This window comes from Miscanthus floridulus, chromosome 3 (assembly GCF_019320115.1).
Source record: "Miscanthus floridulus cultivar M001 chromosome 3, ASM1932011v1, whole genome shotgun sequence".
In the NCBI taxonomy this organism is placed as follows: domain Eukaryota; kingdom Viridiplantae; phylum Streptophyta; class Magnoliopsida; order Poales; family Poaceae; genus Miscanthus; species Miscanthus floridulus.
Genome location: NC_089582.1, coordinates 86,174,847 through 86,237,100, shown reverse-complemented (window position 1 = coordinate 86,237,100; position 62,254 = coordinate 86,174,847). Strand labels below are relative to the sequence as shown.

General features: G+C 43.8%; 2 protein-coding genes and 2 long non-coding RNA genes across 7 annotated transcripts; 1 reads left to right on the top strand and 3 right to left on the bottom strand.

The window, feature by feature from the left end:
* The first annotated feature begins 23,855 nt into the window (after positions 1-23,855).
* LOC136546042 (uncharacterized) lies at positions 23,856-31,602 on the top strand. 2 transcript variants are annotated; one of them, XM_066538018.1, is made up of 2 exons: positions 23,856-24,033; positions 29,482-31,602. In XM_066538018.1, the coding sequence occupies exon 2, from the start codon at positions 29,516-29,518 to the stop codon at positions 31,538-31,540; it is 2,025 nt and encodes a 674-aa protein (XP_066394115.1). In that variant the 5' UTR covers positions 23,856-24,033; positions 29,482-29,515; the 3' UTR covers positions 31,541-31,602. The 2 variants fall into 2 exon arrangements, with proteins under 2 accessions (XP_066394115.1, XP_066394116.1); XM_066538019.1 differs by having other exon boundaries at positions 29,479-31,602.
* An 8,717-nt stretch (positions 31,603-40,319) lies between these two features.
* On the bottom strand, positions 40,320-41,292 carry LOC136541853 (NADP-dependent malic enzyme, chloroplastic-like). The gene has a single exon (XM_066534013.1). It carries the CDS (start codon positions 41,073-41,075, stop codon positions 40,569-40,571), a length of 507 nt encoding a protein of 168 aa, XP_066390110.1. The 5' UTR covers positions 41,076-41,292; the 3' UTR covers positions 40,320-40,568.
* A 13,415-nt stretch (positions 41,293-54,707) lies between these two features.
* On the bottom strand, positions 54,708-55,841 carry LOC136541854 (uncharacterized). The gene is made up of 5 exons (XR_010780514.1): positions 55,644-55,841; positions 55,397-55,492; positions 55,194-55,265; positions 54,958-55,041; positions 54,708-54,797 (listed from the first exon to the last, which is right to left on the bottom strand). It is a non-coding gene; the product is annotated as an uncharacterized lncRNA (long non-coding RNA).
* Positions 55,842-56,285: 444 nt separating this feature from the next.
* Positions 56,286-59,544, bottom strand: LOC136541855 (uncharacterized). Of its 3 annotated transcripts, none has more exons than XR_010780516.1 (4): positions 59,007-59,544; positions 58,812-58,901; positions 57,627-58,148; positions 56,286-56,337 (listed from the first exon to the last, which is right to left on the bottom strand). It is a non-coding gene; the product is annotated as an uncharacterized lncRNA (long non-coding RNA). The 3 variants fall into 3 exon arrangements; XR_010780517.1 differs by lacking the exon at positions 56,286-56,337 and having other exon boundaries at positions 57,066-57,931; positions 58,038-58,148; XR_010780515.1 differs by lacking the exon at positions 56,286-56,337 and having other exon boundaries at positions 57,066-58,148.
* Between the last annotated feature and the right edge of the window lie 2,710 nt (positions 59,545-62,254).

Sequence of the window (62,254 nt, the reverse complement as noted above, 5' to 3'; positions counted from 1 at the left end):
CAGGCTTAGTTTCAGTCGTTTTGCTTTTTGGTTTGGGTGTTAGCTTATTAGTTACCCTCATCGGCGGGCTCAAGCATCTTTTTAGCTCTTTTGCTCTCGGCCGGTATGCTTAGGCGTATTTTCAGCCATTTTGCTTTTTTGTTTGGGTGTTAGCTTATTAGCTACCCTCATCGGCGGGCTCAAGCATCTTTTCAGCTCTTTTGCTCTTGGCCGGTATGCTCAGGCGTATTTTCAGCCATTTTACTTTTTTGTTCGGGTGTTAGCTTATTAGCTACCCTCATCGGCGGGCTCAAGCATCTTTTCAGCTCTTTTGCTCTCGGTCGGTATGCTCAGGCGTGTTTTCAACCATTTTGCTTTTTGGTTCGGGTGTTAGCTTGTTAGCTACCCTCATCGGCAGGCTCAAGCATCTTTTCAGCTCTTTTGCTCTTGGTCGGTATGCTCAGGCATGTTTTTAGCTATTTTGCTTTTTGGTTCGGGTGTTAGCTTGTTAGCTACCCTCATCGGCGGGCTCAAGCATCTTTTTAGCTCTTTTGCTCTCGGCTGGTATGCTCAGGCGTCTTTTTAGCCATTTTGCTTTTTTGTTCGGGTGTTAGCTTATTAGCTACCCTCATCGGCGGGCTCAAGCATCTTTTTAGCTCTTTTGCTCTCAGCCGGTATGCTCAGGCGTCTTTTCAGCCATTTTGCTTTTTGGTTGGGCTCATTGGAAACAACTCGGGGAAAGCCACAATAAGACATGTTGTTTAGAAAGAACCATCTTTATTGATCATGAACATTGATAAGTCATAATAGTACATATGTTGTCGATGAGCACCATCTTTATTGATCATGAACATTGATCTCTTGTGGTTTGTATATATATTTTCCCTTGAGTTGTTTTCATGCGTAGAATCTTCTTAGCTGCTGATGTACCATGTATTGTTGACTTCTTTTCCATCTTCGGTTATCAACTTGTATGTGCCTGGTCCGGTGACTTTTGTGACGATAAAAGGACCTTCCCATGGACTGAGTAGTTTATGGAGTCCGTCGGTTTTTTGTATTCTTCTTAGTACTAGGTCTCCAACTTGTAGTGATCGATGCTGGGTATTCTTGTTGTAGTGGCGTCTTAATCCTTGTAGGTATCTTGCTGATTGAAGGGTAGCATTTACTCTAACTTCTTCTGTACTGTTGAGTTCTAATCTTCAGGTGTGTTCTGCTTCTCCTTCATCGTATTGTTCTATCCTTGGTGACGTCCAGATCAAGTCGGTAGGTAGTACGGCTTTTGATCCATAAACTAGGAAGAAAGGTGAATATCTGGTTGCTTTGCTTATTTGAGTTTGTAGTCCCCATACGACCTTGGGTAATTCTTCAATCCATTTTGATTCATAGTCCACTAGTTCTTCATATAGTCTTGGTTTTAATCTAGCTAGTATGAGTCCATTAGCCCTTTCTACCTATTCGTTGGCCTCTGGATGTGCGACTGATGCGTAATCTATGCTAAAACTACAGTCCTGTGTCCAACTTTGGAATTCAGTGGCTGTGAAGGGAGAACTCAAATCTATGATGATTTGATTAGGCATGCCAAAGCGGTGCATAATGTCTTGGATGAACTCGACTGCTTTGGCTACGCTGTATTTTGCGAGTGGTTTGTATTCAATCCACTTGGTGAACTTGTCAATTGATATGAAGATGTACTCGAAACCGCCTTTTGCTTTCTTGAGAGGTCCTACTTGATCCAGCCCCCAGTAGGAGAAAGGCCAAGCGGGTGGGATGCAGATGAGGTTGTGAGCTGGCACATGAGCTTGTCTTGCGAACATTTGACAACCTTTGCATCTTCTGACGAGTTCTTCTACGTCTTTTAAAGCAGTTGGCCAGTAGAAACCGGTGCGGAATGCTTTGCCGACTAGTGTTCTTGAAGCGGCGTGATTTCTACAGCAACCTGAGTGTATTTCGTCTAGGATCTCTTTGCCCTCTTCAAATGAGACGCATTTTAGGAGTACTCCTGATGATGCAGCTCTTTTGTAGAGCTTGTCTCCCACTAGGACGTAATTCTTGCTTCTGCGAACAACTCTAGTAGCTTCCTCTTTTTCCGCTGGCAACTTATTCTCTTTGATGTAATCGATAAAAACCTTGGTCCATGAAGTGGTGATTACCAAAATCTGGGTGCCTTTAGCTGAGATTTTAGGGGTAATCTCACCGGGTTGTTTGATAGAGGGAGCTGATAACTCCTCTATGAATACACCAGGTGGGACCTTCGCCCTGTCTAATCCAAGCTTGGTGAGGACGTCTGCCACAATATTAGAATCGCGCAGGACATGTAGAATTTCTAATCCTTGAAAATATTTTTTGAGCTTTCGTATTTTAGCACAGTAAGCGCCCATGTTTTCTTTGGTGCAATCCCAATCTTTGTTGACTTGATTGATGACTACTGCTGAATCGCCGTATACGAGTAAACGCTTGATTCCGAGGGTAATTGCCACTCGTAGCCCGTGGATGAGGGCTTCGTATTCTGCTTCATTGTTTGTAGCTTGCCATAGTATCTGAAGGACATACTTGAGTTGTTTTCCATCTAGAGAAAAGAGGAGAGCGCCTGCACCGGCTCCACCTAGCTTGAGTGATCCATCAAAGTACATCTTCCAATGATTAAGGATGGTTTTTGACATAGGTTGTTGAATTTCTATCCACTCGACAACAAAATTAGCTAAGGCTTGAGATTTAATTGCCTTCCATGGGGTGAAATCAATATTGAGAGCACCAAGTTCAACTGCCCACTTAGATATGCACCCTGTTGCGTCTCTGTTGTGTAGGATGTCTCCGAGTGGGAAATCTGTTACCATGGTAATCTTGTGGCTTTCAAAATTGTGGCGAAGCTTGCGTGAAGTGATTAGGAGGGCGTAGAGTAGTTTTTGCACATGTGGGTACCAGATTTTTGATTTTGACAGTACTTCGCTGATGTAGTATACGAGGCGTTGTACTTTATATACACGCCCTTCTTCTTCTCTTTCTACGACAATCGCTGTGCCGATCACAGTAGAAGTTGCCGCCATGTACAACATCATGTCTTCGTATTTCTTTAGAGGTGTGAGAATGGGTGAGGAAGTTAGGTATGCCTTGAGCTTCTTGAAAGCTTCGCTGGCTTCTTCTATCCACTCGAATTTGTCTGTCTTCTTTAGTAGTTTAAAGAAAGGTAACCCTTTTTCGCTGAGTCTTGATATGAAACGATTTAGGGCCACCATGCAGCCTGTTAGCTTCTGCACATCTTTGACACTTCGAGGAGGGCCCATCTCTGTTATGGCTCAAATTTGCTTAACGCTTGCTTCGATTCCGCGATGACTGACCAAGAATCCGAGTAGTTGTCCTGAAGTAACTCTGAATACACACTTGCTTGGGTTCAATTTCCACCTCCATCTTTTTAGGTTTTCGAAGGTTTGCTTTAAGTCTTCAATTAGTGTATCTAGGTTCTTTGTCTTTACTACTATGTCATCCACGTATGCCTCTATGTTTTCGCCGATCTGATCACCAAGGCATGTTTGGATAGCTCTTTGGTAAGTGGCACCAGCATTCTTGAGTCCAAATGACATGGTTTTGTAGCAGTAGGCACCAAATGGAGTGATGAAAGATATCTTGCTCTGGTCTTGTTCCTCTAATGCGATCTGGTGATATCCTGAATAGCAATCAAGGAAGGATAATAGGGCAGATCCTGCTGTTGAATCAACTATCTGATCAATGCGTGGTAGCCTGAATGGATCTTTCGGGCAGTGTTTGTTGAGATCTGTGTAGTCGACACACATGCGCCACTCGTCCATATTCTTTTTCTGTACTAGAACTGGGTTTGCTAGCCCATCTGGATGGAGGATTTCTCTGATGAATCTGGTTGCCATTAGTTTTGTGATTTCTTTTTTAATTGCTGCCTTCTTGTCGGGTGAGAATCGTCATAGTCGTTGCTTCACAGGCTTGGAGCCCTCATTGATATCAATTCTGTGCTCAGCCAACTCTCTTGGGACACCTGGCATGTTAGTCGGCTTCCAAGCGAAGATATCTTTGTTGTCCCGAAGAAAATTGGTGAGCGCGAGTTCCTATTTTGCCGAGAGGTGAGCGCTGATGGTTGCCGTTTTGGAGGGATCACCAGTGCCCAGGTCGATTTGCTTGACGTCGGCTTCTTTTGGAGGTGCTAGGATGTTGGGTTTTTTAGCCGGTATCACTAGCTCTTCCGGGCTCATTTCTGCTGCGATAGTGGCTATTTCTTTTCTTCCATCGGTGGCCTGTGCTTTTGCTGCAATTTGGATTGCCTAAACATCGCAGTCAAAAGCGCGCTTCAAATCACTCCGAAGAGAAAGGACACCATTAGGCCCTAGCATCTTAAGCAATAGGTACGGATAATGCGGTATTGTCATGAATTTTGCTAGTGCTGGGCGCCCGAGGATTGTGTGATATGATGAATCGAAGTCCGCAACTTCAAACTTGATGAACTCTGTATGGTAGTTCGAGGGAGTCCCAAAAGTAACCGGTAGAGTGATTTGTCCAAGTGGCATTGCTGCCTTGCCGGGTACTATGCCATAAAAAGGCATGCTTGTTGGTGTAATCATCTCGGCGAGTTGTAGTCCCATCTTTCTTAGAGTTTCTAAAAAAATGATGTTGAGTCCGGCTCCCCTGTCGATTAGTACTTTCGTGACAGTCATACCGGCAATAGTTGTATCTAGAACCAGTGGGTAATGGCCTGCGTTTCCTATGCTAGTCCATTGGTCTTCTCTTAAAAATTGGATTGGATACTATGACCAATTGAGATATCTTGGTGTAGCTGGTTCTGCTGCCATGATGGTTCGTAACGCTAGCTTTTCTTGATGTTTGCTTCTGGAATCTAGAACCCTAGCAAAGATTACTACTACTGTCCCCCTAGATTTTTGGAATCCCTTGTCTTCATGGTTGTCTTCTTCATTTTTCTGATTGCCTTCTTTGGTATTCTCCTTACTATCTTTCCTTGTGTATCGATCTTTGAAGGTGTAGCAATCTCCGATGGTGTGATTTCCTTTGGGGTGCAAGATGCAATGCATGTTTTCAATGTCATCATACCTTCTGGGCTTGGAAAACTTCCTTGATTTGTCAGTCACTGCTATGGTGTTGTCTGGTCCACGTTTTCTTTCCTGATGTCTGTTGTTTCGATGATTTTGCTTGTCCGGGTTGTCTCGGTTGTTTCTATCCGGGAATCTTTCTCGTGTCTTTTCCTCGGTGGTAATCATCTTTTCCACTGTTCATCTGAATTCTTCATTGTTTCTTGGGTTTTCTTTGCAGAAGTCTTGAAATTGCCACCTAGCCATGATTCCGTGAGAGAAAGCTTCGATTACTTCTCGTTGGGTGATGTCATGTACTTGAGCTCATAGTTCGCCAAATCGTCGATAGTAATTTCTGAGACTTTCACCTCCTTTCTGCTTGAGTCCTTTTAACTCTACGTGGGTGATTGGGTGTGTAATGATACTCGTGAAATTTTTACAGAAAGCTCTTTGCAAGTCCTCCCAATTTCTGATTGATCCTGGATTCAATTTGTCAAACCATTGAAGGGGCATGGTTTCTAGGGCCATGGGAAAGAACAAGGTCTTGATGTCATCGTCTCCTCTGGCCAATTCAATCGATTGTGAGTAAATCCTAAGCCACTGCCTTGGTTTGGTCTTGCCATCATACTTGGAGTGGTTGGACGGCTTGAATTTGTGAGGCAGTCATATTGAAGCAAGTCTGTTTGCAAAATAGGGGAATCTATCGTGCGTTCTGGCTTCTGTGTATTCTGATTCAGTGCCCCCTTCTTGCCAACTGTTGTCTTGGTGAGAGTAGTTTTCCGTGGCTGTCCGAGTAGGTGCTTTGCTTCTGGCCTTTCTTGGTTGTTCGACTCGGTCGTTTTGACTATGATTTCTTCTACTTTCTCTGTTGTGACTTCCACTTGGTCCAAGTCTCTCAAAAGCGGACTTCCTTTGATTTTGATCTTCCTGCTCATGAGATGTTGACCTATCAGGTAGTCTTGAGCGGGCCCTTCCATCGTGCGTCCTTAGGACTATTGATCAGAGGAAGTCCTGGAGTTATTCTTGTTTTTCATTGGGATGTGAAGTCGTCCTAAGTTCTTCTAGTGCTTCTCGAATCTTATCATAGGGTGTAGTCACTGCTCGTCCTTCTTTGACCTCTCGCTCTGATTTTCTTCTATTGTACTCATCTAGGTCTGACTCATATTTGATCCAAGCTTCCTTGCGCTGCTTAGCATGGCGTTGACGTCCTTGTTTTAATTTGTTCTTTCTCTCTCTGGCTTGCCTCTGACTCTCAGTCTCACCATCATGCCCCTAGGTAAATGGTGATATGTTGGATTCGGATTCATCTGAAGACCTAACATTGGGCGCTTCTGGGGGGACCAATGGTGATCGAGGATGGTGAATCATGAATACTTCTCAAGCGTGAGTTGTTCTATCATCAGCGTTGGTTTCCATACTGTCAGAGTTGTTGATAACTTTAGTAGAGGCTTCAGGGTCATAGATCGAGTCTCCTTCTTGGTAAGGTAGGGCTGTTGTCGTTGTTGTGTCAACTAGGCGGGTACTGCTATCCTCAGGAACAGAACCTGGCCAGTGGATGATGCAGTCTTGAGATGTTACGGTTAGTACGAGACCTTTCTAAGCTCCTATCAGTGGTATTCCAAGCACTGGATTAAGAGGTCTTTCGAGCTGTGCCCGATAAGACGCTGCCATGTTGCCGAGACCGAACGGAAAAGGACCCATCTTCTTTAGAGTACTCTGAGTGTACTCCGAGTTGTATTCTTGATAGGTTGATGTCGTGTTCCGGAGCCCTATCGGAAAAGAACTCGATTTTCCAAAAGAACTCGGATAAGACTCCGCCTCGAAAGTAGAGCCTGAGTTTGAATTGGATGCGTGAAGTCACGAAATCTGAGTTGGATTGGACATCACGAGCTACACGAATCTTCTAGAAAGGTGATCTGTCGTTGTCGCCAAAATGAAAAAGTCCTGATGATGATCTAAATCTTCTAGGAGACGGCTTTGGAGCTTGCCATTGTCACCTGCCTCGCAGATCCATGAACCAAGGATGAAGGTTGATCTTGTCGAGAAGATCATGTTGTCGAGGTCCATCGAGCTCTCAGATGCAAAGTCACCGAAACCTCCTACCTGGCGCGTCAGCTGTCGATGTTTGACCACCGATAGCCTGCCACGGGGGTACCCGGGGCAGTATGTTCGGGCTTCAGCGTATGCGGAACTCGACGGTTAACGTAAGAGACAGTCGATTTATCCTGGTTCGGACCCTCGATCTTTGATTGAGTAATAGCCCTACGTCCAGTCGGCGTTAGCCTTTGCGTTGGATTGATTGTCAAGTGTTGTGTTGTTCTGTGTGAAAAAAGTCCTGTCTTTAGGAACCCTGCCCTCCTTTATATAGTCAGGAGGTTAGAATCCTAGTCGGTTTACAATGAGAGAATCCTAGTAGGATTACAGAATAATACTACTACTAAGATTACATGGGAGGAATCCTAGTTAGACTAGATCTTTCTCCCTTCCTTGCGCGGTATCCCGTAGGTCCCGCACCAACTGCTTGCGTCCTAGAGTCAACACGGTTTTAATACCAATCTGTCACACCTGATTTTAAGGATAAAATAGGATGCAAAATATTATGTGCGTCCATAGATCAGTCACAGACATAAGCCGACAAATTATAAATAGTATCATCACAAGTGTTTATTACATCACAAATAATAAGACATAGTCTTCATATAAATGTAGCGGAAGTATAAAGAAAAATTTCTCGCAGAAGCTCTATAAATACAGGGACGTCAACTGGTTGACCACAAGTCTAGTAATCCTTAGGAAAGTCGTTATTACCATAGCCATCTGTTGCCCATTCGGGATTTTTATCCAAATAATGAAAATAAACAAGCGTAAGTACGTGTCGTACTCAACAAGTGTAACATGGGGTTTATGAGGCTCAAAAGGCTTGACACAGGTTTAACAACATTCAACTTTTAATTGTCACAATTTTAGCATAAGAGTAGCAACAAGTTGATTCAATCCCAAAGTAAAACACATGATCAATATAAACAAGAATAATGAATAGCATAAACAGATAATTGTTAGTGATCATCTATTCCGTAAATGTTCTAAGGCCGCTCATGACCGTGAGCATGACTGATATACCAATTTTATACTCTGCAGAGGTTGTACACTTTCACTAAGAGTCATGATATGCATATGCCCGTGTTAATTACTCTCAAAACACTACCAAGGTGACCAGGCAGGGTTCACTATGAAGCCTTTCAAAGGTTCATCTAACAAGTTAGGGCCATTAGATTCACTCGGCAAACAGATATAGGAACCCCTGTCGAATGACACAATTCCATCATAGCTATATACATAAGAGTAGAGGCTGTCATATACCCAATTCGTCAAGCTATTCTTACACCAATAAAGGTAATCACTAACAAGCTAGAAAAGGTCCTCATACTGAGCTAAAGCCAGAGCCATGTAGCCCACACAGCTGTACTGTAAGTCCTGGATGATCACTTATAGATAAGTCCTTAGGGAGAGGAATCTGAAGCATTTAGAAAGTAGCTAAACACTCCAACCCCCTATTTCCAAGTTGCTAAAAATCATATTTTAATGTTTATTACATATATCATTAGTCAAGTTACAAGATCATGGTTTAATTAAGCACTAGCAAAGCTACCCAATGCATATCCCATAGGAGACGAGGTATAAGTTCAATTCTAGGGAATCCCTATCAAGGTGACACTTGCAACATGAATTTAATGTATTAAAGTTGATAGGAAACAAGGATGATCCTATGCTATACTTGTCTTGAACAAAGTGCTCCTGCTGTTCCTGCTTGTCAAAGTAGTACTCTTGATCACCCACGAATTGCTCACCGTCTATACTCGATAATCACAGCAACATACAAGCATCCAGAAGCAATCAAGCATAGCAAACAAAGGCTATAGATTAGAACAGTACACCAATAGCATAAAATCAAGATGAAAAGTTTGTAAAACGAAGCTACGTCTCGCTATGAACACATAGATGCGAAGATCACAAAAATCGGAGCTAAAACGGAGAAGTTGCGAATTAAACAAGATTTCCTTTAAAAAATAATAGACTCAATCTAACCTCAAATTTTAAAAGTTGAAAACACACTTAACAGTAGTATGAACATATAGATTATGGAATTACGAACCCAATGCAACTTGAACGGACCAAATCGGAGTTAAAACAAAGATTTTATGGCTTAAACAAGATTAGTGGCAAAACTGTAAATAGATGAAATATGATTTTAGAATTTAAATTAATAAAATTGGATTTTAAACCGAACCAGGGACTACGAGCATGAAAATGAAGAAATACAGGAGTTCTTTAGAAAAGATACAGGGGCGGCGAGTTCTATTCTAGAAAACTTCAGGGGCTCTTTTGCAAAACAGCCGGCCGAACCGGTATGGTGAGATCTGAACCATTAGATCTGATTTGGACGGCTTGGATTAAATCGGAGGGAGAGAGAGAGAGTGCTATCACCGGGGAAGGAAACCGACGGTGGCGGTGGCCATGAACGGCGACGAGAAGCTCGTCGGCGGAGCTAGATTGGGGCCTATAGACCACCATAGAGCAAAGCGAGGGCATGGGGAGAAAGAGGAGATGACGGTGAACTCACCTAGATGGAATACCAAGGCGGGGGACCGACGACGATGCGCGACTGCTACGCAGAACCAATGGTAGCGGTGAAGCTTAGGGTTGCGACTTTGCAGCGGCTCAGAGCGAGGGCGGCGGCTTCAGCACGATTGGATGGACGCGGTGGGTGTATAAGGGCGCTATTTAAGGGGAAGCCATGCATGGGGCGCACGCCAGGACATGGCGTGGCGGAAGTGGACTCGGCGACGGGAGTAGTGTCCGTGCCGGGCATGAGCTGGAAGAAGGAGACAACGTTGATCGGTGGGCCCAGCGTGTCAGCGGATGAGAGCGTGGGGTAGGGCTGTCAGCCAAACAGAGAGGGAGAGGGGAAGCGGGAGTAGGCCGGCCTGCTACTAGGCTTGGCCTAGAGAGGAGCTGGGCCGCGGCGGAGGCCTGGGCCAAAATGGCCTGCGACGAGGAAAATCGGACCGGTGGTGAGGGAAAGAGCGGAGCCGGGCCTACGGAAGCTAGGCCGAGCTAGGCTCAGGCCAAAATCAAGGGAGGAAGAGAGGGGAAAATAAAACTCCTTTCCTATTTTGTTAACATATTTTCAAATCCAATTTAAACTCAAATTCATTTCTTTTGCAAATTTCAATCAAACCAAAGCATCACAAATAAAATATGCAGCAGCATGTATGTCGACCTATATTTGATTTTATTTTGAACAAAGTTATTATTTTCCTAAATTTAAATGCTCACAAAAGGCATAATTAAATCATTTCTCCTATTTTAAAATCATGCAAATTTTAGGGTGTTACACTTGTGTAGCCTTGTTATTGAGCATTGCTAGTAAGCTTAGGTGGCTTTGTGCTTTTGCTTACTAGATTGTGTAGGAGCTCCCTCGGTTGTGTGAAGTATTAGTTGCATAGGTTTGTGTGACCTTGCAAGCTAGATTGATTAGGTGAGGTCTAGCTAGCCCGACACCTTAGTTGCTTGTTTAGGATCTTTTCTAGGTGCTTGATAACATAGGTAGAGGGGTGTAGTCCTGGCTAGACCGATAGTTTTAATTCCACACTTGTATCGGTTATTCAATGCGATAAAGTTTTAGAAAGGACTATTCACCCCCCTCTAGTCTGCCATCTCGACTCTACACCTAGTATCGGAGCTAGGTCTCTCATTTGTGGTCTTCACCGACCCAAGAGGATGGCGGATTATGGGCTAGATATTGAGTGTCCATACACTTTTGATGGCACACACTTTACACGGTGGAAAAATAGGATGACATGCAATTTTAAGTTTATTTTTCCACAAATGTGGTGGATCGTAGATGTGAGCTTTTCTCATGCGTTGGATGAAAATAATACAACTCAAGCGCAAAAGAAATGACTACATCTCGATTGTCAAGCTACTAACATTTTTTATCAATCTATGAAAGACAACATATTTGGGGAGATCATGTACATGAAGACCGCCCATGATATTTGGTTGTACCTCAACTTAATATATGGGAGTGTCTCCAGTGATGATGATAAGGCCACCAAGGAGGAGGCACATGAGTGTGTCGAGCATGATCACAATTTGGTGATTGTGGAAGATTGCTCCACCTTATGGTCAAGTGATGGTGATGATGATTCTACCTCAAGTTCACTTGACAAGATTGATGATGATGCCACAAGTGCTGCGCATGAAGATTCTACCTCAAGCACACTTGGTGGTGATATTGATGATTATGGTTCATGCTCGGGCCATGATTGTGATGCTACTACAACCTCTCCAACTTCACAACATTGCTTCAGGTCACAAGGTGACACTAAGGTATCTAATGCTAATGTGGTTGATCATGTTGATTCATATGATGAGCTTGTGAGTAGACTTGCTGGCATGACCATGTCTTTAGAAAATGAGAAAGCTAAAATAATGAAATTGGAAAATAAAAACTCATTTCTAAAGAACCCATGTGAAGAACATAAGAAATTATTTGATGTTCTTAAATCTTCACATAGTGAGCTAAAATTGACTCATGAGACACTACTTGCATCTTATGAAGAATGATTTGATCAACATGCTTCTCTTATTAAAGTATTTACAAAGAAACTTAAAAATAGTGAGAGCTTATCACATGGGTCACATGATCAATCACATATTATTGCTAACCCTTGTAATGTATGAAAGAAGCATGTATCCACCTCTTGTGATGATTTATTAGAAATGTCATGCTCTTCACATATAGATGCTTGTTCTACTTCCTTGTCTTGTGAGACTAACCTTTTGAAGGAGAACAATGACCTCAAGAATGAAGTAAAGAAATTGAGCAACAAGTTAGAGAGGTGCTACAACGCAAAAGTCACCTTTGAACATATGTTGAAGACTCAAAGAAACTTTGGTGACAAGAGTGGCCTTGGCTTCAAAAGGAAGATGACAAAGGGCGAAAGAAAAAGGGCAAAGAAGATGAAGAAGCAACTATAATTGAAGTTGTCTCACTCCATGTGCTACCAGTGTTATGAAGTGGGATACCTTGCAAATGGTTGCCCAAACATTGAGAAGCTCAAGAAGATGAAGGAAGAAGAGAGGCTCAAGCATGTCAAGTGCTTCAAGTGTCACACTTGGGGTCACCTTACCTCAATGTGCCCAACCAACCAATTGATGAAGCAACTAGAAGAGCCTCAACCAAAGCCACAAGTTGAGCAAGAGAAGACACCCCAAGGGCAAATCAAGATCAACCATGAAGATGGTGGTGACTTGATGTTGATGAAGAAGAAGACAAGAAGGGGTGGAAAGGCAAGGCATCCAATGCAAAATCAAGATGCCAAGATGATGAGCAAGAATCAAGAAGAGAAGAAAGTCTATGCTCATATCAAGTGCTTCAAGTGTGAAGGTATGGGACACTTTGTCTTGAAGTGTCCTACCAGTGTTGAGAAGAAGGCTCAAGCAACTCATGAGAGGCAAGGCAATGAGGAGCACCACATGAGTAAGGAAGAAAAGGCTCAATCAGAAAGGAAGTGCTACTCATGCCAGAAAAGGGGACACATGGCTCATTCATGCTCCCTAGGTAATAATTCTAAGCCTATTTCATTTGATGATCATGATGTGCTTAGAAAGGATGGCAATGGTATCTCATTGGATGCAATTACAAAACATCCCGCTACTCATACTAAGGTAATACCTAAGTATGTTGCTCTTAACTTGAGAGGACCCAAACTAGTTTGGGTACCATCAAAAAGTGGATGAATGTGTGTAGGTAGCATGGCATTGGAGACTTAATTCAATTGATCTCATATTGTTCATCATGTATTGAATCAAGTTATGAAGCTTAGTGATATCCTACCCCAATGCCAAGCCATGACAACTAGTGAAGTCCAAGTGCTTAACATACAAGTGTCATATTCAAGTTGTGGATGATTTGTTAGATATATTTGTCGACTTGCATATTTGAGTTGAAGCTTGCTAATTGGATGATCATGCGATAACCAAGGTATATCTCTTGTTGATCATTTCATTTGGGTGCATATGAGTTGATTGAATTGGATAAATATGCATATGTTGCTTGCTATGAGATGATTGAATGGATTAAATGCTTAGAATTCAAATTTGAGTTGGTTTGAATGGATAAGTTCATAAGATGACATTTAGTAGGTGGATTGAATGGATATATGTCTTGTAAAAGTATTCAAACAAGTTAGTTTCAAGTTTGATTCATATTTGATGAAGTATAGCTCAATAGTTGAAATCTGTCCTATAATTGAGAATCTGAGCTAGCTGTGATCTTAGCCATATTTGAGTGATCAAAACTTTCTGGATTGGCATAAAAATTTATGTACATGCTCTAGACTTATGGTATAAGATTATGTACAAATTTCATGAAAATGGGATAAGAGATGCTTCAGTTTTGGAGTGGATCTTGTCAGCTATAGTGCTGCAGTTTTCAGCATGTAGCAGTGGTGGAAGAATTAAAATCTGGTAGCAATCTAGAAGTCAAATGAAGCTCAAATTTTTACAGTTGCTAGATAACTTAGTGAATCATATCTCCACCAAGTTTCATGGTATTTGGATTTGTACTTTGGGAGATATGCATTTTTCTTTGAAGAGTACAAAATCTGCCAAAAAAGTGACAATTATTGGATTGATCTAGAGTCACTTTGATTGAAAGGTCCTCAAGTTAGAAACATGTTTATAAGTAATTGAGGCACCTAAGTTTAGTTTTGAGATAATCTAAAAAAGCATGACAAGCAAAGAGTACAAGGCCATTTGATTGTGGAGTGTACTTTGCACACATTCGGTACTCAAATTGGAAGATCAAGATCAAACTCAAGATGAAGATAAAGTTTAAGTTTAAGTGATGATTGGAGATCATTTGGTAGAAAGAAAATGACTTAAACAAGTAGAAAGAAAAGGACTTAAAGAATGAATCAAGGTTAATCGTCAAGTTAAGTCCATCACTTGGATCAATCAATTAAGTTATTTCAAGTGAGTGTCAAAAATGGTTCTTGGAGAGAGATCACTTCTCCCTAGTGTAGGGGCTTGCCGCCTATGTGTAGGTAAACCAAGTATGATGCTTGGAAGGCTAACATGGAAGTGGTGATCCGAGAAACATTTGAGATGCTTTGTTGAAGCAATCAAAAGGGTTGATCAAGGAAAGCAAGCAACACCCAAAAGAGAGCTAGTCATGGCAATTCAAGTGGTATTCCAAATAGTTCTCTCATGCAAGCATTGATCAAAAGATGAAGCAAGCTAACAACAACAAGATAGTGCACTTGGTCATAAGTGGTATTCATTTCATATGGGTGAAGAATAGAATTCAAAATGGTATCTATTGGTCTTCACCAAGCTTATAATTGTACTTCACATTGCTATTGGAGTAATAAATTGGAATCTAAGTGACTATCCTCTACTCCAACATAGCAAAGGTATCATTATAATGTGCATGATCATTTCATCCCCTACTAGTATGCGATTAGTGCATATAGTACATACTTTATAGGATCATGTATAACAAATGAAATGTTTAAATTCGTAGCCTACCACTATTGCTTGAATGATTAGTTGATCTAGTGGTTAGTATATGAATTTGTTCATGAGCTAGTGAACCCAAGTACTTAATTTAATTTGGATTGCTAACAAGTGACAAGTACAACATTGGCAAGATAACCCTTGTAAGAGGTGTGAAGAAGCTTATCATTGGTTCAAACCAGACTTGGAAGCTTAGGCAAATCAATTTAGTTCAAGTCAACTTAGAAGCTCATGTTAAGTAACAAGAGTACAAGCACAAGACAACAATGCAAATGGATATCTAGTTTGTTTGTTTCAAGTGGTATCTAGACTCATGTATTTCATCAAGAATTCACAAGTGATGTCTAGATCAACTCATAAGTGATATCCTATAAGTGGTGCTCATGAAGATAACAAAGGTTCAAGAAATAACTTTTATTGATAAATCCAACAAGTGGTGGAAAAATTAAAATTTGGTAGTAATCTAGAAGCCAAATGAAGCCCAAATTTTTACATCTGCTATATGACTTTGTGAACCACATCTCCACTAAATTTTGTGGCATTTAGGTTTGTACATTGGGAGATATGAATTTTTCTTTAAAGAGTACATAATCTATCAGAAAAGTGATATTTATTGGATTGATCAAGAGTCACTTTGATTGAAAGGTCCTCAAGTTGGAAACATGTTTATAAGTGGTTGAGGTACCTAAGTTTGGTTTTGGACAATTAAAGAGTACAAGGCCATTTGATTGTGGAGTATACTTGGCACATTTTTGGTACTCAAGTTGGAGATCAAGATCAAACTCAAGATGAAGATAAGGTTTAAGTTCTTGTGATAATTAAAAATTATTTGATAGAAATAAAAGGACTTAAACAAGTAGAAAGAAAATGACTTAAAGAAGGATTCAAGATTATTCATCAAGACAAGTCCTTTACTTGGATCAATCAACAAATTCATTTCAAGTGAGTATGAAGAATGGTTCTTGGAGAGAGGTCACTTCTCCCTAGTGTAGGGGCTTGCCGCTTATGTGTAGGTAAACCAAGTGTGGTACTTGAAAGGCTAATATGGAAGTGGTGATCCGAGGAACATTTGAGATGCTTAGTTGAAGCAATCAAAAGGGTTGATCAAGAAAAGCAAGCAACACCCAAAAGAGAGCTAGTCATAATATTTCAAGTGGTATTCTCACATTGATGCTCTCATGCAAGCAAAGATGAAATGAAGAAGCATGCAAACCACAACAAGAAAGTGCACTTGATCATAAGTGGTTCTCAATTCATATGGGTGAAGAATGGACTCTATCTATGATGATTGGTCTTCACCAAGCTATAAATTGGACTTCACATTGCTAGTGGAGTAATGAATTGGAATTTATGTGACTATCCTCTACTCCAACATAGCGAATGTATCATTGTAATATGCATGATCATTTCATCTCTTACTAGTATGCGGTTAGTGCATATAGTACATGCTTATTAGGATCATGCATGACAAAATGAAAGTTTAAAATTCATAACCTACCATTGCTTGAATGGTTGATTGATCTAGTGGTAGTGTATGAGTTTGTTCATGAGCTAGTAAACCTAAAGTACTTGATTTAATTTGGATTGCCAACAAGTGACAAGTACAACATTGGCAAGATAACCCTTGCAAGAGGTGTGAAGAAACTTGTCATTGGTTCAAACCAGACTTGAAAACTTAGGCAAATCAATTTAGTTAAAGTCAAACATAGAAGCTCATGACGATAACAAGAGTACAAGCACAAGACTTAAACAAGAGTACAATGCAAATGAATATCTACTTTGATTGTTTCAAGTGGTATTTACACTCAAGTATTTCATCAAATTCACAAGTGATGTCTAAACCAACTCACAAGTGATATCCCACAAGTGGTACTCATGATGATAGCAAATGTTCAAAAATGTTTTTTTATAGACAAATCCGACTAGTGGTTCCATGCTAGAAAATTCTTCCAAGTGGTATCACATCTCTATACGTGGTATCAATCATACAAGACGGTGGTTCCACATGTGATCCTCAACTTTAAGTGATCATCAAGTGAAGAATGCATCCCTCATACAAGAGCTCAAACTTATCAAGTGGATGACTCATGCTATGACATAGGGGGAGGTGCCCCACCAATTGGTATCAAGGTCAAAGATCCTATATGTGGTATCTCAAGAGCTATACAAGTGGTGTCATTCCAATATTTGGAAGTGTCCATAAAAAATGCAAGAGTCAAGCCTCAACCATCTACCCCAATGCAAGCCTTTACATCAATAAGAAGCACACGTTTTATGGAAAATGATGACAAAGGGGAAGATATTGTATAAAGATATGAAAGCCTTAGGAGAGATTGAGACAAAGATATCATGGGAAGTTGGATTTGGACATGGATATGGACAAAGAGGGAGAAACATTGAACAATTGAGAAGGATAAAAAATTCTTGGACAAGAGAAGCACATATAAGTAGGGGGAGCAAGCTCATGAACTTTTGATTGATTGCATTTGATATGTGCATAGTCATGTGCTTGCTTGCATTGCGTAAGTTTTTAAATTTGATATGCATGCTTGTGTGGTGTATGCTAGTTGTAGAACTTGAATGATGATTTGATAACTAGCATGCATAGGATGGTAGCTAGACTTGTATTTCTACACATGGTACTAGAACCTTGCTTATAATGTTGATCTCACGGGGTTTTTAGTATTTTTGTTGTCTAGCTACTCATGGTGCTAAGGATGATGTTAAAATGTACACTCCGATTGGTATCACACATCAAAGGTTAATTCTTTATACCTTAGCATCATTGGTAGTAATTACTCTCCCACAATTCCAATCTATGCATATGTGCGAGCTTCAAACCAAACACTCTAGCACATATGTAGGGGGAGCTAATACTACCAATTTGGGTTTGTGGTAGTTTTCCAAAATCATTTACACATGGTAAAATTGCTTGGGCAAGCAACATGAATCCATTTAATCTTAATTTCCATATCTTTGTAGAGTTGTCATCAATTACCAAAAAGGGGGAGATTGAAAGATCCTTATTTGGTTTTGGTAATTGAGTGACAACCTTAGGTGGACTAATATGTGTTTGAGTGAGATAAACAGAGGATTAGTCCACAAGTACATGTGTGTGAGCAACATATGCCATGACGGTGAAGATGGCTCAGAGATATTGCAAAGCTCACACATGGGATGAAGGAGCTCATTGCATATGAAACATGACATTAAGTCATGTGACTAAGGTGGAGAAGATCAAGACAAGGCTTGACTCAATGGACTGGTTGCAAGTGTGAAGGGCAAGTTGAGTGATGACATGGCGTCGATGGACCAAAGCAATGGTGAAGAGCAAGTGAAGTCAAGATCGATGAACCAATATGGTCATGTGATGATATAGAGTGGATCATATAATTGTTGATCATGTTGGTGCTCCGGAGGAGGATTTGTGAGGGGCATTGTGATTGCATCATGAGGTTGCATCGAGTAGCACTAGGTGATCGTGTTGCAAGCCGGTGGTGCTTGTTACTCTTGGAGGTTGCCAACTCCTAGACGGTTTGGTGGCTTGTGACTCCATTGAAGCACGCGAGAAGATTATGCGGTGCTCCGAAGGAGGATTTGTGAGGGGGGATTGTGCTCACCCCATGGGGATCGCGAAGAGCAACTCTAGTTGAGCGTGTCATTGAGCCACCCTCACTTTCGAGTTAGGTTCTTGTGGTTCCCGATGTGCGGGCTTGGTGGGTGATGCCAATTAGCCGCCGAACCACCAAGTGAGCGGTCGACACAATGGAGACGTAGCTTGGTGGTAACCAAGTGAACCTCGAGAGAAAATGACCATGTGAACATTGTCTTCATCATTTTCTTGGTGGTTTGCATTCCGCGAAACATAAGCTTGTATTACTTTCATATATATTGTGCTTGTGTAGTTGCTCTTGTGACTAGTTTAGCTTTAGTAGCTTGCTGGTTGCCTTCTTGCTTGTGTAGCATAGAAGTAGCTCTCTTGAGTGGCTAATTTGGTTTTAGTAACCTTGTTAGTCACATTGCTTAGTTTGTGTAGCTAAGTAATTTATGCTCTATAATTTGGCTTGTGTAGCCTTATTATTAAGCATTGCTAGTAAGCTTAGGTGGCTTTGTGCTTTTGCTTAGTAGATTGTGTAGGATCTCTCTCGGTTGTGTGAAGTATTAGTTGTATAGGTTTGTGTGACCTTACAATCCAGATTGGTTAGGTGAGCTTTAGCTAGCCCAGCACCTTAGATACTTGTTTAGGATCTTTTCAAGGTGCTTGATAACATAGGTAGAGGGGTGTAGTCCTGGCTAGACCGACAGTTTTAATTCCGCTCTTGTATCGGTTAGCTAGCACGATTAAGTTTTAGAAAGGACTATTCACCCCCCTCTAGTCCGCCATCTTGACCCTACACCGGTTCATGGAGCGACCACCCAGGATATACCGTACAACCCCAAGCTATTATGGCTCTGGCTTGATGTATTAGCAGACCTTCTACTAGTAGTGCGGCAGCTTACTGGGTAGGCGCAAAAGGGGGGTCTTGGTTACTAAGTATGGTAGTCCTCGCTCGTGAGGGATGCTGTGAGTGGCTACTTGGGCTCCCTATGGGAACGACTAACCATGTGCCTGACTGAAACCTAGTGGGTTGCTTCCTACTAGTAGAAACTGTGAAAAGTCTCATAGTGAAACCCTACCCGCTCACCTTGGAAGTGTTCGTGGGCCTTGCAAGCCCCGGGCAAATGGGAATCAGGACTTGGGGTGAAAGTGTACAACCTCTGTAGAGTGTAAAACTGATATATCAGCTGTGCTCACGGATACAAGCGGCCTGGACCCTCACATGATTAGAAATGGATCTCACATGTTTATAAATGGAGTTTCTAGGAATTTGCTGGGCATTGCTATGTCCTTTGATGATGAGGTGGATACTTCAGTTTTGATTTCAGGCATGGCTAGGCCGTATGATAATGGAGATGGAAATCTTTGGAATAATTTCATAAAATTTATGATGATACTCTCATTTAATTAAGGGCTTGGGATATCTCTTTAGTGACTTAGTGAATATAGGTTGTTTTAATAAAACTTTGCCAACTAAAAATGCGAACCTGCAGTAAACCTGAGTCAACTTTATCCCTGTTTTAAGCCTTGTATTTCATATTATTTTCTGCCTGGACTTGCTGAGTACGACAAGTACTCACCCTTGCTATTCCTCAAATAAATTTAAAGGCTACTTCGAAGATGAAGCTTGGGACGGGCATCCGGAGGATATTCCTGGGTGTTAGGCGCTTGTGCTATCGTCGACCTTCCTATGGAGGGCAATAATGTTTTGCCTTTTCTTTATAATAAGACACTTCGCTTGTAATCAAACTCTGATGATCTTGTAATAATAATATACTTTTTTCGTACACTATTTTTATTATCACTGATGATGCCGAGTCATAAGCATGGAAAGTGATCCTGGCACACATGTGATGTGCACCCGATTTTGGCTCTACGAAATCGGGTGTGACAGAAGTGGTATTAGAGCCATGTTGACCATAGGACACGTAACCATATAGAAATGGTCTTACCTAACTGCTTTTGCTTCTTACCAGATTCTAATCATTTTTTAGGTGGAGCTTCCCCATTTTGCCACATAACATTACCTTACACCAGTCTTAAATATGTTCATCCATCTTGACCATCTTTTGACCTTTGCCTTGTTTTATTGTCAATAGATGGCTCGCCAACTATTGACATGCCGCAGGGGCTCTGTTCGCTATCATCGCAACCGCCCAATCAAGTTTCCGCTTACGGGTGAGGCCGCTCGTTTCCACTTCCACCCCAGCCAGTGGGTGGACGATGGGGCTAGCCTTCCCATTGGGGAATCGGTGGGGAAGGTGCCTCCCCAGGCACCGCCCCAGGAGCAGCTCTTGGAACAGCCCCAAGGGGGGAGTACCAGCTACATAGGGGCTCCCTTGCCAGCATCGGGCAGGGGTCCCGGCGATGATGGGGGTGACGACCCCGATGACGACGAAAACAATGACGGTGGCAACAACCTCAGGGGCAGGGGAAATCATCCCAACACCCCTAGAGGCTGGATTGCCACCCACTATTTCTAGGACACCGGAGATGACTTCTACCACTGGAGGCTCCACGACCTCCTGCTCTACCACTACAGCTTTGGCATGTATAACATTCAATATGAGTGCATCCACTACTACCACCCCCAACATGAGCAGTATTGGAAGGCTAGTATCCACATTGGCAAGCCAAGCCCGTACCTCCGGGCTCTTCGGGTGATGTCCACACATAACGCTCTATCTCCCCGCTCCACCCAGATGGCAGCCCTCGCCGATGCTGCCCGCCAGGCGTTTTTTGCCTATCGGGACTACTTCTGGGCCACCATCAGCGAAGACGAGGACCGCCACTACCCCCGTCGATGTCGAGGGGAGATAGCGGCCCGGATGGCACCCGTCACGGGTGTGACAAGGGTCAAGGATTTGCTGGCTCAGCAAGGGGTCTTGATGGGTTTGCATGAGAAGAAGTCGAACAAGATGGAAGGTGAAGACATGGAGGAGATGCAGTTGCAAGCGGCCGCAACCATACGGCTGTTTGTCTTAGATCAGGTCATGTTCCATGTCATGAATTTAACCAAACCAAAGGAAATCTGAGACAAGTTGGCCACTCAGTACATGTCCAGGACACTGACCACCAAGTTGTATTTGACGCAAAAGTTGTATGGGCTGAAGATGCAGGAGGGGTCAGATCTTGTGGAACACTTGAACGTCTTCAATCAGTTGGTTGCTGATCTAGCACGTAGAGAGGTAAATATTGATGAAGAAGGTAAGGCAATAATTCTTTTGTGCTCTTTACAACATTCCTATGAGCATGTGGTTACTACACTGTCATATGGAAAGGAAACTATCAAGATTGAGGATATTACTACAGCATTGCTTGCTTGGGAACAGAGGAGGAAGAACAATGCAGTGGAAGCAGCTCAAGCTAAAGGTTTGCTAGTCAGTGGAGAGCCTAGAAGGGGGAAGGTGGAGGCCAAGAGCAAGAGAAAGAAGAAGGTGCAGTGTTTCAAGCGTGGAGATTGGGGACATGTCAAGGAGTGTCCAGGAAAGAAGAGGGCAAGTGCTAATGTTGCAGCATTAGTGGGTGACTTGAACAATGACAGTAATATTCTCTAGTCGGTTGAGAGGATGGTATTTGCAGCTGCACAAGTTGCAAGGGTGCAGTGTTGCAAGTGGAGTCACTGGGATGGAGTTGCATTCGTAGCAAGGTTTGCTGAGGCGACGAGTTTGAGGCCAAGTCAAACTCATCGGGCTGCTCTTCGTGAAGCGGCAAAGTTGACAACTCAAGTTCGGAGTACATGGCTGTTCGCGCATGACAAGACTTCAAGGTGGCAAAATATTCGCCAAGGTAGAGATGGTTAGAAATGTGTCGAATATTTATTTGTACTAATGGGGTTATAATGGACTTGTGTTGTAATTAGCAGTATAAGGTTAGGTGAACTAGGTGTTGGCTCTTGTAACCCGACCCCTCTATAAAAGGATGAGGGGGCTGCACTTGTAACCCACCACTTGAGAGTATCAACACAAGGTGATAGGTTCGCGGGTGGTGTTGCGATTTTGGCTGGCGCTCCCGGGGGCTGGTGTCTCGGTTTTTGGGGAGGAGCGCCCGTAAGCATGCCCCGGGGACGTAGGCTTTGGCTGAACCTCGTTATTAAACATCGAGTCTCCTGTGCAGTGTGTGTGATCTCTCGTGAGCATCTCGGCTAGGTAGATCGAAGCAATCACTTCCGTGTTAGGCGCCGCTATCACAACAGCTTGCCTGTGAAGGGCGCGCCCTCATGGAAGGAGCTCGCAGACATGAGCGCGGAAGGAAGATCGCCATTGCGGCTAGGGTGAAGCTTGTCGTCGTGGGTGTAGGCATGACAGTGCCAGAGCTCGCCGTCACTGGTGCGGGCAAGGCTAGGGTGGAGCTCACCTAACGCCTAGCGCGGCCCACCTCGCAGGACCATGGCTCGTGTTTTCAATGAATGACGACCCACGGAAGAATATGGTGGGTGAGTCCGTCCGCTTGAATTGGAGGGACAAGCTCTCCCCGCGTTTTAGAGAAATATTCCTTAGAGAGGATGACCCAGTATGGCCTACACTTGGCTCCGCCAGTGACTGCATGGAAGTCCAGAGGAGGAAAGGAGGAAAAGACGGCGCCCAACCTTGCCAAACCGGTCTGGCCGGTCTCACTAACTGGCCAGGCCGGTTGCCTGCACCGCCGGCACGCCCCTGCTGGCCTCCTGCACCAGCCCCAAAGGAACCGGCTTGGCCGGCTTGGGAACCAGCCAGGTTGGCCTACCTGCGCCCACTCTGTCCAACCGGCCAACCCTGCCAAACCAGTCTGGCCGGTCTCACTAACCGGCCAGGCCGGTTGCCCGCACCACCCGCATGCCCTTATTGGCCTCCTGCGCTAGCCCCGAAGGAACCGGCTTGGCCGGCTTGGGAACCAGCTAGGTTGACCTGCTTGTGCCCACGGCCACTCTGCCCAACCGGCCTGACCAGTTTGGGACCCTACCAAGGCGGTCCTGCTACTACCGGCTAGCCTCCTGAGCCCGTGAAAACCGGCCTAGCCGGTTTGCCTGTTCGAGTCAAGTCCAAACCAATGACTTTTGTTTTGGACGTGTTTTTGCATTAGAAACTTGGAGATTACGATTTTAAATCGTTTTCTATTTGGATAAGACATCTCCTCTATATATATCAGAGGATCACGGCCGATTAAGGGATCTAACGCTCAATACTCTTTTTTGCATCTATTACCGCTTTTTCAACCCTCTTGCTGTTCGTTGTATCTCTCTGTGAGATTTATCGACGTCCTAGATGGCCTTGCAAACCCTAGAACAACCCTAGGCGTGCTCCATCCCCGACGGCTTCTCTTGGGAGGTGTTCCCAGGCTTTTGTGGCGAAGGACGGTAAATTGGCTTAACCGATCTCTATAGTTTCGTCGATCCCAAGAGTTGCTTCCAGCGTGTGATAGGTTGATTGCAATCTAAGGCATGCTAGCCCTTGCTGTAATGATTTGCATGGGATCCAATCCAACGTCAACGAGAGGGAGCAGCCGAACAGGGAACGCCAGTCCTCCTTCCCGGTGGAGCCTTTCGTTGACACGGCCTCCATCCGAGAGAGTTGGCTCGTCTCCCTGACTCCATCCAGGCATCCACTGCTGACTTTCCTCAAGCTTGTTCCGTTCCAGCCGTCTGAGATTTATTTCATCCTTCCAACCCTCTGGCTGCTTCCACTTGAAGAACTACTAGCTAGCTGCTGTCTTCCTTCCTTGTCTGGTTCCACGAGGGAGAGGGAAGGGAACACCACGAATCCCAGCTACCATCAGATCTTTAGCTGCTGCTTTGCTCCTCCAATATAATTCGCCAAGGCATCACAAGGGGCAAACAGGCATTACAAGGTAAGTAGTTCAACATCGATTTATCTTATCTGCATCTCGAATCTCGATTGGTGGATTTCTGTTTATTTTAGCTAGCCTGTATATGTTTAGTTTACTCTGTCAGTCCCTGGGTCAAGCTCATCAAATCTGTGCACTCCGGCCACTCCCCATCTACATATTTGTCTATCAAATCTTGGACGTTAATTAGTGTGTACCACAAGCTCGATACCCCTTTGAACTCTATTTGGTAACACTAGATCCATCGCATCCCAAAACCGAGATTGCGGCTTGTCTGGATTGGGTAACTAACCAAGTGGAACATTCCCCTTTCCTGACTAACTCTCGTCAAAAAGAAAAGAAAAAGAAAAAGAAAAAAGAAAAAGAAAAAAGAAAAAGAAAAAGAAAAAGAAAAGAAAACAAGCTTGTCTGGAAGTGTGGAGTGGCATCTGTCCGGGCTACCCGCAAACCAAAATTAAACAACCTTCGTCGTCAGCGACGGAGACAGGATTTATCCATAAGGGGTGTTTGGAGGCCGAGTATTTAGACTAAAACACCTGTAAATTACAGGCTTGTTACTTTTTCCAACCCAAATCTAAATTTGTTTTTTGGATGACCAGTTAACAGTTAACACGCTAATTTTACAGGCCGTTTGGGCCAAAACCACTGGAAAATAAAAATCGTCTCCATGGCCTGGAAAAGAAAACGGCATCTATCGGGCTCGATCCCACAAGTCCCCTTCTTGCTCAACTCGCCCGTTCACTTGCTGGTGGTGGCGGTGGCGGCGGCGGCGGCCGCGAGCTAGGGATGGCGATAGCCAAGAGGTGAATCCCTCGAACGGCAGGCGAGCGAATTGATTGCGGCGGCGCTCAAATCCGCGAGCTAGCGATGGCCTCATGGGTGGCGGCAGCGTCATCCACGCGGCGTGGTTGCCAAATCCAGCGTACGCGCGCGGCTAGAGGTGGCTGAGGCGGCGAAGTCCGACGCCGGCGGTAGCGTGGACGGGAAGGCAACACAGATAGAAACTACATTGTAGCACGAATTTGTTGGAGCCTTGGAGGTGGATGATTCTCTTTGTTTGGACAGAGCTAGGATGGATTATTAGTTACCAACAATAATATGGGATGCTATTTGTTGAGAACCACTAGAGCACCCAAATAGCACTAACTGCCCTAGTACAGTTTTTTTTATAAAGATGACTGGAGATGCTCCAACAGCATAGATCAATGGCAAAATATTCGGTGCAAACCACGTCTTCAATGCAATCCGTGAAAACCCCATTAAAGCCATACTTAGGAGTTTTTAAAAAAATTGAAACTATGCATACCAATAGTGCATTGACATGCATTGTGATAAAATTTGAGATTTAAACTCGTTTTGTAAGAATTCATATGAAAATAAAAAAATTGATTTGCATATGCACTAGAGGACAAAATTTATGAAATTTGTTATTTTCATATGAATTTTTGCAAAATGAGTTTGAATCTCAAATTTTGTGACAATGCACATCTACAAATCCACTACTGGTGTGCATAGTTTCAAATTTTTTGAAAACTCCTAATTATAGTTTTGCAAAGAGTTTTCACGATTGCACCGAAGATGTGGTTTGCACTGAATATTTTGTCTAGATCAATAGGCCTTACTGTCACCAATTATTTGTAATTGACTACTCCATCGGTTCACAAAAGAATGCAATACTCGATTTTCGAGGATTCAAAAAGTTTGAACTTTGACTGGGTTTATATAAAAAAAGTAATGGCATTTTGAATACAAAATAAGTATTATTAAATTAGTTTTAGAACATATTTTTATAATAAATTTATTTGGAGACATAAATACTTGTCAAAGACTTTAAAACGGGCATACGGGCAATAAACGCACCGCACGCCTACACCGCACTCTCTCTCTCTCTCTCTCTCTCTCTCTCTCTCTCTCTCTCTCTCTCTCCGGCACCCAGCGAGCTCCTCCTCGGCGTGTTCTCTCCTCGGCGACTTCCTTCCCGTGCCCGCGCCCGCGCCCCACCTCTTCCCCACAGTTAGGGTTTCGGCGACGACAAATGCAGCTTTGGCGAGGTACGTCCTCCTCCTCCTCCGCGCCCACGCCCACGCCCACGCCACCCCCTTCTTCCCAAACTTCAACGGCCTTAGAAGGGGAGGGGTTTAGAGGAGGAATGCCGATCAGATAGTGGGGAGGCCGACGGGTGGTTTAGGGGCCCTTGCGGCGGTGGAGACGACCGGTCTAGGTCGGAGCGGGGGCGCCATGGCCATGGCCATGGCCATGGCGCCGGGGGGGAGAGGGGGAGAAGGTGGCGCCACGAGCAAGCTAGGGTTTCGCTAGAGCTCTGCGACCGTAGAGCTTTGGCGAAACCCTAGCTTGCCAGCGGCGGTGCGGTGGGACCGCGGGAGGAAGAAGAAGCACGGTAGCGAGCGGGCGGGAGGAAGAAGAGGAGCATGCAGCTATGCAGGTTAGTCGCGCCCTAAATAAATATATAATTTACTATAAATTTGGTCAAAGTTTAGTTAATTTGACTGACACGGATCTTATAGTTGCATTTTTCTGTAGATAGAGGAAATAGTATCCTCAACTATCGCCTCTGCCCCTCTTTAACGCGTCATTGTTGAATGTCTGTCGTGCCTCATCGTTGAATCTCTATCGCCTCTTAATGCGTCATACTACATGGAGTCGTTGAGCACGCATCAGCTAGGTTTGCCCTCTCCTCAGCGGCTCCAGTGCCAGTACTAGTTACTCCCCCGCCCTTAGCAAGTAGACGTGAGACTGGACGTGATTGTCCAAAGCTCAATTGGAACTTTTCTTCTTGGATTGCACTGGACTAGACTTGTTTGACCGCGGATGTAGATGTGTCTGATGGATGTCCAGACAAGATTTTTGGATCATGTATACCCTGTCGGCCAAAGTTCAAGCATGCATACATTGGACCGGTGGAGCGGGGGCCGTGGAGCTGAAGCTCAACTGGCTTTCAATAGTTAAAAAAAAAAAACTGGCTTTCAATAATGAACCTATCTCGTATCTCCCCACAATGGAGCTAGGGGCAGATGGTGGTACGTCTGCGCAAGCCAAAGTAGACTTTAATCAAGGACCCTCTTTGGAACATCGGACAGCTTAGGATATAGGGCGGCATGGTTGTCTTTTTTTCTCTCCTTTTTTTGCAGTTAAAAGTGTTTCTTTAGGTTACTTTCTATAGAGGCAACCCTTAACTTTTAAAACCAGATAAACTACCCCTTAATCATTTCAAAATGGTTTGTTGGGTGATTTTGCTGACGCTGTGGAGGACATGTTATGTTAGATGGTCTCTCCCCTTCTGTTATACTAAAAAATCCTAATTTTCTCAAACAAAGTTGGATAAATACTAATTTTATATAAAAATTATAGCCTTGTTCGGCTGGTCGTAAAAGCCAACTTATAAGTTGGCTTATAAGCCATGGTACAGTATTTTTCTCTCCCAAAAATTCAGCCATACAAATCAGCACAAGCGGCTTTACGACCAGCCAAACAGGCCCTATATAACTAGATGTGATCTATAACTTTGTAGTCGATAGCTTTTTTATTTGATATATTTAAGGTACTCCAATATTTGTTTTAAGTTATTAGATTTTAAAATTCAAAATTTTGAATTTTCAAACGATATAGGATGATAATATGGTGGTTAGTACCAAAGTTGTACTCTCTCCATCTAGTATATAAGGCGTAACCGGCTCTGGTTCAATGTCCAAGGAACATATTTAATTCTCTCTCTCAACACATATGACTACATTGATGTGCGCGCTTCTAGGGCACCTACAACAGTAATAGGCAGGTGTTAGCTCTAAGCCAATCTTCAATAGTGTTAGCTTTTAGCAATGGCTTATAGTATTATTTGACCCACATGACACTCTCACATGTTCCTAGAATATGTGTATAAGCCTAGCTCTTGATCAAGAGTTAGTTTTTCTCTCTTCTATTAAATATGATGAAAAAATGCTTAGAACTAGCTTATGAGTCACCATTGCGGGTGTCCTTATATTATGAGACTTGAATAATAAGTGGTTACGCCTTATATATTTGACGGGGGGAGTATATCTTAATGAGATCTACATTTTGTTGTTGATGACTTTTTTATATTATATAATTAAGAGGCTCAAATATTTATTTTTATGTTCTCATCTTTTGAAAACTCAGTTTTTGTTACGACTTTGGATGTTGACATGGTCTGTACCATAATTGTAGCTCTGAACACAATCTACAACTGTCGTGGACAACTTATTTATCTGAGATTGTTTAGAGTCTCAAATACCCATTTTAAGTTCTCAGATTTTGAAATTATTTTTATTTTTTTCAAATGTCTTTGGATGTTGACAAGGTCTATACTAAAGTTGTAGCTCTAAATGCTATCTACAACAGTGTAGTTGACACATCTTTATATGAGATCACTTAGAGACTCAAATAATCATTTTAATTTCTCACTTTTCAAAATACATTTTTCTAAAATTTTGAAATGCCGCGGATAGTGACATGGTCTATATAAAAGTTATAGATCTCATTTGGTTGAAAATCTTTTTATTCAAAATCGGTTGGATGCTCAAATATTTGTTTTAAGTTCTATAATTATGGAATTCGAATTTTTGAAATTTTTAGACGACTTCTGATGGAAACATGCTATATACCATATTTGTAATGCTTGAAGAGATTTAGAACTTTCTAGTTTATTTTTTTTCATTTGAGATTATTTAGGATCCCAAATATCTAATAAAAACATGACATGACAAAAAAAAAACAAAAGATATATAGGCCCACATGTGACATCATCCAAAACCACTATTGGAACCACTTGAAACTATTTTAGAGGAGTAATTTATCTGGTTTTAAAAGTTACAATGATAAGTTATCCGATATTCGAGTTCGAGGATATTTTTTAAATTTAACGACATATTCATTGGGGCAAATCAGACTTTACTCTCTAGGAGGCTGACTTCAGACTATTTCTATATGGTCGAGGATGATGATTTTTTTTTAAATAAAACAGAAGCATACCTGATGGCTATCAATGTTAATGATTACTGGTGACGAATTATTAAATATAAGTGGTGGGTATCCTATTTTAAACGTGGTTTGAGTCCAAACACAAAATATAGGGGCATGAGCATGACAAAAGAAGCTTGTGCATGACACTCAAAAAACAAATGTCAGATCGTTTAGATCTTACTAAAAAAAATGCCATGCTACCGCTACATAACCTCAGAAAGGTTTACTGATGACCTCTGCTTAACAGAGATGAGGACAAACAGAATTAAAGGAACAACGCGGAACATGCCACACAGAGTTGTCAGCAATACTTAAACACATGCCCTCAGCTGTGGTTATTCTGGTCGAGTGTAGTGAGTTTCATAGTGCTAATAAAATAAATAAAAAGATTATGTAATTAATTTTGGTTTGTGTGAATTGATTGGTGAATCCGTTCCGATCCATTGTCAGCAGCGGCTCTGCTATAAAGTAGAGAGAAGACAAGTCGATGGCTGCAGCGGAGGTCCTGACGGCCGCATGGAAAAACTGGGGTCTGCAAGCGCTGGTGCTGCTCAGCTTAACGGTGCAGGTGACACTCCACATCTTGGCAGAGTTCCGGCGGCACATTGACTCCGGCGTGCTGAGGGCCGTGGTATGGTCCGCGTACATGGCGGCCGACACGACGGCGATCTACGTGCTTGGCCACCTGTCCGTGACCAGCAGGTCGCCAGAGCACGAGCTGGTGGCGCTCTGGGCGCCGTTTCTACTGCTGCACCTCGGTGGGCAGGACAAGATCACAGCCTACGCCATCGAGGACAACCAGCTGTGGCTGCGCCACCTGCAGACGCTCGTCCTTCAGGTGGCCGGTGCCGCCTACGTCGTCTACGGGTCCTCCGTCATCGTCGGCGTGAGCCGGATCCCCTTGCTCCTCGCGTCCACCGTCACCATGTCGGCCGTTGGTGTCGTCAAGTACGGGGAGCGAGTGTGGGCGCTCAGGTGCGCCGGCACTAGCCCGACTGGGAACTACAGCAGCGACATCGGGAAGAGAAGGTTTTCTCTGGCGGTGCCGGATTCTTTCATGAGCCACTTGGATCCCGCGGAAGCCTACCTGCTACATGCTCACCTGCTGCTGGATCTCGCCAAGGACAGGTTCAAGGGTCCATTACCCCGTCTGTTTCTGTGTGGCCCCGGCAGCCAAGAATCGCAGCTGCACGGGGAGGAGGAGCTGTACAGGGTGGCCGAGATGCAGCTCTCGCTCCTGCACGACGTCTTCTACACCAAGGCCGAGGCCACGCACACTTGGTACGGCCTCTGCGTCCGCGTGCTGTCGTTTCTAGCCGCCGTTGCCGCGTTCGTGCTGTTCAACGTGCTGCTGCTGGGCGATCATCGCCGTAAGCTGGAAGCCTACAGCAGAGGAGATGTGGCCGTTACCTACGTCCTCTTCGTCGGCGCCGTCGTCCTGGAGGCTGCGTCGCTCGTGAGGGCCGTGTTCTCGAGCTGGACATGTGCTCTCCTTGTCAAGCACGGATCGGAAGGGAGCGCGGTGTGTAACTCCCTAGCCCAGGTACCCGTGTACCTCCGCCGGCTGGTGTGTGCGGCGGAGTGGAGGAGCAGGCGCAGCTGGTCGCGCTCCATGGGGCAGCTCAGCCTGGTTCAGCTGTGCGTGCGCAGCAGGGCCAGCCGATACAGCAAGGTGGCTAGATGGATGGGCGTGGAGGACTGGTGGAACACGCTGGCTTACTCCGGCCCATCCGTCCCAGTCTCGGCGTGCGTCAAGAAGCTGCTGCTCAAGAGCATGAAGGCGAGGCCATGGGGTCGGGAGCAGTTCGAGAGCATTGGACTGTACGGCCGGGAACTGGACCTGGATTGGGTTGCCGATTCCAAGTTGGAGGTGCGGATCCTCGTCTGGCATGTCGCCACCGAGCTCTACCTGTGCTGGTTCAACGACAAGGATCACCCGCCCGCCGGTGCTGCTGACCTCGTCGACGTGGCTCAGGCGCTGTCCAATTACATGCTCTTCCTGCTCGCGTCGCGTCCCCACATGCTGCCTCCTGATGCCAGCCGCAACGACTATCTCGTGGTGTGCTATGCTCTTACCAGTCACGAGAGATACAGCACAGCCGAGGATCTGCTCTCGTTGCTGCAGCGCTTTGCAGATGCGTTGTGGGCTAATAACTCCGCGCCTGAGTATAAACTGCGGTGCAAGGATACTAATCGTCGTGGATACAGGGTGTTGACGGGAGGATGCTCGCTTGCTGCGTTCCTCATCCACCACCAAGACTCCTCGCCTGTTGGTGGCACGGGCACGGGCACGGGCACGGGCACTGGCACCGGCACGCTGGAAATGATCTGCAGGGTGTGGGCGCAGATGCTGTGCAGCGTTGCGGACGAATGCAGCGCCAATTCTCATGCAAAGCAGCTCAGCAGCGGCGGTGAGATCCTTACCGTCGCTGCTCTTGTAGCCAAATACATGAGGTCAAAGAGGCTGTCCAAGCACTTCCACATTGAGTCTAAGCGTACAGACGAATGGTAAATTAAATTAGTAGTTATAGGGCGACTTCTAAAAGAGTCTACAAGTATGGCCATCCATGTACACATAAAATCCATGCCTGTTATGTTCAATCTATCTGTTATCACTAAACATACCATCCCTACCAGTCCATCAATGCTAGGTGTGCCAGAGCCGATAGTGAGCTAGTTTCATTGACGGGAAGTAAACCTTGGCCCCGTTTAGTTGCGGGCCGATTTGGCGCCGTCGGAATCATGTAACACTGTAGTGCACTGTAGCATTTTGTTTGTATTTGGTAATAATTGTCCAATCATTGACTAATTAGACTCAAAACGTTCGTCTCGCAAAGTACAACCAAACTGTGCAATTAGTTTTTGATTTCGTCAACATTTAGTACTCCATGCATATACCGTAAGTTTGATGTGATGGGGAATCTTCTTTTTGTATAGTGCCAAAGTTTGGATTTTGTGGTAACTAAACAAGGGCCTTGTATCCGAACAATCATTAGGATTCTATTGACCTGTCAGTGAAGTCCTCTCTCACTGTTGGATTAAGCTACGACCCGGCAATGATATATCACTGCTAGGGCAAGCCACAACGACCGTCCGGTAGTGATATATTAATGCTTGGTTGTGGCTTGACCCGACAACGACAAAATGATTTCACTGTCTGATTGTAGATTGATCCGACAGTGTGATACCTACCATTAGATTCACTTGTCCCTGATTACTCGATTCTTCACCACTGTTTCAAGCTTCCCATTGCTTCTGATTATTATAAATAGGCCCCTACGGTTTCTTTCATATCGATTGCTGCCTAACACCTTGGAAGCAAGGAAGAACTGAGGTGATCAAATGGCTCCAAGATTCACTATGGTTCTTCGGAGTTGAGTCAATCAATAACGTGACAAATATATCCCTTAGTGGACAGTTACAATAGTGATGTCATATTGATTTCAATATCGACGGTGTACATATTTCCGTTATGGTGAATAGCACACCGAATCTGATAACCGCTGAGGCCCCGTTTGGATCCTTGACTTGAATTTATTTTAATAATCATAATTTAGACGCATATTAATTAAGCTAATATGGTTGTATATGGATTACATTTGCATATTATTATTGGCTATACGAAAGAGATACTTATGTGTTGCATTCTACAGTAGGGGAGCGAGTTGAAGAGCGTGTTATAAGTTGCAAAGTAGAAATATAGAATGGTGATCTAGAGAATCAATTTCTATGTCTCACCCTATGAATTTGAGATAGGCTATATGTGAAGTTTGGGAAGTGGTGGAATGTCAAATTCCAAGTCAAATAGCTTAATTTATTAAGTAGATTTTAATTCCTCCAAATGAAAGAATCCAAACGGGCCTGAGAGAAATGTTGTGAAAGCTTGTTCAAAGGCACTTGAGGAAAATGTTGCTGGCGATTCAGGTGGGATGATCTCTAATCTTCAAGGATGATGCACCCTGGTTCTTGAAATCTAGGTGAATTGATTTTGTGCTTGTCCCCTTTGTCCACCCTATGAAGGTGTTGCTTGACGAATGTGGCAGTTGGAAATTTCTTGGGAGGAGGTTAACTGGACGCGGTGTGCTGGAGCCTATGATTGTTGTTGGGTTGCCTAGATTTATTGGTTTAACTGCGTAGACCGGTTATGTTAAAAGCATTATTGGTGTCAGGATGCTGGTGAGTTTTCTTGCTTCTTCTGTGTATTATATTGTTTGTGCACATGGATTTGGTAGGTGGTTTATAATAGCTATTAATTAGTGTGCATTGATTTGATTCATTTTTATTTTCTTCTGAGGGAATATAGTATATCATTTATATATTCATTTTTATTTCCTTTTGAAGTGAATATAGTAGATCACTCACCACTTGTATATTCAGAAAACCTCCTGTCCAAATACATGCTTCGATGGTCAATATGTGCTTTCCTTTTCTTCCTAAATTGATTGTTTGCATCTTTTGGCTGTACCATTTGATTCATAGGAGATGGAGAGAGCATAAAAAAGAAACCACGGGGAAACAAGGTTCAGTCGAGAGTAATCACAACAGATTGTCTCAGTTTCTTTTCGACATGTCACCTTTTCCGACTGTAACTCTAAGTTTGTGTTAAAAAAGTTGAAAATATTCTTTTTGCTGCTTGCAAAATTTGATTGTGGGACAGGGGTAGAGTTTATACGCAAAGTCTGTGTGCTCAAATGGGCCCATTAGCCTCCTCCATGGCCACACCACTGCCCCTTCTTCTCTGGCAGCTCGCTGCCTCCCTCGTCTCCATCTCCGACGGGCTTAGAAGAGAAAGGGCTCCGGGGAGGCAGGCCAGCCAGACGGTGGGGATGACAGGTGTCGGCCCCTCCATTTGATAGTCCTAGGTGCATCCGTATTTGCGCCAGGATCTCGCACAAATACTCACAAAACACAAGAATGGTACACAGATATATAATAAAAGGTTTCGAGCTTTATTGATATCTAGAAATAAGGTCTTACAACTATGGTCCAAGGGGTATAGTCTTAGGCCACATATCTAGCGGAAGACTACGACCATGATATGGCTTTATTGGTGGTCTCTAGAGCGGGATTTTTATACAGTGAAGCGGTGTCCTATTCTATAGGCAACTTGAGCACGGTCGAAACCCTAGCCTCGATGCCATACTCCTACGAACGAATCTCCTAGCGGGAACTCTAATCCTCGTGGTACGCTTCTTTCTCGAAGTCATAGTCTTCTTCTATGTCGAGATCTGTGAGTCAACAACGGGTGAGTACTTACTTACTCAGTAAGCCCTAACTATAGGGTGAAAATAGAAGTGTAGTGGTGATTATAATTAAGGGTGGGGTCCTAGCAGAGCATTACCATTCCCACTAGTACCCGGATTAGCATCGATTCCATTACCAGTTTTATTACACATAAAAAGTACAACTAATCGTAGTATCCCATCCTAGCATTTGCCCATTCTAAGGACGTGGCTATTCGAATAGATTTAAGTAAACTCTACAGAGGTGTACAAATTTTCCCACACGATAGGTGCAACCCCATCCATGATCAGTGGACGAAATAGACCTAATGAGACCTCGTACCGAAATGTACGTGACCATAGACGTCCATATAAGTCGACTACGGCTTCTCAAGGGTTGGAAACACAAAACTGGGAAGATACCAAATCCCCCCAAACATGATGATATCAAATCATCACAAAAGAAAACATGGCTCGAACACGGCCAAGAAGAACAAGGGCTCGAACGTGGCCAAAAACCAAAAGCTTAACATGAAAGATCACATAGCATCCACGCCAACCAGACCACGGAAGAAAATCTATCCCCGTGTCGGCTCCTGATATTCCGCTACCTACACCGGCTTTCTAGCAGAAATTATACTTCTATCTAATGGGGTGTGAGATCAAGCCTACCCATATAGACATGTGGCTGTACGAAATAACTCACTAGGCGAGAGGACTACGAACCGGTCCTTATGTGACCGAGGCGAGTATCTCCCACAGGAATCCTTTCCAGGCATCCCTGCCATGGTAGAATATCTCCATAGTTTACCACCACTCACCCCATGTCAGGGTTTAGTTTTAGGTTTAACAAGTTTTAAATTCCATTATTATCCCTAAATCTAGTCATTACGTGAAGCTCATAACAAGATAATCATTTATCTTAAGCATATCACATTAACCGAGCTCATATTCTGGGGTAATAATCTTATAGTCGTGTTTTAGTGTTACAGTAATTTAAAGCCACATGGTAGGGAGGGGAGCTAGGACTTTCCTTCGTCATTGTCGCCTTCCGGTACGTCTACGAAATTTAGGTCCTCGTCCTCCTGACGATTACCGTCGTCTGTCGAAATAAGACTACCGCTAACCGCAAAAGAAAAGGGCAAAAGCAAACATAGATCTATATGGTGGCACTAGGTGCAAATGATAGGGTTGGATTTTAGATGAATTTTAGAGGTGGTTGCATACGAAAAGGAGTTAGGGTATAAAAGTTATATATTTTAGAAGTTTATCCTATAGTTATTTAACTAGGTGGAATTTTATATGCATTTTATGGTGCATGAAAATATGTGCAAACTACATGATTAAATTCCCTAGTGCATCTAGTTTGTTTACAAATTTTTTAGTAATTTTTCTAAGCTAGGAAGGTGCATTTCTAACTCTCTGTGTAAATTAGCCGGGTGTACCCAGCATTTTCTAAAGTGTACCCCATGCTGTGTGTTGTGTGTGTGGATGATAGGTGGGCCACCCTGCCTACGTCAGCAGTGATGGTGGCGTTGGCGTTATGGCATTGGGCCCATATGTCAGCGAGGAAGGGAGAGAGAGAGGGAGACGGACGGAGACGGGGGGTTACCACCTGGCCCCACATGGCAGAGACAGAGAAGGGGAAGGAGGGGGAATGGCGGTGGATGGAGGTGACCGCCGCACCGTTGGAACAGGGGAGGGGAGGCTTTGCTCACCGAAGCGGCTCACACCAGCGGCGTCAGCCCTCGGCAGTGGCGGACGGAGCTCGTAGGGTCACGACACAGCCTGTGGCAGGATCTCTAACGACAGCGGGTGCTCATGGCAGTGGTGGCTCGCCGAAGGGGTCGCGGTAGCGCTGTGTGATGGACCTGGCCTTAGAGGCCCAATTCTAATCAACTAACTACGTGTATGTGCGTGCAGGTGGGTGAGGAGTGTAGTGGTGGCGGTGGTGTGCCCTAGGGTGGCCTTGCTGATGATGGCCAACAACCATGGCGATTCAGTGGAGCAGGGCAGTGCAACATAGAGACCTAGATCATCAACTAGCTACGAAAAATAGAAAAGGAGAAGCTTAGGGACTCACCGGTTACTCCAATCGACCAGGGACGCAGCGAAGAAGGAGAAGAGAGAGGGCAGCGTTGATGGTGCCGGTGAACTACCGAATTGGGGAAAATGGAAGAAAGTGGAACGGAGGAGGGGAAAGGGGAAGAGAAGGGGGGGATGAGGTGTTCCCGCCCTCGGCAGAGCGGATGGTGTAGAGGGTGAGGCGAGAGCATCGCCGGCTGGACCTATTTATAGGTCGGCTAGGCCAGTGTCCTGGCGGCAAGATATTTCTCATGGCCATGCTTATCCACCACGCGGGCGCGTTGTTGACCTTGTCAGGTCACATTGCCTTTGCTAGAGCTTGCCCATGTGCACGGTCAGGTGCCTTGGTAGCTACTCCGGTTGCTTGGCGCGGAGGCGACCATGGAGCTGGCGTTGATGAGCTCACAGTGAGGGGGAAGAGAGGAGAGGAGGAGAAAGGAGGGGCGTCGTGGGTCCTATCGTGTCGCCATGTCATCGTTGACGTTCGCTGGCACCGGGCTGGCGCTGGCGTACGGCTGCCGGCAGCGAGGTTGACTACGGAGCTAACGAGCGGGGCCTAGGCATCAGTAGGAGGAAGAGGGGAGAAGGGAAGGGTGCGGCCGAGCTAGGCTAGGCGCTGGGCCGCGGCCACTGTGGTGTTATTGGGCCGGCTCGCGCGGGAGAAGGGAAGGAAGAAGGGAAAGGGTTGGGCTGCTGCGGTGGGCCGAGAGGGAGAGAGGGGAGAGATTGAGCCCAAGTGGCTTTATCCATTTCCATTTTCTTTTTCCTAGCTCAAATATGCATATGTTCAAATGATTTTAAATTCTAATTTGAATGCATGAGTGTACAAAAATGTACCACGGTTAGTTCAACAAGTCAAGCAATCATTCACACACAAAGTTTCACACATGAATTCTTATGTTCCTATGTTAATTTATTTGTAAAAAATATTTAGGTTGGTTATATATGCTATATCTTATGCAATATTTAAAAAGTTCAATTTTTAGTGATTTTTAAACTAGGTCCATTTTTAGGGTGTTACAACAGGAGGGCGGTGTTAGGGTCCTGGCGGCGGTGGAGGCGGTCGGGCCAAGTCGGGACGGGGGTGTCGCGGCTGTGCTCGATGGAGGCGGCGAGAGTTGGGGGAGGGGAAGGAGGAGGTCGCCGCGGGCACGGTAGGGTCTAATCACCGCGTCGACGGGGCTTCAGCGAGACCCTACCGCGCCGCAACAGGGTGGTGGGCAACGGTGTGGGTGGGGTTGAGGACGAGGAGGAGGGCGGGGTCAAGGAGGAGGAGGGCAAGGATGACCGTGAGCGCGAGGATGGGCACAGGGAAGAAAAACAGTAACCCAGACCATAACAGCCCCATTTGCATGATCCTTACAATATTGAAGTCCTTTTATGCTTTCAACAATTTTACTACATCCTATCTGGTGGTAGTTACAAAGAATGAGACTTAGGTAACATTTGGTTGGTAGACAAGGTGGAGTGACATGGTTCTGCCTCTGGTTTATGGGATGGGACGTTGAGGAGTGTTGATGGTCCTTAATATCAATCATAAACTATCAACATATCCTGCATATATACTTAATTCTATCACCAAACATAGGTCCAGGGGTTTAAACTAATCAATTCCACAAGTTTGGGTGAATCTGTGTTTGCAGGAGGATTTATTTAGAAAACCATCAAGGTGGACCTAATCGTCAGATTAAATCACATTTATTTGCGATGAAACAGACTTAGGAAGACTCCAGAACACTCTACAAGATTCTCCACCGAAGATCGAGCCAAGAGGCTAATAGGGGGGCTAGCCGGCCCCACCTGTAGGTTGGCCGGCCTACTGGCCCCACCAATCAGCCCCTCATCGCTACATCGGTTCTCCACCGCCTTAAAGATCAAATCTACACTGTTGTTTTAAGTCGGTTTGATCCGATGTCTCAGAATTGATTGTTCCCCCTATATATAGCAGCCCCTACCCCCTCCCTAAAGACATCCTGAAATCCTAATTCATATCTCTCATTTAGATCAACACACACCATGAGGATTAGGTCTAGAACTTTCCAATGTAGTAGATTAGTAGCTCGGGAGTGAGGGTCGAGTTGGGCTCATGCTCAAGTTTCAGATCTAGTCTAGGAGGTTTGGTAAATCCTTGTATCTTCACTTCTACATCTTGTAAGACTTATTATTAATTTATTATATTCCTATCTACATGGCTATGCTTACTTTGAATATATATCTCGCTTAGTTAAAGGTTAACATTACTTTTGTGTACGGGTTAATAGAGCGCTTAGCCTGCTAGTTTACCGGTTGGGCTAAGTAGTCGAGCCTCGTGTAAACATGGTGCTTATACGATGCTCTACATGTGAGTGCACCCTGTTCCCTAGCCGTGTGGTAGCAGCGGGACGTGACAACCCCGTCTATCCTCTGTAGTCCACCCCATGTGAAATGGATTCTTAAATTGTAGGACCATAGTCGCGTCAGTAGAGTTATCAATTGCGGAGCTCTACCGTCTAGCAACGTCCCAAAGTACACAAGAGTAGAGCTAGTCTTAGTTATAGTTAGGTATACTTTGATCATGTAATAAGAACATTATAGGAATCTACCTCACCCATTGTTCTGCCAAGTTAACTAGTTATTTATCTTTAATGACCAATCCCCTGAGTGTTATTATACATAAATTCCTATATTACATTAACCCCTACTCTAGCTATGCAGGTATATTGATTAGTAATTACCTTTTTGTTATTCAATAATCTTTACTCCATTCTTTTCCTATGGTAAAAGTATAAATAACGATACGTGGAATACTCCTAGCAAAATGCTACAATGGTATTCTGTGCACTTACGGAATCCTTTATATTCTATTTATATTAATAAATACCAACAAGCATTTTTGGCACCGTTGCCGGGAAACAATTGGTGTAAAGATTTAGATCATTAACATACCACTAGGTTTAGTAGGATTACCCCTGTTCTGTTGAATTTTGAAATAAGACATGACAGCAGACGTCGTTTTGACCTTCTAGCAAGCTTCTACAAGAATAGAAGAAACATTGAAGGACCCCAGGGTGCCTGAACATTCAAGATACTTCAACATTGGAACCCTGCCATCTCATAGGTTTGTATAGACACACACACACACACACACACACACACACACACACACACACACACACACACACATATATATATATATATATATATATATATATATATATATATATATATATATATAATTCTAACCATGTGTAGATTGGAGAAAAGGTAGATGTCACAAGAATTTAAATCACATCTCAAGTGACAAATACAGATGTTGCACTACTCATAAATTCTATCATGTGAGTCATGGTAAGTATGATCAAGAAAGGTGAATAGTCTTGCTCATGGACTTTAAACTTAATGAGTAGTTATCTTTTAATTTTTGCATTCCATTGCATGATTACTTTGAATAATCCATGCATACACTTCTGCTTAGTCTAAGTTTTCTCATATCAAATCCACAACATGTTTAGTTCCTTGCATACATCCATGTTGCTTGCATCTTTATTAAAAAATAATAAATCACTCATAATGATCGTGCTCTTTCATCTCTATTCACTACACCACAACACCAAGATTAGCGATGGATAATCTAACGCTAAACGCGGCTACAGCGACAGACGAACTGACGCTAAAAAGTTACAGCGATAGACTTGCGCAGACGCTGTAAGTCCTGTCGCTAAAAATCTTTAGCGTCAGATGATACTTTTAGCGACAGATAGTCTGTTGCAGTGAATATTTACAGCGACAGATAGTCTGTTGCCACTCTTTAGTGACAAATAATCTGTTACCATGCATTCACCGTCAGATCATCCAACACTCCATATATTTACAGCGACAGACTGTTCAACAGAACAATTTATTATAGAAAAAAACATTTTTTAGCACATATTAAAACAATATTCAATGCTCATATAGTGTCCATATGTCACATGAAGATACACAAACACATATCACATGCAGCTCAATACATATAACATCCAATTTGTCTTGTACATCACATCCATCAAAGTCAAGCACCAAATGAATTTGTCTTGTACATCAGTATGGAACAAGATGAAATACAGTAGAAATCAACGAAACTCACTCCTCTAGCTGCAACAATCATCAGCTCAACTTTTTATTCACTCATCACTTTGTAGTCTGTCTGTAATAATAATTCACCTGTTTCCTTTCCTTTGCGTCGGCCGTAGCCCCCAGCCATGGTCCTAATCCTTACCGGTAGCTGCGGTAGGTGGGGGTGTACATGCAGCTCTCCGCATACTTGGCAAGGCCGAGCTCGTAGGCCTTGGTGGCCACCTTGGCGGCGATGCGGGCTGAGATGGCACGGATGTTGGTGAAGGGCTGGAAGATGAGGCCCTTGGCGAAGTGCTCCTCCATCACCTGCTTTGCCAGCGCCTCGGAGGCGGCTAGCAGCATGTCGTCACAGACGCGGATGGCGCCCGAAATGATGACGCCGAGGCCGAACCCGAGGAAGATGTAGGCATTGTTGGACTGGCCTGGCACCAGCGTCTTCCCGTCTAGCTCCACCGTCGGGAACGGGCTGCCGCTCGTGAACACCGCGTGGCCCTGCGTCCACGTGTAGGCCTGCTCCGCCGTGCATTTCGAGTGCGACGTCAGGTTCGACAGCGCGAAGATCACGGGCTTCTCGTTCAGGGCACCCATGGCTTCCACCATGTCCTGGGTGAAGGTGCCGCCCTTGCCTGAGGTGCCGATCAGCATCGTCGGCTTCAGCGACTGCACTGCCTCCAGCAGTGTCGCCACGGGCTCGTGCTCATGCGCCCACGGCTTCTTGAATGCCTGCAGCGAGTCTATCTACGACGCCACGATTAGGCCCTTGGAGTCCATCAGCCAGATCTTCGGGCGGCACTCCTCGATCGGAGACCCAGTCTGTTTTGACATCTCGAGAGCAATGAGCTCGGTAATGCCAGTCCCGGCCTTCAAGCAGACAACAAAAGCATGTTAATTTCACCAAGAAAAGCAGCCCGTGCGTGATCCAAAACTTTGAGAAAGAAGAGGTAAGGTAATTAACACTGCTGCAGCATATAATGTAGATCAAACCATATAATCGCAACCGACCTTGCTGACACTCACTACTACAAAAAGCATTTTTAGGGGTGGCTGGTAACCCTTTGTAGGGACGGTTTGGCCAGCCGCCCCTACCGAACCGTCTCTACAAATCATGCATTTGTAGGGGCGGTTCCCAGGCCGCCCCTACAAATCGATTTATAGGGGCGGTTGGTGATTGAGCCGCCCCTACAAATAGATTTGTAGGGGCGGCTGGTATTACGAACCGCCCCTACAAATCTATTTGTAGGGGCGGCTCAAGAACCAACCGCCCCTACAAATCTATTTGTAGGGGCGGCTGTAGTGCCAGCCGCCTCTATAATACCTGTTTGTAGAGGCGGTTCAATCTAGAACCGCCCCTACAGTACGTTTTCCCGCAAAAAAAAATTCAAATTTACAATTCAAATTCGACCAGAACTGTTTGTTTCTGCGTATTCCATCCAGCATCCGCGTTGCCGAACGCCCCGCGACCAACATTCCGAACCGCGTTCGCGTTGCCGAACGCCACGCGACCAACGTTCCGAACGCGAATACAAGCACAATAGTATTATATAAAGTACAATTACAAGTCCAATTCGTAATGATATATATATACAATCCATCATTAAATATACAAATTTCATACACATTGTTATCAACGTCCTAGAGCTAGCCTTTCAGTCTCACGAAGGTGTTGGTACTGAGGATTTGTACCTAAGTCAGACTCTCGATCATGGTAGGCGCCTCTGACGTGTACAATCTCGTCCAATATGAAGTTGCAAAGGTCGCCGACGAGCTCTAAGAGTTGGTCATCCTTGTATGGGTCTCTTTTCATTCCTTTCTCTTCTCTCCACTACAAGAAAACAAGTTTCAGTTTAGTATTTCATACCATTTATGAAGTTTTTATACTACGGGTGAAGAGGTTCAAACTTACCCTTAAGGGGTGTCTCCTGTAGGCACCGGTGTTACTCATCATAGAACATATATAGTATCCACAATGTACACTCCCAGGCCTCTGCTTGGGGCACTGTGTGTTTTGCATATGAAAATATTAGGTAATGCTTTTGACAGCCATGTAACGGAGTACTGAAGAAGTAAGTTACACTTACCGCACATAGTGTTTTTATAGCCAGCTTTTCTTTCCTCGCTGGATCATGCCTTCCGTGATGATGAGAGACATAGAACCTAAATGCCCTGTTCGAATTATTTTAGCAAATACAACTTGTTAGTATGCATAAGTGACATTACAAGTATGTATACAGACATATAAGCTAATGAGGATTGTCGATATGTATACGTCTTGAGAATCGATATGAAGTCTTTGTATGTCGCCGAGTCCTTATCTATTGAATCAAAGACCCATGCCATGCTCTTCCCGACATCGACGGCTATACAAATCCAGTGGTTGCTGCATGGATTTAATCATAGAACTAGATAAACTCTTTTACATCGAATAAAATATATCGAACATAGCTTTAAGTTATAGTTGAACTTACTCGAAGTTGTATGGTAGCCATATAGTAGAGTGTTGTTGGAGATTTTTGAAAGCCAGAGCAATGTATGCCGCAACCTTAAGGGACTCTTCCCTTAGCTTCGCACTACGGATGCGCTCTTTCTCCCGAAGAGTCTTTGCAGCTGCTAGCTCTTTGGCATCCAGTGTCCACCGTTTAGGGTAATTAAAATTTGTTTGGGCTATAGCTTGAGGGTCTACATACCCGGCTTTCACACTTAGCATTTGTTTGACAATGTGCACTTGCATTCTACAAATCACGGCGTGGGTTAGTTACAACAAAATTCAAAGATTACATTCATATCATATCGGAAGGACAAGGACTTACAGGCACCACGTGCGAATTAGATTCATCTCCATTTCTCCCAGGTGAAAGCATGTGTGCATGTCATTAAAGTCAAAGATAATTTTCCCGGCTGGGCTTCCAAATGTGCCGGTGGGAAAGCATGCTTGTATGATATCTATGCTCGTTGGGAGAACATGCAAGTACCAATCATGGAACCTTCTCATTCCAAGTGGTAGGCGCTGGATGTCCCGGTTTGGTAGGAAGGGCTTGCCTCTTTCATATTTTTTCGGGCAATCCTTTGACCATTCGATGGCATCAACATTTGGATACTGCTTTGCAATTTGGTGAAGTTTGCTACTGACGGCCTCCTCAGAACCCCGTGATGGGACTTTTTTAACTTGGTTTTCAGGCTTGAACTGATCATGGGAATACCACTTGGACACCGACGAGACGTCTTTGATCAGAACATAAACTGGCCTTATGTGGATTGGAATCTTCTTTCGGAGTTCCCATTCAGGCACGTCCTCATCTTCTTGTGCATCACCTTCTTCAGGAGGCACTCGTTGTTCATGTATCGGTTGTGCTTGTTGAGAAGACTGTGGCATCTCATGATGCACTTGCCCGGTACGAGCTAGAGAAGGTTGTGGCATCTCATCAGGCACATGCTCGATAGGAGGCGGGGAAGAATGTGGCATCTCAGGAATGTGGGGTCACGAGACGGTGAAAATATCTCCCCGGCCTCAACAACTCGCTCCAAACTTGGGAGAGGGGGAGGCGGCGAAGAAGCAGTCAATATAATGTCCCGTTTGTGCCAGAGGATGAACTGCCCCATAACGTCTCCGAGTAACACCAGCCCCTCAGGAGTTGCGTAGTCTATCCTCCACTGCATGAACTCGGGCTTCACTGTATGCACCTCGACCCTAGTGTAGTCTGGTGGTATGTTATTATTGTGGTGTAAGCCACCGGGAGGATGTGCAACACCCGTTGCCACCTCCATCACAGTGTTCTGCCGGCCACTGAGAAACACCAAGGTGCAACTAGTAGGTTCCCGTATGAGATCGACTGAGGTTGTGGCTGCAGTGGAACCTTGGCTGCTAGGAACTTTCGGAGGGCTGCCAACTAATGCCAGTTCTCCCGGTGGCGTCACTAATATACGTGGCTCCATAGACATTCCTTGCTCCTCCAGTGCCTTCGCAACTAGAGCCTTCACTTGGAGCTCAAGACTAGTCTCCCGGTCTCGGCCATGTTTCTTGTACATGTGTCTGTCCTCTTCGAATCCTTGCTTCCAAGTCATCCTTTTCCCTAGCCCCCTGGTGCGGCCTGTGTGCTCCTTGTTTCCCAAGCCAAGGCTAAGCTCGTCCCTCTCTCTGGAAGGATTGAATGAGCCCTTCTCTTTGTCTTCAGCATATTTCAGTATCCTTGATACCGCCTCTTGGGTCTCCGGCTTATCAAACTTAAGATTACTGTCGGATGGTTCTGTACTCCTCGCATATATCCAGTTCCTTGAGTGTACCTTCAACTTCGTCACATCGATATTCCCAGCAGCTGCGGCCTCTTCATCCATCTTTCTAAACTGCTCTTCCTTGGCATAGTAGCCACCGGGGCCTAGATGATGGTGGTGTTTGTTCCTCTTCGCTAGCTCGGTGTTACGAGCACTGAGCTCCAATGCCTCCGCTGAAGTCTTCTGAGCCACGAGCTCCTCCCATTGACTTGGAGTTATTTTGCCGAACTCGTTGAAGGGAGTTAACCCCTTTTGGATATACTTCGTGTTAAGCTCCGACCTCCAATGTCGCAATGACTCTCCCATCATCCTGATAGCATTTTTTTTACCAATTCGTGCTTATCCTCCGGAAATCTAAAATTGACCTTCAGCTGCCTATCCCATAGTGCATTCTTTATGTTCTCTGGTACCTCTTTCCAGTTAGGGATTGCTGGGTTCAATTTATCTCTTACTAGGGCCCCGATCGCATTACAGAATCGTCCTCTTAATTCCTTCGGCTCAAGGATCTCCCCTGCTGGCCCAACCTCCGTTATCACATAGCAAGCCTTATCTAGATATAGATTTCCTTTTCTATCCCCTCGTTTCCTCTTAGGCTTGGTAGTCGTGGTTGTGTCTTGAGTTTGTGGAGCAGAGGCATAGTGATCCGTCTCTGTGGTTGTTGCCTCTGCTCTCCTTTCCTCTACTCCGTCTTGTCCAGCGAGATGTCGCGGACGTCGATGTCGTCTTTTCTGAGTTTCAGGAGGGACCTGTATATAGGACAGGTCAAAGTGTTAGCAGAGGTAACACAGCCAAAGCTTTAGCAAAATTTACAAGCTAAGGCTTCTTCCCTACCTCCTCATTCGGGTCAAAATCCTTGTCCAAATCTTCCTCCGTTGGCCTCCTTCTTGCTTCAGGTGGGAAAGGATCCTCGGGACTTTCATATCCCTCTTCTGACTCATCATCCTCTTCTTCTTCGCCTTCAGCAGCCTCTCCTTCAGGGCCTTCCTCCTCGTCACACTCCTCCTAAGTAAGCATCACTTCTAGATCTTTTTCTACCTCGTTATCGAACTGTTCCTGAGTAAGCTGGTCCTCTAGTGCTTGCTCCTCAAGGGTTGGCTGCTCATCATGCTCGGGGCATCGAGCTGCATGGTCTATTGTCCGCGACATTATTTCGCGCTTTGTTCTAAAAGATGCAAGAAAGTGTGCTTTAGGTACGCGAGAAGGTATAAGAAATCAAAAAGGTCTATAAACCAAAGTAGTCCTATAAAACAACAATATAAAAAACGAGAAGTAGCAGTGGTAGAGGCCTCAGAAACATGTCAATCATCATCTGATCTTGAACTTGGAGCATCAAGGCATCATAACAGAGAAGAGAGGAGAAGGTAATGTAGGGGCGGCTGCTAATGATGCCAAGTTCCTCACAAGTTCTTGATCATCAGCTCATATTCCATATAATGTATGGACTTGGACAATTTCATCATCGGCAAAACAAAGGAGAGGAGAGGAGAGGGGAGATTTGGCAAAAAAAAAACAACTGTTGCTTAACAAACATAGTGCAGCAGCTGATGGAAAAATACAGGACAACAAGTCCTGGGCGAGTCCTAGGAGATTTGGCAAAAAAAGCAACAGCAGCCAACAGTTAGTAGCTAGAAGTAGCAAGTAGTAGTAGTAAGTAGAAAGTAGTAGAGTAGAGTAAGTATAGCAGTAGAGTGGTAGTAGTAGAGTAAGAGCAGCAGCCACTTAGGAGTAGCAAGTAGTAAGAGGAGTAGTAGGAGTAGTAAGAGGAGTAGTAGTAGGAGTAGTAAGAGGATTAGTAGTAGGAGTAGTAGTAGCAGTAGCAGCAGCAGCAGCCACTATACACCAGCAGTATATAAGCAAAAAAATAGAGGAGTGGTAGTAGTAGAGTAAGAGCAGCAGCCACTTAGGAGTAGCAAGTAGTAGTAGTAAGTAGAAAGTAGTAGAGTAGAGTAAGTGTAGCAGTAGAGTGGTAGTAGTAGAGTAAGAGAAGCAGCCACTTAGGAGTAGTAGTAGGAGCATCAATGAAAGAAGAGCAGCAGTAGGAGTAGCAAGTAGAGGGAGGAGTAGTAAGAGGAGGAGGAGTAGAAGGAGGAGTAGGAGTAGGAGCAGGAGGAGTACTAGTAGGAGTAGTGGTAGGAGTAGTAGTAGTTAAGTAGTAGTAGTAGCAACAGCCACTACACACCAGCATAAGCAAAAAAATAGAGAAGGAGTGGTAGTAGTAAGAGGAGGAGGAGTAGGAGGAGTAAGAGGAGTAGGAGGAGGAGGAGGAGTAGTAGTAGTAGTAGTAGTAGTAGTAGCAGCAGCAGCCACTACACACCAGCAGTATATAAGCAAAAAAAACAGAGAAGGAGTGGTAGTAGTAGAGTAAGAGCAGCAGCCACTTAGGAGTAGCAAGTAGTAGTAGTAAGTAGAAAGTAGTAGAGTAGAGTAAGTGTAACAGTAGAGTGGTAGTAGTAGAGTAAGAGAAGCAACCACTTAGGAGTAGTAGTAGGAGCATCAATGAAAGAAGAGCAGCAGTAGGAGTAGCAAGTAGAGGGAGGAGTAGTAAGAGGAGGAGGAGTAGAAGGAGGAGGAGGAGTAGGAGCAGGAGGAGTACTAGTAGGAGTAGTGGTAGGAGTAGTAGTAGTTAAGTAGTAGTAGTAGTAGCAACAGCCACTACACACCAGCATAAGCAAAAAAAAATAGAGAAGGAGTGGTAGTAGTAAGAGGAGGAGGAGTAGGAGGAGTAAGAGGAGTAGGAGGAGGAGGAGGAGGAGGAGGAGGAGTAGTAGTAGTAGTAGTAGCAGCAGCAGCAAAGATAGGATAAAATCATGAAATTTTTAGGACAACAAAGATACTTAAATTATCTACAACTTTTATATTATCTAGGTTCACATAAAAGGTCATTTAAAGCATGAAAACATTTTTCTAACCAAAACTATACCAGCAGGAATTTTTTAAGCACACAAATCAAATGTTCTTTTATGCATTTCAGTACTCTTAAAGACAGGTCATTTAAACTGATGAAGCAATAGTTTAAAGGGTGGGGGCTCAATCTTCAGGGGGAACTTAGAAAGCTTAGGAAAGAAAAAGGAAAAACATGGTTGTTGAATGGTGACCTAAACACCAAATGATCATTCAGACCATCAACTACTAGGTACCACCAGCAGAAATGAGCCAATAGCAGCGGCTAGCTCATAGTTACAAGGATAGATTCAACTTTCATTGAACAACAGACATTTTAAGATAGTGGATAGCTGCAGTTTAGGTAACTAAAAATGTTGGCATGCAACATCCCAAGCAATAAAACAATCAATGTTGCCATAACAGCGATAAGCAGTTCTTTGAAAAAAAAAACAGTTCCTAGCTAGATGTCAGTAGCAAATGTCCTAATAATATCATGGTTTAGTTTTGTGTATTGCGGAAGAGAAACCTTTAATAGATACATATCTAGCATACACAGCGGCAAAAATTTCTAGCACAACAATAACCATGATGTACAGCATAAAGAGTTAACAACTGGCACAAAATGGAGGAAATGCTCAACAGATGTATGGCAACCTCAAGAACAAGCCAGCCTACTTCAGAATGACATCTAGCAGGCAAAATTACTAAGAACAGATCATGCAAGATCAAACAGCTTCATGGTTTTCACGAATATAAAAGTAAGTTGGACAGAGAGAGAGCGCTAGAGGAGTTTATTGGGAGTGATGCTTTTTTTATTCTCTATTTCATGTTGGGAAAAAAGGTTGACTATTTCGACAGTTATTGGGATGCCTTTACAGTTACTACTAGTAGTATTTAGCTTGGGGAACAGTCAATAGCTTTTTTAATTGGGTAGTTCATTCTGAGCTATGAGCTCCACTAGTGCTACTTTTAGCTGCTAAGCCACTAATAATTAGAAGCTTGGATCCAAATGGCCTCTTAATGTAACATTAAGTAACAATGAATGAAACTTTACAATAAGAATAGTTTTCAAATACTTTTGACATTTTGCAACAAGAAAAAAATATTTATATAAGCAGAGGAAGCATTTTGAAATTAAGGAATCAGATGTACAAAATTTAGTAACATGAAAGCATGATTTCAACACTAAGGGTTTTTTACTTGTGATTTGGTTCAAATACGTACTCCCTATTAATAACATTCTTCAGACAAGTCATTGGCCTTGTAATTACATTCTTCAGATAGGTCATCATGCACTTATTGAACAAATAATTTTGATGCGACAGCAATAACTCTAGAGAGAGAAAAGATTTATATAAGCACAAAGAGCATGTTGAATAAATTAAGGAATCAGATGTCCTAAATTTAGTGATATGTGACACTTTTTAAGCGTGATTTCAGGATTAAGGTTTTTTTCCCCTAGTGATTCCACACTGACAGATGCAGAATGAGACAAATGATGACTACATAATAAAGATTTAGGGATAGAGTTAGAGATTAATAATTATTTAAGGCTAAGTAACCATGGTCTAATGAAAAATTAGGCTCACTGGGGGCTATAGCTTCGGCAGCCCCCCTTGGATCTGCCCCTGATTCCACATAACTTTGGTTCAAATCCTATATAAAATTACCGGAACATGATGAGGTAGCAAGAAGCAATCGTACCCGGTGCCCCGATGCGTGCTTTTCAATCTCGATCGGCGCGTGGAGGCGGGCGCCGGAGCCGGCGTCATCGGCGTGCGGGGGCCGGGCACGGGGCGCCGAGAGCCTGCGTCGTCGGCGTGCGGGGGCAGGACGTCGGGGGCCGGGCGCGGGGCGCCGAGAGCCTGCGTCGTCGGCGTGCGGGGGCAGGACGTCGGGGGCCGGGCGTGGGGCGCCGGGAGCCTGCGTCGTCGGCGCGCGGGGGCGGGCGCCAGGGGCTGGGGGCGGGACACCGAGCGCCGAGGGCTGGTGTGGGCGGGCGCGGGACCGGCGGCGGGGCCGGCAGCGTGGGCAGCGGTGGAAACCCTAGGCAGCCTGACGACGTCGGAGGAAGAAGACCGCCCAGACGATGACTCCCGTGCGCTACCCTCCAATTTATACTAGGTATCATTTGTAGGGGCGGTTCCTGATTCAGCCGCCCCTACAAATACATTTTTAGGGGCGGTTCCTGATCCAACCGCCCCTACAAATATTTTTTTTTAAATTATAAATTCTATATTTTTTATATCATAAAAACACAATTATAAATTCTACATTTTGTCCAAACTTTCTCAAATGAAAAAATGGACTATGTAAGGATTGTAGAACTTGATGAGATGAACAACCTTGTTATTCAGAGTTTTTTCATCTAAGGTCATTTAGTGTCTCATTTGAGCAAGTTTGACTAAGTCAAATTTGGTCAAATGAAAAAACAACACTTTGACTCTAGTATTATGAACTCCAAATAACTTCAAATTGAAAAGTTTTGAATACCAAGTTTGATCATCTCAGCAAGATCTACAATTGTTGTTTTGGTCAACTTTCCATTTGAGAAAGTTTGGACGGTTCAAATTTGTGATTTTTAAATTTCGACGCCTACAAACTAGTTTTCAGAACCCTAGGTTATCTCAAATTGAAAAGTTTTGAATACCAAGTTTGTTCATCTCATCAATATATACAATCCTTATATAGTCCATTTTTTCATTTGAGAAAGTTTGAATAAAATGTAGATCAAATTTCACAAGTGTGTGACATAGTTTCAGACAGTCTATATGAGATTCAAGAATTTGTGACTAGTGTTTGATAAAACTTTCTCAAATGGGAAAATAAGCTATGTAAGGATTGTAGATCTTGATGAGATGAACAACCTTGTTATTCAGAGTTTTTTCATCTGAGGTCATTTAGTGTCTCATTTGAGCAAGTTTGACCAAGTCAAATTTGGTCAAATGAAAAAACAACACTTTGACTCTAGTATTATGAACTCTAAATAACTTCAAATTGAAAAGTTTTGAATACCAAGTTTGATCATCTCAGCAAGATCTACAATTGTTGTTTTGGTCAACTTTCCATTTGAGAAAGTTTGGACGGTTCAAATTTGTGATTTTTAAATTTCGACGCCTACAAACTAGTTTTCGGAACCCTAGGTTATCTCAAATTGAAAAGTTTTGAATACCAAGTTTGTTCATCTCATCAAGATATACAATCCTTATATAGTCGTTGCTTGTGCTGTTTCATGACCCAATCATCCGAACGGCCATTTCTCTCTGCCATAATGATAGCCAAGTGTTCATCAATATACGGTTGCATCAATTGTGTACTCTGCAAGACACTGTAATGCGCCCGACTCACCTCTTTGTAATCATGGTCGATGAACACTTTTCTACCACTGGTGCCCTTCCCAGCCAGCCTACCCTTGTGACGAGAATCGGGTTTACCAATCCCTTTCTGTACTTTTAGGTACTCTTGACAGCACTCGACGACTTCTTCAGTAATGTAACCCTCTATCATGTAGCCCTCTAGGTATGCTCGATTATGCACGTATCGACTTAAAACCGACATGAACCGCTCATAGGACCACATTTCATGCAAGTAGCAAAGGCCAAGCGCCTGTATCTAATGAACCATGTGAATCATGAGATGTGGCATTATATCAAAAAAAGTAGGAGGTAAACACATCTCCAGTTGGTTTTGTGTCTTCACCACAAATTCATGTAGGTCACTCAGCTCTTCCTTGCCAATTGTCTTCTATGAGATCTTCAAAAAGAAGTAGCACATGCGGGTGATGGCCATTTTCAAGAACTCTGGCTTTATAGCCCTGATTGCAATAGGTAGAAACACTGTCAGCATCACATGGCAATCGTGAGCCTTGCAGTGTGTTATTGACAAGTCCTTCATCGACACTAGCTTCTTCACATTTGCTGAAAACCCAGTCGGGACTTTGATCCCCCTCAGGAAAGTGCATATAGCTCTCTTCTCGTCTGGTGTTAGGTTGAAGCACGCCGCGGGCAGAGTGTATTTTCCATTAGCCTCAGGTACCGGGTGAAGCTGTGGCATCATGTTTAGCTGCACCATGTCTTTCCGTGCTTTCAGACCATCCTTTGACTTGCCTGTGTCCATCAAGGTAGCAATGAGACTCTCAAAGACATTCTTTTGTACGTGCATAGCATCAATGGCATGGGGGACCTCCAAGTCTGGCCAATAAGGCAGATACTGAAAGAAGATCGATTGTTTCTTGAAAGGTACGCCTTCGATAGGAGGTGTGCTTCTATCTCTGTTCGTCCCATCTGGATTCTTCTTTCCATAGACGACGCGTATATTTTTCACCATTCTGTACACATGTTCTCCGTTATGACGTCTCTCCGGAGGGGGTTCAATCTCCAGGGCGTTGTCATAAAATCTAAAGAACAATTTGCTGCGGTACTTGTGACTTGTCTTTAAGAAGTGTCGGTTCCTTAGGTAAACTATCTTCTTGGATGCATCCAGGTACACCCATGTAGTACCATCCAAGCAAACCAAGCATCCCGTCTTCCCTTTGATCTGTCCAGATAAAGCAAACAACGTGGGGTAATCATTGGTAGTAACAAATATTATTGCTCTACATATGAAGTCCTCCTTTCGGAACGCATCGTACATCTGCTCCCCATGCCTCCATAGTCTCTCCATTTCTTGCATCAAGGGCTCGAGGAACACGTCTATATCAATACCTGGTTGTTTAGGGCCAGAAATAAGAATAGTAAGGAGAAGGTACTTTCTCTTCTGACACAACCATGTTGGGATGTTGTACATGGTCAAGATCACTGGCCATGTGCTGTGGTTGCTCATCCTCTCATTGAAGGGATTCATTCCATCGGTGCTCAGGCCAAACCGTACATTCCTTGGGTCATCGCTGAATTCTTTGTGCTTCTCATCAAACCTTTGCCACTGACTACAATCAGCCGGGTGTGCAATCTTATCATCATCCACCTTGCGCTCATCATCCCACCATGTCATGAGTGCGGCTTCTTTAGGGTTTAGGAACATACATCTCAAGCGGTCGGTCACTGGCAGGTACCACATTATCAGGGCAGGAATTCTTCTCTGCTTTGCATCGTTGCCTAATGGAGTGTCCTCTGGGGGATGAGATTCTTGTACCACCTTTTTTGTACCCTTCTTATTCCTCTTTTTCCCCGTGGATGGTTCGTCCCCACCGTAAAGGTCATTGTTCTTGTACCGGCTGGCCCCACACCGGGGACATTTATCTAATGACTTGAACGTTTCACCACGAAAAAGTATACAGTGGTTGGGGCATGCATGTATTTTTTCAACCCCCATTGTCAATGGACTTATGATCTTCTTTGCTTGGTATGTGTTGGCGGGAACTGAGTTTGGTTGTGGCAGCACCCATGACAGGAGATGCAATAGATCATTGAAACTACAGTCTGACCAGCCGTACTTAGCCTTCAGGATGAGCAGCTCAAGCACGAAACGTAGCAATGTCCAATGTGTCGGACAACCCTTTTCAACACCATACACAGTCTCCTTCGATGCTTTTGTCACTCTTTCCAAATTTTCTAGACCTTTCGGGCTATTTAGTAAAATCTCTGGTCCAAGGGTTCGAATCATGTCATCTAAATCATCTTCAACTCCGACACGTGCTCCACCATCATTATTGGCACCACCTTCGTCGTTACCATCCCAACCACCAGCATCACCACCTTGTTCATTGCCAAACTCGAAATCCATTTGTGCATCAAGCTCGGCTGAATATTGGGACAGGGATTCTATGGTTTCATCGTCGTATTCCTCCTCATCCTCGTCGTTAACAATAACCGTTTCACCATGATGAATCCACACCGTGTAGTCCTCAACAAATCCTCGTATAATCAAATGTGATCTGATGATAGTCACATCTGTCCATGCCATACGGTTCTTGCAATCTTTACAGGAGCAAATAATTGTATCCTTATTCTCTTTCAATGTTGTTGCATGCTTCATTGCGGCTTCAATAAATTTATCCACCTCTTCACGGAAACCTGTCTTGAACCTTAACGAACCATACATCCAAGAGTTCCTGTACTCCATCTTTTACAACAACAACAAAATAAACATTAAAGGACTACTTATTCAGATATATATAAAAATTAATCAAAGTAATAATTATTTGAGAATAATTGTATATACCTCAGATATATATGAATATAAATCTAATATAATTACATGAAGCATACAAACACACCATGGTAGAGGAAAATTAATTAATGGCCCATTTATCCATAAATAATTAAAATACATATTTATTGATTACAATAAACAATTTCAAAGACAACAATTAGCAATAATTATACTTTACACAATATCTTTCGTATAAACCCTAGTCCAATTTTATCAAACATAAATTTACAAAAACGAAATTAATAAAAAAACCAAACTCTAGATCTAGATCACATGCACATGAAACATCCATAAAACTAACTAATGGTTCACTAAAATCAAGAAACATGGACCAAATAAGGGTATGATCTTGTTCCCCTCCCTAATTTACCCTAGTACATTTAAAAGTTAGGTCTAATTTGCTCATAAATAGCTTAAGCACCATAGAAGAGAGAGAAAAACAAAACTCTAATTATTCACTAATCAACCATTAAAACTTCAAAAAAAGTGTGGAATAGCATTTTCTTACCTTCTACAACCTCTCCACCAAAGGATTTGAGACCAAAACCTTCCCCCTTAGTAGAGCAATTTTTGGGAGGTGCCCAAGCCCTCCCCAACTTTTTTTCACGGGTTGGAGTGAATGACCCGAGGAGGAAGAAGGTGCTGCTTCACTTTTATATATGGGTCATTTGTAGGGGCGGCTGGTGATTGAGCCGCCCCTACAAATAGAAGCTATAAATACGGGCCATTTTTAGGGGTGGCTCAATCACCAGCCGCCCCTACAAATACCATTTCTAGAGGCGGCTGGTGATTGAGCCGCCCCTAAAAATCATACTCCATTTGTAGGGGCAGCTCGTATCACCAGCCGCCCCTGCTGTTCCATTTGTAGGGGCGGCTGGTGTCTGGGCACCCGAGCACGTCACTGTAGGGGCGGCTCAATCTTCAGCCGCCTATACAAAAAAAATTAAACCGTTGCTACAAATCGTTTTCTACGTAGTGACTGAGGAATAGGTACGTGTGGTCTGCAAGCATCCCGCCAACCACCTTGAGCGCTGCCAGGAGGCCTGCCAGGACCACGGAGGCTGTTCCCTGCAACAATTACACCCGCATCGTTTTTGTTCATTCATCGGCACAGTATAGAAAGAAAAGGACGAGTACAAAACAGGCAGCACCCCCTATTTCTGAACTTGGCATCCATGGACCAATGGACCATGGTGCTGCTGTCAACACACAGAGCTGCATAAGTTACCTGGATATCGTCGTTGAAGATGAGATGGCTCTCCCTGTACTTCTCCAGTAGGTCAAAAGCGTTGTGGTTCGCGAAGTCTTCGAACTGCACGTCACAGGTCAACAAGAACATCGCATTTTAGATTCAGGAGTCGGCTGGCACACAGAGAAAGGCCGGCGGCAAAAAGGCAAAAACCAACAACAGCAAGTATGGTAGTGTCTGTGACTGGTCCACTGCGACCGATGACTGAGACTGACCTGGGTGAGGACCTTCTCGCCGTAGTTTTGCTTGACGGCGGTCATGAACTCTTCGAGAAGTTCAGGGTACTCCTTTATGAACCATCAATACAGAAAACACGTCTCAATCCAAATTCCAGACAAGAGATCGATTACAACAAATTCACCAAGTGCAGCTGCAGGTGGTGAACAGAACAGCCCTGTAGATCAGATCAGTGGCTGACCTCGTCGGTGGCATGTTTCTAGCGGAGGCCGATGTAGAACTCGTCGTTGAGCAAGGTCTCGTTGTTGGTGCCGACATCGATCGTGATCGGCAGGCACTGCAGCAGAGTAATCATTTTCCATCTTCAGAGAAGAGGAAAAAAGAACACTGCAAATCGATTCCAATTCTTTCCTACTACCAGCAGTCCAGCAGTACAAGTTTATTAGGAGCAATAACACTGAAGAAGGGGCATTGTGAGCAGCGCTTACAGTTGAGGGAGAGCTTGCCAACGGGAATTCCCATACCCTTGGCAACCGAGATCCCCGAGGCCAAGGATGCGCTCATCGTCGGTGACGACGATGACCTGGATGCTCCTCTCCGGCCAGTTCTTGAGCACCTCCAGGATCTCGGTTGCACCAAATGAATTTGTCTTGTACATCCAATTTGTCTTGTACATCACAACCAATGAGGAATTAAACAACCAACCCCAAGCATATCAGTATGGAACAAGATGAAATCATCACTTCTATAGTAGTAAAATTATGTATTACTCCGTAAGATATAAAGTGTTATTCTCAAAACAGAGAAGGCCTAATTCCCTGAAATACATGTACATAAATATCACTTCGACAATAATACATCATTGGAAGCAAAGAAATAATGGATTTAACTTACTAATCTGCCGACTACTAAATGCTCTAATTGATTTAACTTACTAATCTGCCAGCTAATAAATGCTCTAATTAATTAAACAAGAGAGAAATTAAACCAAAGGCTAAATAAGAAAAACAACACATGTTGCTATTGATCTAGTGCTACTGTCAGCACACATGCAAATCATTCTATAAAGCTCAGTGCGACTGTCGAACTGATGTTGTTGCTGCAATGTGAAGAATAGAGAGTTGACAAACCTGATGCTGTCAACTGTGATCAACTGCTGTTGAGCTGCTAACATCCTTCATGCTGCACAAGTGAGTAAAACATGTCTTCAATACAAAGGAGGCAGTGAAGATTCATGTTCAAAATTCAAATAGTAATGCAAGGTCATGGATTTGTGGTTCAGCAAAACTCTGGTGAATGGAACCATACAGTATAAACAAGTCTTAAAGTTACTACTAAATTTCAAGTTCGGGGCCAACATCACAGCCTCATCGGCAAGGCCCGCATCACTGCTGGGCACTGCCGTGAATCCCTGATTAGGTTCAGAGCTTCAAGGACAAGATGTAGTTGCTCCCCACTAGCACCTTGCTGCTTAACTAGTCTTGTACCCATACATGTGAGCATCAGATGCTTGTGCTCTGAGAAAAAAAAGGAAGATGCTTGTGCTCTAAATTTCATTACCCAACCGATTTAATTTAACTAAACAACTTCTCTTGCTAATGAGGCCCGGCATCTGAAAATAATACTACTATTCTTTAACTAGACAATCAAGCTCCATTTCAGCTTAAAAACAGTACAAATATCAGTAAAAAGGTCAAGACACCTTTGTTTAGAAACAGTAAGCAAGAGACTAGTTTTGTCTTCCAAATATATTTCTATATGCTGAATTTAGTCACTAGATTTTTACAATTTGTCACTAGTTTTGTACGCAGTTTGATGAATGTAAATTTAGGGACATACCTACAGTGCCCTTGAGAGGTCTAGATGCCTTGTTGCACTCCTTTTTCTTGTATTCCTTTGCCTATCACAGATAGGTTTAATTAAGAACATTGGTCATGCATCACAGATCAAGGAAAAATGAAAATTATGTCAACTCACTACACCACAACTGGCCTCAACTGAAAACAAATGTTCCGAAATATTAGTATTAGACTCCTACTGCTAGCACTAGTACACAATCACCGTTCCAGGGAGTACGCCAGAGCTCTAAATTAGACTTATGAATTAAAACCAAAATGCATGAGGCATTGTAACTGTACTGAATAGAAGTCTAAAAGTCAAGATCACCTCAAAATACTAAAATGGCACACTGTACATAGAGTTGACACAAGATTACTTGATTCGGTAAAGTAATAATTTAGGCTAGTGCATAGTGCTCTCAGTAAATCAGAGATTCAGAGAAGCACTCACACTGCAGTAGCCAAGATGAAGAGATTATGCAACAGTCACACATAAAACATTATAAGTCTAATATATCATATTCAATGGTTCGATGAAAAGATGTACCGCTATTTGTCTAGAATCATTAGCAGAGCATTATGGGGACATTGTTTCTACTTCTAGAATTAGTAATTCTTTGTCATTAGTGTCACCTTAGCATTAGTTCCAATACAAATTCTTGTAAATCATAATCACTAGGCATGCAGCAGCAGCGCACCGGCATTTCGTTCCATGCAGCCACCGCGCTTAGGCCTGCTGCCAACATCTTCCCGACCGCTTGCCCCGTCATAGGCTGCAGCACCCCGCACAGTGTGCTCTGCACCTCTGCTCTATGCTAGATAAATGGATTCATCTCATCCACGTGTAGTTTGCCAGAATCTCGCCAGTGCTCCCCCGCTGGCTCGCTGGCTCACATCACAAAGAGGCTTACCAGTGACCAATTGAACATAGCATGGCCCTACATGAAGTGTCGACATAAAATTGGCTATGACATAGAGTAGACAATAACCTTCACTTATTATAGGCAATTAATGAAACCAGTGTGGCAGGAGCTTAGGACATACAAGTTTACACATGTTTGCTATACACAATAAGGCTCTCCTTAGCAATATAATACAATTGAATACCAAATAAGAGAAAACCTCTCAAGTCCCTTTCGTTCCCATAGATCTCACCTGCCAGCAAAAAGAACAAATTAGATTTAGCACGAAAGTTTCTACTTCCTAGCAATATAACAAGTGATCATTATGGAAGTTTGCCATTATAGGAGGCCGATAACAGGATGCACTCTTGCTCTTAGGGCAAGCTTACAGAAGAAATAGGAGACCAGGATCTCAATTGAGGTCTGCTAGGTCCCAGAAATAAAATACGTGACTGAATGAATAATAGCACTAAGATATAAACTTGCAATAAAAACTAAGCCAGACAACAGAAATTATATGCAAATTCCTTTTCAGGCTATTAGGTAATCAAATGGTAACTGGAACTGCAAAACATAGGCAAACTGAAGCCAACGCTAGCAAACTGCTATTACTGTCAGTATGCCTCAAGGGTCATACAACCTATGATGATTTTATTGGGTGAAAGCACAGAAATAGAGGCAACATAATTTTCAGTAACTATGAAAATATTAACCAAGTGCTAACGTTGACCACTAAACAAGCTGTGGTTCAAGAGAGCAATCAAATAAATACTTGATTAAGTTACTGCAATCCCACAAGCATATTTGCCAAGCTATCTAAATAAAAAATCAAGACAAGAATGGAGTTAAAAATCTAGTGATTGAATAATAAGATAAAGCACAACTTGAGCCAACGAAACTTGTATTAGAAAATAACCTAGGCTGCCGCGGTTGCACATGAGCCAAGCACAGAGGAAAAGTCAATCTAGTTGAGCTACTGTTGCACCCCTGCTGCCGGCCTATAGATCTGTAGACCAAACGGTGACTGACGGACTCCAAAAAAGAATAGAGATCCAAGAGGACCAAAGTTGTGAGTTGAAGAACAAAACAGAGATCGGCATGTTCCTCTAACCTGCAGGAACACTCAAAGGATCCTGTGAGCACACAGCCACTACCTTCACCTTTCTTGCAGAGTGGATGTCGTGGCCGCTGGAGGTGGGGATTCCGAGCCTCGGGGAAGGGACGGTGGGGAAGACAGGGCGGAGAACGGCGGAGGTAGGTGGGGCTGGCGATGTGGGGCTTCCTTCATGGAACACAGCCCCAATACTTCCCATAGCCCGCCACAAGTCGATGTAGGCACCGCTGCTAGCAATGGAGGGTACACCGCGGATCTAGCCGAGGGGAGAGGAAGGGCAGCCCCCACTACGTGGATCCTCCCGCAGCCCACCACGAGTCGATGGAGGCGCCGTTGCCAGCAATGGAGGGCACGCCGCGGATCTAGTCGGGGGGAGAGAAGGGCAGCCCCCACTGTGTGGATCTGGCCGAGGAAGTTGAAGGGAGGCCACCCTAGCGTAGATCAGGTCGTGGGAGTTGAAAGGAGGTCGCCCCGGTGTGGATCCGGCCTTAGGAGAGGAGGGCGGCGTGCGTGGGGGGAGAGAGGGAGAGGGCGACTGGCGGGATGACTTCACTGGATTTGGGATTTAGGATTTGGGGGCTAGGTTTTTCACTGTACACGTGGGCCGGCTAAAATATGCACGCGAGGTCGATGTAAGCTGGGCGTGGGAGCTCAATGTAAGTGGCGCGCTCGAGCTAGGTGGGGCCCACTTATTTTTTAGCGATAGACAGAGGGACGGTATACATATGTTTAGCGACAGACGGTTCAACGCTAAATATGAATACCTATAGTGACAGACACTAAATCGCTAAATGAGGATTTAGCGTCATATGGTCTCTAAGTTATCTTTAGCGTTAGATCATCCATCGCCAAATATAATTTTTAGCGTCAGATGTCTGACGGTGAAGCGGTGTTGTGGTGTAGTGATTTGAGTAAATCTCTAAAATGCTTTCATGCTACTTTTGTTTGCCATAGTATGCTTTGGTTTCGAAGTACTTACATACTTCCATTAGCTTTTAAATTAAGCATGGTGCTTAGGTTAAAATGCCTTCCTTAATCAAAATTAGACATGGAGTCTAGTTTGGTTATTGAACTAAAAATTGCTTATGTAGACACTAGTTATTTTTGTTGGACTAACCCCTGCAGAAAACTCTCAAATTCAATCTGGGTAAGTCAAGAGATGAATTCACATCGGAGATGAATCAAGGCATGCGATGAACTCCAACAACCCTGTGCAAAAGAAGACACAACTCATTTTTCATCAAAGGGAGAACTATGAGTATCAAGGTTAATTCACTTATCTCTTGTTGCAAGTTATCTTTTTCTTGAACCATGCTATAATGCAGCAAACACATGAAAATTGCTATAAGAACATGATAAACAAAATCTATGCTAAAGTAATTCAAAAACCCCCTTTTCATTAGCATAGATGAAAATCACACAAATTATGAACAACAACCCATATTTCAAATTTGTTGTATTTCTTTGGGTATGAGTCCATTAACATTTTGTAGAAAAAAATGAATATAAGCTGTGCCTGTCCATGGTTTCGTATGAACCTGTGAACCCAAACCAAACCATCACTTCAGTTATGGAACAAAGAGAAATGAGACGAGTGCCACAAAAAGGATCTACAATAGAAGCACTCACTCATAGGAAGTGGATGAACAAATCAACAAGCCACAAGTAATGTCGAAGGCAACCTAGCATTGAGCCTTTCCAGGACTCAAGCTAGGAGGCTAATGAGAAGCAGGGTGCAACTCACCTCATATCAGCCAATCTGATGCCTGCTTTCATCACCATCGAAGACACCATCTCGCACATCATCAACAAGAATGAGACAATGAGATGCCACTACATCATGGCGTACATTGTCAAGCTAACAGACATCATCAATCAATGGTTCGCTATCGACTATGTCTCGTTAGACCATGAACAACCATGGTTGCAAGATGACATCTCTAAGTCATTAGAGATGAAGCTTTCATGCAAGTACTAATGAGGTTCCTTCCTTGACCATCAAGACGGCTAGCAAACAAAAGAACAACTCTTCGCCACACCACTAGAAGACAAAGACCATCAAGGAGGAACTTGAATTTGCATCTCTAATACCAATTCGTCGACCAAGAACCAACGAAAATCAAGAATGGTTGACGAAAGAAGAACAAGTAACTGTCCGAATGGTACAAAGAAAATGAAAGATCCTGCTCACAATGGACTACAAGCCTTCACTGATAGGAATGAAGCAATGAGAGGAGCAGAAGGTCCAAACAAAGTGCCAAGATCCACAAAAGAAAGGACAAAAGGATGGCATGATCAAAGGATGAGAAAGAAGCAGTGCGACATAGGAGACAAGATGCTCAAGAACAGCTCAAGCAAGGAAAGCTTCAAGCAGGAAGAAAAGATCACCACACAAGTCATCTACCCTTCATCATATGGTGCCATCATACTCCAATGATGAAGGCAAACATCTTAAGATAAGTGGCCGTTATTTAAAACACTTTCCTTTAATAAAGAAACAAATATGTTTGAGTACAACTTTGCTTGATCCAACCTGATTAACTCAACATGTTTTGTTCCTTAAGTTTGTTCATAGCACCACTTTCTTGATATCATAGTCTTAACCAAATGAGCTAAAATATTACATATTTTATCCTTGGAAGATAGTCATAACCATGTAAGGTTTGATACATTATAGACAATCCTTCCATAGGTTAAGCAACTCCACTCTTTTTGACAAATATATCCAAATGCCACATTCATACTCATCCTTCTTATCTTATCACCCATGTTGCAAGAATGAATGCACATAACGTCAACTGTAACATGATTCGATGTGCCTAAGGCTAGAGAAAAAAATAAATAAAGTGTTGGTTCTATTGGTGTTTTCCCACCAACAGAGCCCATGTACTTGATCTCTACCTTGTCTTTATGAGCAGAACACACTTTGAGCAAAGTGTGGGGGTGTTGATCTCCTAAATTCTACAAGTGAAAGTTCTGAACCGACAATAATGATGCACAAAAGATGTCGCCAGTTTCGACTACTAATGGTTGACTTCAAAACGCTAAACAAGGAGGAGGAACAAGTCAAGAAAGAATGCACCTGTCAAACCTAAATCAAACTCAAAACCAAGATGGGTTTGGCAAAAATAAGGTGGCACCGCCATTGGAAGCGCCACTATTGGAGGTGCCACCTCAAGAATCCTCATCTTCAAGAGCGAACCGAGGTACTCGATCAATGAACTTCCACGACTATCAAGGCAAGA

Bases quoted from the DNA above. Each gene is read 5' to 3' on its own strand.
- LOC136546042 (XM_066538018.1), top strand. From the start codon at position 29,516: ATGGCTGCAGCGGAGGTCCTGACGGCCGCATGGAAAAACTGGGGTCTG.
- LOC136541853 (XM_066534013.1), bottom strand. From the start codon at position 41,075: ATGCTGATCGGCACCTCAGGCAAGGGCGGCACCTTCACCCAGGACATG.